The sequence below is a fragment of the Mobula hypostoma genome, chromosome X2, assembly GCF_963921235.1.
Source record: "Mobula hypostoma chromosome X2, sMobHyp1.1, whole genome shotgun sequence".
NCBI lineage: Eukaryota > Metazoa > Chordata > Chondrichthyes > Myliobatiformes > Myliobatidae > Mobula > Mobula hypostoma.
In genome coordinates this window covers 12197373-12269461 of record NC_086129.1, presented here as the reverse complement: position 1 = coordinate 12269461, position 72089 = coordinate 12197373, and the positions used below count along the sequence as shown (strand labels likewise).

General features: G+C 42.3%; 1 protein-coding gene across 1 annotated transcript; it reads left to right on the top strand.

The window, feature by feature from the left end:
* The first annotated feature begins 15466 nt into the window (after positions 1-15466).
* Positions 15467-61077, top strand: LOC134340763 (zinc finger and BTB domain-containing protein 44-like). The gene is made up of 6 exons (XM_063038248.1): positions 15467-15584; positions 19121-20167; positions 25712-25796; positions 28325-28488; positions 39763-40063; positions 57081-61077. Exons 2-6 carry the CDS (start codon positions 19156-19158, stop codon positions 57385-57387), a joined length of 1869 nt encoding a protein of 622 aa, XP_062894318.1. The 5' UTR covers positions 15467-15584; positions 19121-19155; the 3' UTR covers positions 57388-61077.
* The last annotated feature ends 11012 nt before the right edge of the window (positions 61078-72089 follow it).

The following is a 72089-nucleotide window of genomic DNA, read 5'->3' as shown; positions in this document are numbered from 1 at the left end:
GTGTTTTGGATTTTGGAGCTTTTCAGATTTTGGGATAGCCATCAAATCAGTCTCCGAATTTATGTGCTACCGGTAAGCTGCCTTTGCCCTACACTTGCTCATCACATATGTACTTATAGTAAAGCTTATTACATTAATATAATGAAAATATAATGTGTGCACAGTAAGAAAAGCAGCACAGCAGCCTCAGGAGAATACCTGAATCAGCTGCTGAGCAACAACAAACAACGGCAGGCTTTCTGTCTCCATCTGCGATGCCATGTTTGATTAAAAGGTTACAGTACTCTGCATTTGTATTTTACTCTTTTTTAATTTTCTTTTTGTAAAAGTATAAAAACAATCAGCATTGCAGACTTGTTCAGGTGTTAGATTTTTATCAGCAGGTGCTTTAAAAAAAATGCTGTGCCTTTTTAAAAACTTCTGCAACCAGCCTGCTGAATATTCACAATTACCTTGAATTTTCAGTTAGTCATGATAGATCTTTCCTTCATTTAATGGTCAGTATGCTGTTAAGTGGTATATGTTCACCCCATCACTGACGATACATGATCGAGATCTTCATTTTTCACTTCAAACAGTTTTTCTATTTTTCATTAACTACTGTTCATTACCCAAGTTCAGTGTTCAGTGTCCAAGAAGAGCAGCACGAGCTGCCTTAACAACTATTGCCCAGTAGCACTCATGTCTACGGTGATGAAATGCTTTAAAAAGTTGGTCATGGCTAGAATTAACACCTGTCTCAGGAAGGACCTGGACCCACTGCATTTTGCCTATCGCCACAATAGGTCTACGGCAGATATTATCTCAATAGCTCTCCATGTGGCCTTGGATCACCTAGACAATGCGAAAAAGTATGTCAGGATGCAGTTTATTAACTATAGCTAAGCATTTAACACTATCATTCCTACAGTCCTGGTTGAAAAGCTACAGAACCTGGTCCTCTGTACCTCCCTCTGCAACTGGATCCTCAACTTCCTAACTGGAAGGACACAATCTGTACGGATTAGAAATATCTCCTCATTGCTGACGATCAACACTGGCGCACTACAGGGATGTGTGCTTAGCCCACTGCTCTACTCTCTCTACACCCATGACTGTGTGGCTAGGCATAGCTCAAACACCATCTATAAATTTGCTGATGATACAATAGTTGGTAGAATCTCAGATGGAGACGCAAGGGCGTACAGAAGTGAGATATACAGCATTTTGTGTGTGTTGCAAGATATAGTTGGGTGGTTAGTTAACTGGTGCCACAGCAACAACCTGGCACTCCACATCAGAAAGACCAAAGAGCTGATTGTGGACTTCAGAAAGGGTAAGACGAAGGAACACAAAGCAATCCTCGTAGAGGGATCAGAAGTGGAAAGAGTGAGCAATTTCAAGTTCCTGGATGTCGAGATCTCCGAGGACCTAACCTAGATGTAACATATCGATGCAGCTATAAAGAAGGCAAGACAGTGGCTATATTTCATTAGGGGTTTGAGGAGATTTGGCTTGCCAACGAAAACACTTGAAAACTTCTGCAAATGTACTGTGGACAGCATTCTGTCTGGTCTGGGGGCAGGGGGAGGGTCACTGCACAAGATGGAGCTAAGTTGCAGAAACTTTAAAATTAGTTGGCTCCACCATGGGTACTAGCCTCCGTAGTATCCGAGACATCCGCAAGGAGCAGTGCCTTTGGGAGGCAGCGTCCATCATTGAGGACCCCATCACCCTGGACATGCCCTCTTCTCATTGTTACCATTGGGAAGGAGATACAGGAGCCTGAAGGCACACACTCAGTGATTCAGGAACAGCTTCTTCCCATCTGCCAACTGATTTCTAAATGGGCATTGAACCCATGAACACGACCTCACTACATTTTTATTTATATTTTTTCTTGCACAACTTATTTTAACTTAACTAGTTAATAGACGTCTATATACTTAATCCAACTCTTTTTTTCCTTTGTATTTATTTATCATGTATTTCATTGTATTGCCGCTGTGAAGTTAACAAATTTCATGACATTTGCTGGTGATATTAAATCTGATCCTGATTCTGTTTCTGATTCCATCTGTATGTATGGTCACTTCTCAGAACTGTCTGTGGTGTGCATTGCCTGGGAAACGGCAGTATCTTGTGGAATTTTCCACTTGTGACATCATATCAGCACTTTAAAAAAATTTTGGATTTCAGAGGTTTACAGATTTTGGAATTTCGGATAAGGGGTACTCAATCTGTATATATATTGAGAGTTGGTCAAATTAGTATTTAACTATATTCATAAGACAACAGTAAATATCATATATCATAGTGAGAGGTACAGAAAGGGGTTTCTGTGGCAACAGGTGAGATTTAAGGATGGTGTGTTGCCTCCCTGGTGCTGGGATCCAGGATGTCAGGACCGATTGCAGGGAATCCTCAAGAATGAAGGTGAACATCTGGAAGTGGTGGTGCATGTCGGCACAAATGATGTGGGGAAGAAGAGGAAAGACATTCTACAGCGCGACTTCAGAGAACTCGGAAGAAGACTGAAAAGCAGGATTTCCAGGGTGGTTATCTCCGGTTTGCTTCCAGTTCCCCGTGCTGGAGTGGTCAAGAACAGGGAGATAATGGATCTGAATGTGTGGCTGAGGAACTAGTGCAGGAAGCAAGGATTTACATTCTTGGACCACTGGGGTATGTTTCGGGGTAAGGATGAATTGTACAAAAGGGACGGGTTGCACCTTAATAAGCGGGGCACCGGCATTCTGGCAGGCAGGTTTGCCTCTGCAACACGGGTGTGTTTAAACTAAGTAGTGGCGGGGATGGGACAATCTGGAAACATAAGGATGGAGATAAAGGGAAAGTGAGAATAAGAAAAGTTAAGAATGACAGCAGAATCGACAGCAGAATCAACAGAGCAGAAAGCTCAAGAAGGGATAGTACAGTATGGCCAAGTGAAATAGGAATTGATATGGGAGGTGAGGGGAGTAATGAGTTAAAAGTATTGTATATGAATGCACAGAGTATAAGAAATAAAGTGATGAGCTTGACGCACAGTTGGAAACTGGTAAGTATGATGTTGTGGGAATAACAGAGACATGGCTGCAAGTGGACAGGGCCTGGGAAATGAATATTCAAGGGTATACATCCTATCGAAAGGACAGACTGATGGGCAGAGGGGGTGGGGTGGCTCTGTTGGTGAAGAATGATATTCAGCCCCTTGTGAGGGGGGACAAAGAATCAGGAGACGTAGAGTCAGTATGGATAGAACTGAGAAATTCTAAGGGTAGAAAGATCCTAATGGGAGTTATCTACAGGCCCCCAAACAGTAGTCTGGATGTAGGGTGTAAGTTGAATCAAGAGTTAAAATTGGCATGTCCCAAAGGTAATGCTACAGTTGTTATGGGGGATTTCAACATGCAGGTAGACTGGAGGAATCAGGTTGGTACTGGACCCCAAGAAAGGGGGTTTGTGGAGTCCCTCCGAGATGGATTCTTAGCACAGCTTGTACTGGAGCCTACCAGAGAGAACACAATTCTAGATTTAGTGTGTGCAATGAACCGGATTTGATCGGGGACCTCGAGGTAAAGGAGCCATTAGGAGGTAGTGACCATAATATGATAAATTTTAATCTACAATTTGAGAGGGAGAAGGGAAACTCGGAAGTGTCAGTATTACAGTTCAACAAAGGGAACTATGGTGCTATGAGGGAGGAGCTGGCCAAATTTCAATGGAACAATACCCTAGCAGGGATGACAGTGGAACAGCAATGGCAAGTGTTTCTGGGAATAATGCGGAAGATGCAGGATCAGTTCATTCCAAAGAGGAAGAAAGATCCTAAGGGGAGTAAGGGGAGGCTGTGGCTGACAAGGGAAGTAAAGGACAGTATAAAAATAAAAGAGAAGAAGTATAACATAGCAAAGATGAGTGGGAAGCCGGAGGATTGGGAAACTTTTAAAGAGCAACAGAAGGTAACTAAAAAGGCAATACCTGGAGAAAAAATGAGGTACGAAGGTAAACTGGCCAAGAATATAAAGGAGGATAGTAAAAGCTTCTTTAGGTATGTGAAAAGGAAAAAAATAGTTAAGACCAAAATTGGGCCCTTGAAGACAGAAATGGGTGAATTTATTATGGGGAACAAGGAAATGGCAGACAAGTTGAACAGGTATTTTGGATCTGTCTTCACTAGGGAAGACACAAACAATCTCCCAGATATAATAGTGGCCAAAGGACTAGGGTAATGGATGAACTGAAGGAAATTTATATTAGGCAGGAAATGGTGTTGGGTCTGAAGGCTGATAGGTCCCTGGGACCTGATGGTCTGCATCCCAGGATACTTAAGGAGGTGGCTTTAGAAATCGTGGACGCATTGGTAATCATTTTCCAATGTTCTATAGATTCAGGATCAGTTCCTGTGGATTGGAGGGTGGCTAATGTTGTCCCTCTCTTCAAGAAGGGAGGAAGAGAGAAAAGAGGGAATTATAGATCAGTTAGCCTGACGTCGGTGGTGGGAAAGATGCTGGAGTCAATTATAAAAGATGAAATTACGACACATCTGGACAGCAGAAACAGGATCAGTCCGAGTCAGCATGGACTTATGAAGGGAAATTGTGCTTGACTAATCTTCCGGAATTTTTTGAGGATGTAACTATGAAAATGGACAAGGGAGAGCCAGTGGATGTTGTGCACCTGGACTTTCTGTAAGCCTTTGATAAGGGCCCACATAGGAGATTAGTGGGCAAAATTAGGGCACATGATATTGGGGGCAGAGTACTGACATGGATTGAAAATTGGCTGGCTGACAGAAAACAAAGAATAGCGATTAATGGGTCCCTTTCGGAATGGCAGGCGGTGACCAGTGGGGTACCGCAGGGTTCAGTGCTGGGACCGCAGCTGTTTACAATATATATTAATGATTTAGATGAGGGAATTAAAAGTAACATTAGCAAATTTGCCGATGACACAAAGCTGGGTGGCAGTGTGAAATGTGAGGAGGATGTTATGAGAATGCAGGGTGACTTGGACAGGCTGGGTGAGTGGACGGATGCATGGCAGATGCAGTTTAATGTGGATAAATGTGAGGTTATCCACTTTGGTGGTAAGAACAGGAAGGCAGATTATTATCTAAATGAAGTCAAGTTCGGAAAGGGGGAAGTACAACGAGATCCAGGTGTTCTTGTACATCAGTCACTGAAAACAAGCATGCAATTACAGCAGGCAGTGAAGAAAGTTAATGGCATGCTGGCCTTCATAACAAGGGGAATTGAGTATAAGAGCAAAGGGGTCCTTCTGCAGCTGTACAGGGCCCTGGTGAGACCACACCTGGAGTACTGTGTGCAGTTTTGGTCTCCAAATTTGAGGAAGGACATTCTTGCTATTGAGGAAGTGCAGCGTAGGTTCACAAGGTTAATTCCCGGGATGGCGGGACTGTCATATGTCGAAAGATTGGAGCGACTGGGCTTGTATGCTCTGGAATTTAGAAGGCTGAGGGGGGATCTTATTGAAACATATAAGATTATTAAGGGATTGGACACACTGCAGGCAGGAAGCATGTTCCCGCTGATGGGTGAGTCCAGTACCAGAGGCCACAGTTTAAGAATAAGGAGTAGGCCATTTAGAACGGAGTTGAGGAAAAACTTTTTCACCCAGAGAGTGGTGGATGTATGGAATGCTCTGCCCCAGAAGGCTGTGGAGGTCAAGTCTCTGGATGCTTTCAAGAAAGAGATGGATAGAGCTCTTAAAGATAGTGGAATGAAAGGTTATGGGGATAAGGCAGGAACTGGATACTGATTGTGGATGATCAGCCATGATCACAGTGAATGGTGGTGCTGGCTCGAAGGGCCGAATGGCCTACTCCTGCACCTATTGTCTATTGTCTATCATTTTTTTAAATAGACCAAGTCCGATTATTCTGATAATGCATCACTGATCATGTGAAAAATTCAAATCCTTGTGGTAGTCACAAACTGTTTATCATCAAGTCACTCAGCAATAAATGGGGAATGAAAGGGTTCCAATTCATTGTGCTTTACTATGCTCAACTTTCATGCTCACGTGCCACATTGCAGAAGAACATGTGAATTAATAGACACCATTCATGAATTAATGTATCATCCTTCACAAACTGTGTAATGTTATCAGTTTTTGGCTTAATTTCCTTTATCAATGCACTTATCAGTTTTTTATGCGAGCTTCTTCAATGTCCTGGATGGTGAGGGTCGTCAATGATAGATACCTTAAGGTGGTGGAATCCAACATTAAGGTCCCTCACTATTCAGGACATGCTCTTTTCTCATTAGGGGCAGCACAGTAGCACAGCAGGACAAGTCAATGAAAGTTGGAGTCTACCCAGATGGAACAGGCTTCTCTAACCTGATTTTGGCCTGATCATTGCAGTGGAGGAGGCCATTCAGAATGGGAATGGGAAGTAAAATTGAAATGGTTGCTGGCAGACCCTGCTTTCTGTGGCAGACAGAGCCAAGGTTCTTGACAAACCTCACCTGCCTCAGGTCGTACTGATGTAGAGTACTGCCTCAGGACACACTGGGAGCACCGGATCAAATAGATGACCGCGCCCCCCCCCCCCCGACAGACTCACAAGTGAAGTGTCACCTCACCTGGAAGGACTACTTGGGAGCCAGTTGACCAGCTTCCAGAATTCCACCATATTCCTTTAAAACCACGGAACTAATGTGGCCTGAAGAAGTGTCTACTGTAGAAATCTAGTCTGACCTATTTGCATTTTGTTCAATGCTGAGGATGGGTATGTCTTTGTAAACAAATTGGAAACTATGAAATCAGTTTTGCAAATCAAGACATCATTGTATTGATGTCAATGAAAAAGCAGGTGCTGAAATTGGAAATGAAAATATACTGTATGTTGGACAGGTTCGGAGAACCGTTGGAAGAATCTAGTCTTAAACTGCAGCTTGTTAGTTAAGTCCAAAGTGAAAGTAGACCACTAATTTCTACAGTATATGTACTTCCTGAAAAGCGGGAATCTAGGAATCCGTCCAGGTCACTAATAGCTGTTGTGAAATATTTACATGCCTATTCATATTCCCTGTTGCTTAGAACATTATGCAAGATTGAGTCCAATCTAATTCCACTTACCTGTCTGATGAGTGTCAAAGTCAAAGTAAATTTATTTTCCAAGTTTGTATATGTCGCCATAAACTAACTTAAGATCCATTTCCTTGCAGGCATTTACAGAAAGATAAAGAAGCAAAAAAGATGTTTTGAAAACTATATATGAATAATAACTGACAAAAAAAAACAAATTGGGCAAATAGTACTGAGAAAATGAGTTAGCTTAGAGGTACAGCATGGTAAAAGGCCCTTCTGCACCTGTCGTTCAATGACACCTGTGTGACTAATTAACTTACTAACCATACGTCTTTGAAATGCACTCGGATGAAATCAGGACGGTCACAGTGAACGCATAAGCTCCTCTCAGAGAGCGGCAGGAATTGAACCCGGGCCACTGGTGCAGTAATAGCTTACTATTTATTTATTTATTGAGATACAGTGTGGGATAGGCCTTTCCGGCCCAACGAGTCACACTGCCCAGCAACCCCCTATTTAACCATAGCCTAATCACGGGACAATTTACAATGACCAATTAACCTACCAACTGATACATCTTTGTTCTGTGGGAGGAAACTGGAGCACCCGGAGGAAACCCATGTGGTCACGCAAACTCCTTATAGACAGCGGTGGGGATAGTGTTATGCTAACTGCTACGCTACTGAGTTGTAGGGTATTATTTATTTATTTGCATAATTTCTGTTTGCTTGCACACTAGTTGTTTCTACATTCATGGGTCTACTTCTGCATCCTCCTGAAACAACAGAACACTTACTTTACACTGGAGTGAGGAGATAAAGCTGCAGAATTAAAGGGTCAGAGGGAAATGGCCAAAGGAAGGCAGATTGGGCAGGAGGAGGGATTTCAAAGAGCAAGATCAGAGACAATGGAATAAGTGGAAAAGAAACAGGATTAGCAAGGATGCAGTTTCTTAAACATGAAATAAATAGATAAATAAATAAGTAAGCAAGAAATAAATATTGAGAACATGGGATGAAGAGTCCTTGAAAGTGAGCCATAGGTTGTGGGAACAGTTCAGTGTTGTGGTGAGTGAAGTTATCTCCTCTGGTTGAAGAGCCTGATGATTGATGGGTAATAACTGTTCCTGAACCTATAAAACCATAAGGCATAGGAGTAGACTTAGACTGTTTGGCCCATCAGTTTGCTCTGCCATTCAATCTTGGCTGATCCAGTTTTTTCCTCTCCTCAGCCTTCTCCCTGTAACCTTTGATGCTGTGTCCAATTAAGGACCTATCAGGCTATGCTTTAAGTACACCTGACGACCTGGTCTTCACAGCTGTCTGTGGTAATAAATTCCACAAATTCACCACCCTCTGGCTAAAGAAATTTCTCCACATCTCTGTTTTAAATGGACACCCCTCTATCCTGATGCTGTGCTCTGTGGTCCTAGACTCCTCCACCATAGGAAACATCAATTCCACATCTACTCTGTCAAGGCCTTTCAACATTTGAAAGGTTTCAATGAGATCCCCCTTCATCCTTATAAGTTCCAGCGAGTACAGACCCAGAGCTATCAAACGTTCCTCGTATGATAACCCTGTCATTCCCAGAATCATCCCTGTGAATTTCTTCTGAACTCTCTCCAATGCCAGCACATCTTTTCTTAGGTGAGGAGCCCAAGCCTGTCACAAGGTGAGGCCTCACTAGTGCCTTATAAAGCCTCAGCATCACATCCCTGCTGTTGTATTCTAGACTGCTTGAAATGAATACTAATATTTAATTTGCCTTCCTCACCACCAGCTCTACCTACAAGTTAACCTTTAGGGTGTTCTGCACAAGGACTCTCAAGTCCCTTTGCATCTCAGATTTTTGGATTTTTTTTCCCCATTTGAAAAATAGTCTGCACATTTATTTTCACTACCAAAGTGTATAACCATATATTTTTCAACATTGCATTTCATTTGCCACTCTCTTGCCCATTCTCCTAATCTGCCTAAGTCCTTCTGCAGCCTATCTGCCCCTCCACCAATCTTTGTATCATCCACAATTTTGGCAACAAAGCCATCTATTCCATCATCTAAATCATTGATATTCAGTATAAAACAAAGCTGTCTCAACACCAACCCCTGTGGAATACCACTAGTCACTGGCAGCCAACCAGAAAAGGATCCTTTTATTCCCCCTCGCTGCCTCCTACCAATCAGCCAATGCTCTAACCATGCCAGTAACTCCTGTAGTACCATGGACTCTTAACTTGGTAAACAGCCCCATGTGTGGCATCTTGTCAAAAGACTTCTGAAAGTCCATGTTTACAACATCCACTGCATCCCCTTTAGCTATCCTATGTGTAATCTCCTCAAAGAATTCCAACAGGTTCATCAGGCAGGATTTTCCCTGAAGGAAACCATGCTGACTTTGTCTTATCTTGTCTTATGTCACCAGGTACTCCATAACCCCATCCTTGACTCCAGCATCTTCCCAACCACTGAAGTCAAGCTAATTGGTCTATAATTTCCTTTCTGCTGCCTTCCTCCTTTTTAACAGTGGAGTGACATTTGCAATTTAGTGAGTCTTGTACCTTCTTCCCGGTGGCAAAAGTGAGAAGAAAGCATGACCTGAGTGGTGGGAGTCCTTGATGATGGATGATGCATTTACAGTAGAAATACAACAGAATCAATGAAAAGAATCGTAAATTGTAGAATCCTTGAAATTGAGTCTGTAGGGTCTGGGATCAGTTCAGAGTTGAGGAGAGTGAAGTTATCCATGTTGGTTCAGGAGTCTGATGATTGAAGGGTAATAACTGTTCCTGAACCTGATGGTGATGGTGTGGTACCTAAAGCTCTTGTACATGTTGTTGAAAGGAAAGGAAACTTAACAATTAGAAAATAAAGTTGTTATCTTTTGAGGTGGAAAGCTTGATTTATCACAAGTAACTCTCGCGGGTCAACGATACACAAAAATATACAATTTATACACAAGAGACTCCGCAGATGCTGGAAATCCAGAGCTACACACACACAATACTGGAGGAACTCAGCAAGTCAGGCAGCATCTATGGAGGGGAATAAACAGTTGATGTTTCGAGCCGAGATGCCTGAGAATCAGAGTCAGAACCAGGTTGACTATTACTGATATACGTCATGAAATCTGTTGTTTTGCAGCAACAGAACAGTGCGATACATAAAAATTATTATAAGTTACAAGAAGAAATATGAAAAAATATGTAAGTAGTGTAAAAAGTGAGGTACTGTTCATGGATTCATGAACCATTCAGAAATCTGATGGAGGATGACAGGAAGAAGTTTTTGCTGAAACACTGAGTGGGTGGCTTCAGCCTCCTGTTCCTCCTCCTTGGTGGTAGCAGTGAGAAGAGGGCATGGCCTAGATGGTGAGGGTCCGGCATGAGGTCCTTGAGATGTGACCTTTTGAAGATGTCCTTGAGGGTGGGAAAGCTGGTGCCCATGATGGAGAAGGCTGAGTTTACAACCCTTTGCAGCTTTTTCTGATTCTGTGCAGTGGCCTCACCACACCAAAAGATGTCAAGACCATAAGACACAGGCATAAAACGGTTCTTGATTGGACATGGAATCAAAGGTTACAGGGAGAAAGCCGGGAAGTGGGGTTGAGGAGGAGAAAAAAATAGGATCAACCATGATTAAAAGGTGGAGCAGACTCACTGGGCCAAATGGCCCAATTCTGCTCCTATGTCTTATGGTCTTATGGACTTAGGAGCCGAATTAGGCCATTCGGCCCATTGTGTCTGCTCTGCAATTGCACCATGGCTGATTTATTATCCCACTCAACCCCATTCTCCTGCCTGCTCCCCATAACCTTTGATGCCATGATTAATCAAGAACTTATCAACATCCACTTTAAATACACCCAATGACGTGGCCTCCACAGCTGTCTGTGGCAATGAATTCCACATGTTCACCATCCTCTGGCTAAAGAAATTTCTCCTCATCTCTGTTCTAAATAAATATCCCTTTATTCTGAAACTGTGCCCTCTGGCCCCAGACTCACCCACTACAGGAAACATCCTCTCCACACCCACTCTATCTAAGCATTTCAATATCTTATGGGTTTCATTAAGTCCCCCCCCACCCCACCATTCTTCTAAATTCCAGCCTACAGCCATCAAACATTCATAACACTCTCCATGGTAAATTTGTAGAAATTTGCTACCTCTCCAATGCAGTGAGGTACCTGCTGTAGGCAGTCCATTATTCAGAAGCATATAGGAAGGCATGAGTCATTGCTGCACAGTTGACCAATGAGACTGAGAGTAATCTTGATCTTGAAACACACAAATTGCTGGAGAAAATCAGCAGGTCATGTGGTATCTATAGTGGGGAATAAACAGTCGATGTTTCAGGGCAAGACCCTACGTGAGGACTGGACAGGAAAGGTTCAGAAGCCAGAATAAGAAGGTGGGAGGGAGGGCAAGGAATACAAGGTAGAAGATTATAGGTGAAGTGGAAGGTGGGTGGATGGCGGAGGGGGGATTGAAGTGAGAAGCTAGGAGGGGACAGGTGGAAGAGGTAAAGGGCTGAAGAAGATAGAATCTAATAGGAGAGGACAGTGGCCATGGAAGTAGGGGAGAAAAGGAGAGGAACCAGAGTGAGGTGAGGAGAAAAGTAGGGGTAAGAGGTTAACCAGTATGAGGAATGAAAAAAAGAGAGGAGGGAGTGGCGAGAAATTACTGGAGATTGAAGAAATCAATGTTCATGCCATCATGTTGGAGGCTATCCAGATGGAATATGAGATGTTGCTCCTCCAACCTGAGTTTGGACTCATCCTGGCAGTAGAGGAGGCCATGGACAGACATGTTGGAATAGGAATGAGAAGTCAAATTGAAATGGGTAGCCACTGGGAGATCCTGCCTTTTGCGGTGGACAAAGCGAAGGTGCTCAGCAAAGCTGTCCCCCAATCAGCGTTGGTGTGCAGAAGGCTGCACCGGGAGCGCCGGATACAATAGATAACCCTCAATGACCTGCAGGTGAGGTGCTGCCTCACCTGGATGGATTGGTTGAGATCCTGGATGGTATTCAGGAAGATGGTGTAGGGGCAGGTGTAGCATTTGTTAGACTCATTGATCTTTGAATACTTGCTTCCTTAGATAGCTTAAAGTAGACTGAAAGTAAGGTTGAACTTCACCATCATTGGATCTGATGATTTGCAATCCAAAGCTCATTGCTTACAGCTGCTTTATTAAATTTTACAAAAACAAAGAATGGACAAAGAAAGAACCAAAAGAACAAAGGAAAAGCAGCCGTGGTCATCTCAGACTCAGACTAGAGATTGCAAAATTACAGTGATAACAATTGACCTATGAAATAGCAAAATTTGAGCATGACACCTGCTACAGAAAACTTAAGAAGCTTCTTGAAAAATACAGAAGTAACGACTGTGATTGCTGGAAAATTCACTGAACAATTACAAACAAACATCTCAGGGTTGTATATCGTGACACATATGTACTTTGAAACATAGAAAAGTTAATCACCAGGAAAATAACAGTTCTACACCCTAATCCAACATTATCAATGGATACCTTTGCTGAGCAGTGGCCCTCTAAAATAAAGGAAGCAGTTCACTGCTTTTGGTGTGTGGGGACAGTAGAGGCAGGTTGGTAGATGACCTTTGTTTTGAGGCTGTGAAATGTGAAGCACACTCCCTCAGACATCTCAGAGAATTTTTATATCTTGCATTGTTCTGCTCTACTCCACCATGGACGGTCCTAAGCCCCGCTGCGAAATGAGGAGGGTTGGGCATGGGGCTAGCAACCCCATCCCATAAAAGCTCAGCACTACAGAAATGCCAACAGATGCTCCAAAGACCGTTGATGGGCTATACCTTGAAAGACTGAAACACCAGCCCAGGACAGAGAAATTCTGGCGAGAGATTCAGGACATATATCAGTGATTTTATTTTATCGAGTGGAATAGGCCATTTGAGCCGCAACCCCTAATTTAACCCTAGCATAAACACAGGACAATTTACAATGGCCTAGCAATTAACCTATTAACTAGTACGTCTTTGGACTGTGGGAGGAAACCGGAGCACCCAGAGGAAACCCACGTGGTCACAGGGAAAAGGTACAAACTGCTTATTGCCAGCAGCAGGAATTGAACTCCAGGAGTACTGAGCAGTAATACAGTTCTAGAGCAATACAACGCGGGAGAAATGGCTGTAATCCTGACCAGTACTTGGCACTTGCTACTGTTGAGGTCAAGTAACAGCCAAGCAGACCACTCCTTACAACTCATGCAACACACATAAAAATTGCTGGAGAACGCAGCAGGCCAGGCAGCATCTATAGGAAGAGGTACAGTCGACGTTTCGGGCCGAGACCCTTTGTCAGGACTAACTGAAAGAAGAGCTAGTAAGAGATTTGAAAGTGGGAGGGGGAGGGGGAGATCCAAAATGATAGGAGAAGACAGGAGGGGGAGGGATGGAGCCAAGAGCTGGAAAGTTGATTGGCAAAAGGGATATGAGGCTGGAGAAGGGGGAGGATCATGGGACGGGAGGCCTAGGGAGAAAGAAAGGGGGAGGGGGGAATCCCAGAGGATGGGCAAGGAGTATAGTGAGAGGGACAGAGGGAGAAAAAAAATTATATAATAATGATAAATAAATAATAGATGGGGTATGAAGGGCAGGTGGGGCGTTAACGGAAGTCAATGTTCATGCCATCAGGTTGGAGGCTACCCAGACAGAATATAAGATGTTGTTCCTCCAACCTGAGTGTGGCTTCATCTTGACAGTAGAGGAGACCGTGGATAGACATGTCAGAATGGCAATGGGACATGGAGTTAAAATGTGTGGCCACTGGGAGATCCTGCTTTCTCTGGCGGACAATGCGTAGGCTCTGTCCGCCAGAGAAAGCAGGATCTCCCGGTGGCCATACATTTTAATTCCATGTCCCATTCCCATTCTAATATGTCTATCGACAGCCTCCTCTCTGTCAAGATGAAGCCACACTTAGGTTGGAGGAACAACACCTTATATTCCGTCTGGGTAGCCTCCAACCTGATGGCATGAACATTGACTTATCTAACTTCCGTTAATGCCCCACCTCCCCTTCATACCCCATCCGTTATTTATTTATTATTATTATATATAATTTTTTTTCTCTCTCTTTTTCTCCCTCTGTCCCTGTCACTATACTCCTTGCCCATCCTCTGGGATTCCCCCCACCCCCTTTCTTTCTCCCTAGGCCTCCCGTCCCATGATCCTTTCCTATCCCTTTTGGCAATCAATTTTCTAGCTCTTGGCTCCATCCTCCCCCTCCTGTCTTCTCCTATCACTTTGGATCTCCCCCTCCCACTTTCAGATCTCTTACTATCTCTTCCTTCAGTTAGTCCTGACGAAGGGTCTTGGCACGAAACGTCAACTGTACATCTTCCTAGAGATGCTGCCTGGCCTGCTGCATTCACCAGCAATTTTTATGTGTGTCGCTTGAAATTCCAGCATCTGCAGATTTCCTCGTGTTTGCGTCCTTACAACTCATGTTCTCAGCATTTATTTTATTAACTTGCACTATTTGTTTTCTTTGGGAATTGTTTGTCAATCCTTGTTTCTGTAGTTTTTATATTAGATCAGTGTGAAGTGAATATGGAGAGGATGTTTCCTATCATGGGGTAGTCTAAGACTAGAGGACACATCCTCAGCCTGGAGGGACAACCTTTTAGAACAGAGATGAGGAGGAATTATTTAGCCAGAGTGGTGAATCTGTGGAATTCATCGGTACAGGCAGCCTGGAGGCCAGGTCACTGGGTATATTTAAGTCAGAGGTTGATAGGTTCGTGATTGGTCAAAGAATAAAGGGATACAGATGACTAGATGAACCAGATGGCCTAATTCTGCTCCTATATCCTATGGTCTTTTGTAAATTCTGTTTTATTCCAGGAAATGCCTGCAAAAAAATGAATCTCTTGGTAGCTTATGGTAACATATACGTACTACTTTGATAATACGTACAGAAATAATACGTACTTTGACTACTGTTATTTTTCCTTGAAATTATTTGGCGAGATTTTAAATCAAGTCGGAGTTAAATATATTCAGTTAAGGACTGAGACCCCATCTATAAGTCCAGCGTGATATTTATCCCTACAGTCCTCTTCCATTCCATTCCTCATGAAGCGCCTCGGCCCGAAACATCTACTGTTCATTCCTCTCCATAGACTCTGTCTGATTTGCTGAGTCCCTCCAGTATTTTGTGTGTGTTACTTTCAGTTCTTCAATTCCCTGGTCATGATGTCGCTACAGCTTTGGCGCAGAACGTGTGCCGATTGCAACGTTGCATCAGTACAAGACATTGAAGGGAGGTGCGGGCGCCAGGTGAATGCAGTTGCTGCGTGCTCATTCTCCGGACTCCCAGGCACGACTGTCAATCACGGCCCGATCACCTGCCAGCCACGCCCCCTCGTTTTGAGTGACAGCCGCAGGCGCGCGGGGCAGGCCGGGAACAAAACAAACGCCAGCGCGGAGCAGCGGCGGCGGTGGCGCCGGGATTGGGAGCTGCCGTCACCTCAACTCAACTCCCCTTTCCTTTCCCCTCACATACGGTGAGTCAGCGTGCCGCCGGAGCGCGGGGCCTCGACCCTCTTCCCCGCCACTTCGGCCTGGGCCTTCCATCACCATCTCCCCCCCCGCCCCCTTCCCAATACAGCCCAAGCCGCGGCCTGGGCTCTGGGCCTGCGGCCAGGGGGTTATGCTGTTACCGCCGTCGCTCCGTGTCTCGGGCACTTGTGGCGTCAACAAAAGGCCACCCGTCGTCTGGGACCCTTAGAGGAGAGAAGCGTGGCCGCGCCCAACCTGGGCGGGGGTTGGGGGCAGAGCTTGGGGCTCGACCCGATTTGGCTTTAGTGTGGGTCAGTTCCTTCCCCTCCCCTGGGCGTAAGATGATCCAACTTGGCTGGATGGTACCGAGCGGAGAGGGGTGCTGGGCACGGGATGTCCAGGGGAGGGGCAAGTGATGGACACAGGATGATCCTAGGCGAGAAGTAGTAGTGGTGGGCAGAGATGATCCAGGGAGGGGCAGCTGATGGGCATGGGATGATCCCAGATTGGGGATGTAGTGGTGGGCATGGGATGATCCCAAGTAGAAGATAGTAGTAGTGGGTAGGGATGATCCACGGACGGGCAGCTGATAGGCATGGGATGATCCCAGATGGGAGGGTATGGTTGTGGGCATGTGATGATCCCAGACAAGAGGGGTGTGGTTAAGGGTACGTGATGATCCCAGATGGGTGTATGGTGGCATGGAGTGATCCCAGATGTGTGTGTGGGGGGGGGGGGGTGTTGGTAGCCACAAGATGATCCCAGATGGAAGGTAGTAGTGATGGGCAGGAATGATTCCTGATTTTGGGGGGGGGGGTTGTGGTAGTGTTCACAGGATGATTCTAGATAAGGTCTGTGCTTGTGGGGGGGGTGAGAATGGGATGATCTCAGATGGGTGGGGTGTGGTGTTAGGCACAGTGATAATCCCAGGTGGAGAGGGTGGGCATAGTGATCCCTGGTGTGGTGATGGGTGGCATGGAATGATCATTTGTGACATGAGATAATATTTTGGCAATGGTACTGGGCATGGGATGATCCCAGGTGGGGGTGGTTAGTAAGCATGGGATGAATCCAGGCAGAGGGTAGTGGTGGGCACTTGATGATCCCAGACAGGGAGGGTGGAGGGCATTGAACTAGTCGCGGGGGGGGACTACAGGATGACCCAGAGTGGTGTGTGGGGGAGGTGTGATAGGCACAGAATGATCCCAGTTTTGGGAACTGGATAAACCCAAGTAGGGAGTTTAACCTGGTGTCCCAGGTCACAGCTCAGCATCATTAAAGTTTGAGACTTTCTTCCACACTCGCTGCCCCCTTCCCCGAGTTTATGTATTTCAGTCTTTGTTGAAAACCTGAGTGCTTGTTGCTGATCACTTCCTGGTGATTCACTGCTCTGCACTGTTGGTGAATTCTGAGCTGAGTATGGGAGTAATCTTTGCTCATTCTGACCTGTGTGTTGTTTGGATAAAGTTGATAGTTACTAAAGTGAATAGAGTGGCACAGTGTGCGGTTGCGATTTAAGCTTGTTGCTTCCAAGGGTGTGGAAATACAATCAATGCTTTCAATGGGGAGTTGGATAGGTTCCTAAGGGAGGTTACTTTGAAGAGTTACAAGGAATCTGTTAAGGAATGGAATTAACTCGATTCCTTCAAGAAAGGTGGCATAACTTCATTGGGTCAAATTGCTGTCATCCTTGCTGTTACATTTCTGCTGCTGTGGAATGTGAAGGTGCATTATTTTGCTATATTGATGGAAAAGAGCAGATCAGGGGGCCAGTAGAAGAGTCCTGGAAACAGTACGGTTTAGAGGATCTGAATGGTGCAGACTAATAGTTCCCACTTCCAATCAATTGGCACTGTTAAAATTCCAAGCAAGCAAACAAGACACGAAACAGTGAAATGTGTGCATGAATGGTTCAGTGGAGGTTCAAGTTGTTAACTTTAGATTTGATTTGAAAGCTGCAGCTACCTTGGTTGATCTACCACCATAAAGTAGTAAGAACTTCAGTACTACCAAAACCAAAAGTTTTAACTAAATATGCTTATTAACGTAGTAAATTGCCTGACACTAGCTGGCAAGTTCAATCATGACAATGCAGCCACTGCTTCAGAGCTACAGAAGTGAATGTGCTCCCAATGCCTTTTGAAAGTAAACATAAAGAAGTCACATTTAATAAGCTTCTGATCCTGTATTCCAAAAGTAATGTTCCAAAAGAATTGTGTAATAATGTGAATTTAACAAAGCATGAAGGTTTTTTAATTCAGTTAATCATCATTGAACACCTCCATCATTTCTGGTGACCGATCTGTTAAATTTTTCTATTTGTGATTTGGACATACCTGTGAACAATTGCAATTCAGCCAGATGATAAAAGTTTCTTGTGTATGTATACCAGGATAGTAATTGGCTGACTTACATCTGGATTTCACCATCAAACTGATTGTAAAATATACATGAATCAAGCAAATCATCTTGTTTTTAATGCTTTCATATCTTTTGGCGGTATGCATTTGGTTATCACTTGCATGGTGCTGTCTTCTCCCACACCATTACAGTATTTGGAATACAATTGAGCACATGTAAAAATTTGATTACTAGATAGCACAGGTAATACCAGCTGGCATTAAATGTAGATTTGTTGCATTACTAAAATAGGCGGTGAAGGGAACTGTAAAAAAAAAAGGTGTAATCTTTCTACTAGAAGGTGAAGCGAGTATAAATAGTTCATCTCTGAAAGTTTGACCTAAAATTTGTTCAGAATGAATTTAAATTGTGTTCTTGTGGTGCTGTATAGAATAATCCTTTGTATTCAGGTTTGGGATTAAATTAAATTAGATTAAATTGCTCTTATGAGGATAATTACTGAATTAGGTGTGTTCTGGAGTTAAGGTATATAGCAAATATTAATTTCAACAGCAACCAACCTTCAGATCTGAATATGGATTGTAGATTAAATTTGAAATGTAAATTCAATGATCTTCCTAAAGCTGCATTTTAGAGTATTTACAGAGCAGGAAACACCCAGTTAACTGACATATATGTCTGTATATGCATGAATGCAATCAACAGTCGCATGAATACGACTCAGAGACCACAGTAATGAACACTCATTTTGGGTGCATTGGTGGGAAGACCGTGGAATTTGGAAAGCTACATGTAACTCAGAAGAAGCCTTATGAGGGCATTGTAACTGTAGAAATAGTCTTGTTACCTTTGTTCTTCAACATAAAAATGTGCTGTAATGTTGGGATGGGGAGTGTCTTGCTCTCACTCTCTCTGTCTCTCTCTCCATCTCGTTTGTCCCAAATAAACCTGCATCTCTCTCTCTAGTGACTTCATTCACAGTCACGACAAGGCATTTAAAAAAATTAATATACAGCACAGTAGTGAAGTTGCTGCCTGGTAAAAGTGTTATATCAACCAATTTTCCCAGCACTAGCATTTTAATGTGGGGTTTCTTTTGATGGCTAACAAACTAGTTAATGTGCCAGAGATTGTATTGAACTTGAAAATACAAAATAAAATGCAAATGTCTTTCCTTCAGGTGCTTCAACGTTTTGAACGCAGTGAAGAACAATAATGGGTCTAAAAACTTTCACACACAACTCTCCAGTCCACAGTCAGGAGCTTCTGGGAAAGTTAAATAAATTACGCAACGAAGGGCATTTCTGTGATGTGACAATTCGGGTCCAAGACAAGGTCTTCAGGGCCCACAAAGTGGTCCTTGCTGCTTGCAGTGAATTCTTCAGGGCAAAACTTGTAAACCAATCGAATGCAGATGAGTGCATTTTGGATTTGAATCATGTAACTGTCAGTGGATTTTCTCCATTGCTGGAGTATGCATATACTGCTACACTTGCCATAAATACAGAGAACATTATTGATGTCTTGGCTGCTGCTAGCTATATGCAGATGTTCCATGTAGCCAACACCTGTTCAGAGTTCATGAAATCAAGTATCCTGTGGAATACAAGCAGTAATCCGCCAGGGCCTGTTCCTTCACTTCCTCAAGAGAACAGTAGTGCTTGCATCGTTCAGTCTCACGATGACAGTCTCTCTCCAGTATCTTCAGAATGCAGTTCTGTTGAGAAAAGTAAGCCCAGGGAATCTCGCCGAAAACGGAAGAACTTCATTATGATGTCTCCAGAGAGTCCCACCGAATCTGCTGCACAGCCCAACTGTTCTCAAGTTGTGAACCCCTCGGTGGCTTTCTCAGACAATAGGACCCAGCAACCTGTGGACTCATCACTGTCATTTCAGTGGACACACCCTGTGGGTGCTGAGCGTCGGACTCTCAGCGAAAAAGCAAAGTCAACGGAAAGTGTGAGGGTCGTGGAACAGCCCATAAACACTGAGGTGACGGGGCGGGTGCCCGAGTACACCGCCTGTGAAAGTACAAAAGCAACGTCACCCCCTATACTAGAAGATGATGTGAGGATCAAAGTTGAAAGGTTGAGTGATGATGAAGGCCATGACCTTGTATCACAGCCTGTCAGTGCATCACAGAGTTCACTTAGTGACCATCAAACTGTACCAGGAAGTGAACAGGCTCAGGAGGATTTATTGATTAGTCCCCAATCATCTTCTATTGGTATGTACTACTGAACTTCAAACAGGCTTCAGTCTTATCCATTATATTCATGCTTTAGTCTTATATTAACTCATTCTGAAATCTCCATGACGCTTCAGGTGTCATAGCCCTGGTTGAGGTGACTTGTGGATTATTTGCTGTACACAAAGCAGCAATGGGTAGAGCAGTCAATTAACAATACCCAGCTGTAGTTAATTAGGAAGAAACAAAAGTAATTTGCATGTTGATTGTCTTCTTTCCCCTCAGAGTATATGAAGTTTATTTGCAATACCTGCTGAACTAATATAGTCTTCCTTCAAGTCAGTTGGAGTGACAAGTGAGCCCTTTGTTTTTATCAAAATGCTGTCAACTCACTGCAAAACTGGGTCATGCTGCAGGTGGTTATCAATCCACAGTTAGTCTGGCTAGCCTGCCCACGTGTTGAGCACTGACTGCCAGGGTAGCAGTAGAGTTGCCCTAATTTAAATTCTCACCTAAACATTCTTAAGAATTATTGTAATTTTTTTAAAAATCTGTAAGCTCAAGTATTTCTTCATTATTTTATTCACATGACATTTGGAAAGTCACTGTCAAAATGTTATAACTGAATGTTGAGCTGGTAATGGATTCATTGACACCAAGTTCCTCAATGTATAGTGGTGGTACTTCCTGTGTAAACATTTTGTAGACAGCAGTGTTGAACAGATTGCTCTCCTTATACTTTCGGACATTTTTTTAAATTTTACGTTTTCGAAGGAAGCTATAATTAACGTTAACCAAACTGTGCAAGGCAAGTGTTCTTTGGTTAAGTGTAACTCATTCTCTACAGGTTGAGATGAAGTAATTCCTCTGTGATGTTTTGAAGCATTATTTCTTTAAATCATGTATTTGTTTTATAAAAAACTAAATCTATCAGTTAAATAATTGTTTTTATGAAGTATTTTCATGCCATCTTTGTAATTTATTATGATTTCGTATACGATCTTTTCCATCCTCCCTATATCCTTTTCTAGAGAATAGATGTTATACACGTTGGGCAGTTTCTTGAGGTCATGGATGACCTAATTCCACCACCTAGTCAGGTGACCGAAGACTCATGAGAAATGGGCAGGTAGTACTTCATTTAAAAAAAAATGTGGATATCTTGTTTGGAACGTTCAGCATTCCTTGTTTGCACAATGCCTCTACATGTTTTACCATCTTAGAGGTTGGAAAGCTCAGGTCTTTCCAAGATACAGTGACATGCAAAAGTTTGGGCACCCCGGTCAAAATTTCTGTTACTGTGAATAGCTAGGCGAATAAAAGATTAACTGATTTCCAAAAGGCATGAAGTTAAAGATGACACATTTCTTTAATATTTTAAGCAAGAAAACTTTTTTATTTCCATATTTTACAGTTTCAAAATATCAAAAAAGGAAAAGGGCCCAAAGCAACAGTTTGGGCACCCTGCAAGGCAGTACTTAGTAACACCCCTTTGGCAAGTATCACAGCTTGTGAACGCTTTCTGTAGCCAGCTAAGAGTCTTTCAATTCTTGTTTGGGGGATTTTTGACCATTCTTCCTTGCAAAAGGCTTCTAGTTCAGTGAGATTCTTGGGCTATCTTGCATGCACTGCTCTTTTGAGGTCTATCCACAGATTCTCAATGATGTTTAGGTCAGGGGACTGTGAGGGCCATGGTAAAACCTTCAGCTTGCGTCTTTTGAGGTAGTCCATTGTGGATTTTGAGTTGGGTTTAGAATCATTATCCTGTTATAGAAGCCATACTCTTTTCATCTTCGGCTGTTTTACAGACGATGTGATGTTTGCTTCCAGAATTTGCTGGTATTTAATTGAATTCATTCTTCCCTCTACCAGTAAATGTTCCCCGTGCCACTGGCTGCAACACAAGCCCAAAGCATGATTGATCCACTTCCGTGCTTAACAGTTGGAGAGGTGTTCTTTTCATGAAATTCTGCACCCTTTTTTCTCCGAACATACCTTTGCTCATTGCAGCCAAAATGTTCTATTTTAACTTCATCAGTCCACAGGACTTGTTTCCAAAATGCATCAGGCTTGTTTAGATGTTTCTTTGAACCTTTTGAATAGAACTTTTTGGCCGCAATGAGCAAAGGTATGTTTGGAGAAAAAAGGGTGCAGAATTTCATGAAAAGAACCCCTCTCCAACTGTTAAGTATGAGGGTAGATCGATCATGCTTTGGGCTTGTGTTGCAGTCAGTAGCATGGGGAACATTTTCTGGTAGAGGTAAGAATGAATTCAATTAAATACCAGCAAATTCTGGAAGCAAACATCACACCGTCTGTAAAAAAAAAGCCGAAGATGAAAAGAGGATGGCTTCTACAACAGGATAATGAACCTAAACACACCTCAAAATCCACAATGGACTACCTCAAGAGGCACAAGCTGAAGGTTTTGCCATGGCCCTCACTGTCCCCCGATCTGAACATCATCGAAAATCTGTGGATAGACCTCAAAAGAGCAGTGCATGCAAGGTGGCCCAAGAATCTCACAGAACTAGAAGCCTTTTGCAAGGAAGAATGGGCAAAAATCCCCCAAACAAGAATTGAAAGACTCTTAGCTGGCGACAGAAAGCATTTACAAGCTGTGATACTTGCCAAAGGGAGTGTTACAAAGTACTGCCATGCAGGGTGCCCAAGCTTTTGCTTCGGGCCCTTTTCCTTTTTTCTTATTTTGAAACTGTAAAAGATGGAAATAAAAAAAGTTTTCTTGCTTAAAATATTAAAGAAATGTGTCATCTTTAACTTCATGCCTTTTGGAAAATGGTTCATCTTTTACTCGCTTCGCTATTCACAGTAACAGAAATTTTGACCAGGGGTGTCCAAACTTCTGCATGCCACTGTATTCTTCCACTTTATTCACTTGAGGACCAAGAATTCCCATGAGTTGTTACTTTTTTTATAGGGAGATTTTCAGCACATCTTTTGAATATGTTCTTTGTTCTTCCTGGAAGTTGCTTACTGTGAGCTCAAGGTTAAGTGTTAGTTTTTGGGAAGTTGGTGTCAGATATGGGGCCATGTAATCAGAGGCTGAATCACACTAGATTCTGAGCCAGGGCATTGGATTCATAGACAAATCTATGTCACTGAATTGGAAAAGTTTGCTGAAACAGCATTAGTGCTTTGTGGTATCCACTGTCGTTTGTATCTGGAGCAGGCAAGAAGTGAAGGTCACTGTTGATTAGTAGCTTATGTTAGATTTAAGCTCTTCAGTTTGTTGAAGATTGTGCTGGCACCCTGGAGCTGATGACTTTTGTCAGTTATGTCACTGATGTCTGCCAGAGAGGTTGACTTGAGATACTGAAACTAATCCAAGTTTCTAAGGATCTCATTGTGGGGTTTAACTGTGGTTGGAGTGGATGATTGGGAAAAGAAGTAGAGTTGTCCAATATGGACAAGTTAGGAGATCTTTTGTTTCCTTGAGATCCAGTTTGCTTCAGTTAAAGAATTTCTAAATCTCAGCACTCAAATCTGTACATCTGCTTGTCTTATCTGCTTACTGTCGATCAACAACTGAAGCTGGAGTGGAGATGTTAAAAGTTGAATGAATTCTCTTTTTCCTGTAGGTCAATGGCAGGAAACACATTGGAGACAAATTGTGAAATTGGGGCAAGAACAAAGATTAAGTTTGATGGCACAGCCTGCTTCACCTCATTTCCACTGGGATGGGGTATGTGGTGGACCTGTTGGCTAGGATTGCAGCTTGTGTAGCAAAAGCACGTTTCCAAGGACAGTTAAAGTTGAGAATTCTGCATAACCACTGTCTCCTGACAATAGTTGGAGGCTCTTCTGAAGGCAAAGCCATGTACAAAGGTTGATTCTGTCCTCTGCATTTTTTTTCTTGGATTTTTCAGTGTTGTGAAAATCTGTGTTATACCTACAAATTCCATTCATTTATGTTACATCTCTGGGAGGGGCATTGTGGCTGCTGGGAGTAGGATCTTTGCATTGACTTTCCACGAGGAGCATTTCAAGAAAAACTTTCAGGAATTACTACAATCAGACTTTTCTCCTTTCTTGAATCTACTGAGATTGTCAAGTATCTTTTCCTCTTCTCAGATAAGGACATACATTTGAGCAAGAGATACTTATCTGACATGTTTTAACACTTCAGCAGGGATTCTGTCTGCTCTGGAGGCTTTTTGTTTACTTGTTCAATAGCGTTTTGCATCCATGATGACATTGGTATAGTGTAATGCAAAGATTGCAGCCCATGCTGTGTTCTGTGATGGGTCCCAGTATCTGCAGTAGATTCAAAACTCTGGAGATCTTTGAAATGTTCCTTCCAGTTGCCACTAACTGCTTTTCACCTTGATGAACTTTCCTCTACTCTCAGCTCTGAATGGGGTGGGTCTTTGCTGTTTGAATGATGGATAGTCTTGATAGCCCGGATGAATCGCGTGTGGTTATCAACTTCTTGCTGGACCTCTCATGCTTGTCCCACCTGCCAGATAGGATCATAGAGAAGTACAGCACAGAAACAGGCCCTTACCCATCTACTCCATGCCAAAAACTATTTAAACTGCCTATTCCCAACGACCTACACCTGGACCATAGCCTTCCATCTCCCAACTATCCATGTACCTATCCAAACTTCTCTTAAGCATTGAAATTGAGCTCGCATGGACCACTGGTGCTGGCAGCTCATTCCACACTCACAACCCTCTGAGTGAAGAAGTTTCCCCTTGTGTTCCCCTTAAACTTTTCACCTTTCACCCGTAAGCTATGACCTCTGGTTGTAGTCCCACCCCACCTAACCTCAGTGGAAAAAACTTGCTTGAATTTGCCTGTCTATACCACTCATAATTTTGTATACCTCTATCAAAACTCCTACATCTTCTACATTCTAAAGAATACTGCCCTGACGTATTCAATCTTTCCTTATAACTTTTCCTCTGCACTCTTCCAACCTTGTTTACATCTTTCCTGTAGGTAGGTGACCAAAACTGCAGACAATATTCTAAGTTATGCCTCACCAATGTCTTATAGCACTTCAACATAACATCTCTTCTCCTGTACTCAATACATTGATTTAGGAAGGCCAATGTGCCACAAGCTTTCTTTACGACCCTATTTATCTGTGACGCTACTTTCAACTTGTGTTTCAGATGGCAAGATCTTTGGTGAATCTCAAATTTCAGAAGTCAGTCCAAGAATGTTTTGTGTTTAGGACTATTAATTTCTGGATCTCACGGTCATTTTCATCAATCCAGTTTGTCTTTTCTGGTTGAGAAGCAGTGTTTCTTCACATCTGCTGATTGTGGTGGATTTCACAACATTATTTAATATTGTCATTAATGCCTGTGCAAAACACTTACGAATATTTGTTTTCTTTTTTGCATTGGTTAAGCATGAAGTGTGTAGATTTGTTGTAGTTTATTAATCTGCTTTAGTGAATTATTATCAAATTGGCACAGTGTGAAATTCCAATTACAGTGTGTTGATTTTTAAGCAATATTTGCTTTCATTGCAAAATTCAAGTACAGCGGATCACTTGTAAGTTATTGTCCTATTAAATGTTCAGTGTCATTTACTTTTTGCTCTAAACAGGTTCAGTAGATGAAGGAGTTACAGAAGGGCTACCAACACTTCAAGGCACTTCCAATGCCAACAATCACCCAGATGATGATGATAGGTAGGTAGTCTTTGTACACACAAGGATTTAGTTCAAGCCGACTAGAGAGTAATATAATGAGATGAAGTAGCAGTCAGTGGTTTTTAAAACTGAATAAAATACAATTGTCAGTTGTGGAAATCTCTGTCTAAAAATTAGTTTTCTGATGTGTTCATTCAGATGGTTGTATAATTAAAATCAACACATGCAAGTCAGAAGGCTCTGGCTGCATCATACCTACTTTCCCTGTAGAAATTTTATATGCCAAATTTCCTTGTTCAAGTTAGTCATTCAATCATATACGTATATACTGCCAAATGAACAAAGTTCCTCTGGACCAAGGTACACGACACAGTATTTATAACTCACAATGCATAAAGTAATATTACCACAAATAAATTACCTATTAATACAGTGCATTTACAACACAAGTTAAGTACAAATCAACTCAAGCTCCAAAGCCAATGAGGAAGGTGACAAATTATCTGATGTTCATTAAGAATGAGAATTAGTACATTTCTTGATTCTGGTGGATATTCCACAGCATTGCTCAAAATACATTTCATTGTGCGTTGTTTTACAAGATGAGTATTATATGATGAAAAATACTATTGCGTATATTTTACTAGTCTTTCCCTAAACTGCTTTAAGGAGCCCTGTGCTCTAACCCTATAAAACAACAAAGTGCACTTGCTGTAGTGTAGTGACTGGATCATTAAAGCATTTCTTAAGTAAATTGGAGGATAATTGCTTGTTCATCTCATGATCGACGTATGTTTTCAGATCAGTAAATTGATTCTATTTCGCGTGATCAGATGGTTAAAGTAAATCTGAAATGACAGATTCATTTAACAACATTAATTAGTTTTGAGATGAAATAATATCTCCATATAATTTAGGGAGTGCAACAGGAGGATTTTTTTTAATAGATGGAGGAGGAGAAGGATGCTCAAGATGCTATGGACAAAGTACAGAATTTATGGAGTTGGGGCTTAGATTTATGGGTAGTCATAGTCATACTTTATTGATCCTGAGGGAAATTGGTTTTTGTTATGGTTGCACCATAAATAATTAGTAATAAAACCATAAATAATTAAATAGTAATATGTAAATTATGCCAGGAAATAAGTCCAGGACCAGCCTATTGGCTCAGGGTGTCTGACCCTCCAAGGGAGGAGTTGTAAAGTTTGATGGCCACAGGCAGGAATGACTTCCTATGATGCTCAGTGTTGCATCTCGGTGAAATGAGTCTCTGGCTGAATGTACTCCTGTACCCACCCAGTACATTATGTAGTGGATGGGATTGACCAAGATGGCATGCAACTTGGACAGCATCCTCTTTTCAGACACCACCGTGAGAGAGTCCAGTTCCATCCCCACAGCATCACTGGCCTTACGAATGAGTTTGTTGATTCTGTTGGTGTCTGCTACCCTCAGCCTGCTGCCCCAGCACACAACAGCAAACATGATAGCACTAGCCACCACAGACTCGTAGAACATCCTCAGCATCGTCCGGCAGATGTTAAAGGACCTCAGTCTCCTCAGGAAATAGAGACAGCTCTGACCCTTCTTGTAGACAGGTACAGTATTTACATCGGAGGATTAAATTTTGAGCTGTTAGTACATGAGCACTAGATCATTAACAAAGTAACAAAGGGTTATGTGAAATTTGATACATGATGGGATATAGACCACAAAATGTTGGAAAAGCTGAAGTATATAGCGGGGGGTGACTAATTGGCCACTTTTAAAGATGTCACCCAAATGCAAACTAGATACTTGAATTCTGAAATAAAAAAGGAGAAAGTACTGGAAATACTAAGTGAGTTAGGCAGCATCCGTGGAGAGAAAAGCACAACTAAAGTTTCAGGATTAAAAAGAACTATCATCAGGAGTGATTAAGCTGCAGTATGCAGGGAGCAAGATGACAGTTTTTTTTAGTAGTGCTGGTTGTTTTGACCTTGGGATTTCAGTTAATATTTGATCTCACTAATATAAGAACTACGTAGGGAAATCATCTTTTACTGATTGTTGCTCCAGGCGATTGCATATATAAAGTTGTACCAAGTATGCAAAGTTTGAATAATGGTAATTATCATTTGATTTCAGTACAACTTAATTTTAGTTATTCCTGTCCAGTTGCTCTTAGACAATGTATGCTGCTTTTGGAAAATTGAGAAGAAGTTGTTTATAGTGATAATTTCAATACATACTGAGTTCTGCATTCTATGATCAGTTTGGTGTGCTGGCTAACATGCAAAATACTGTGGAAGCTGGAAATTTGAAATACAGATAGAATGTACTCAATTGGACATTTGCAGAGAAAGAAACAGTTACTGTTTCATGTCATTGACCTTGTGTATATTTTATTTTCAGTAAACTCAGTTTTATGTATTGCAGATGGAGAGTATACATCCTTGATCAAAATTAGACATTATACCTCTTTTAAATGTGCTCTTAAGTGTTTAGTTTTTTGATAAAGCAAAGAATTAGTTCACTTCTCTGTTGAATGGTTGCACTTTTACGCTGATGTTCTCTGATCTTTCTAGGCTGGAGAGTGGGCAGTATTCCTACCAGCTCTACATAAACCCTTCCACAAGTGGCACAGAAAGACCCAGTCCAAATGGTCCTAATAAGCCTTTTCAGTGTCCTACATGTGGTGCTAGGTTCACGCGCATCCAGAACCTCAAACAGCACATGCTTATTCACTCAGGTAAGTGTTGATGTAAAGGCAGTATCTGTTTTTAAAAATGTGATCTTGTGACTTGTATAACTCTTTTATGCTGTTTTTCTCCATTTTTGAGTGCTTATGAATGTGTACAAAAATGTACAAAAACAATAAGGGTTAAATTCTGGTGGAGGCAAAATGTTCTGAGAAGTCAAAGGTAAACTGGTGTAGTTAAACTTTTACAGAAAGATTTCTGAGACGTGCAAATTTTAGTGCTTGAAGGCAGAGCAGAGCATCCTAAACATGCTGCAAAAATGGCCACTGTTTAGAAGGTCTATTCTGTAGCTGTTATTACAGTTTGTGACAGATACGGTTACAATTGATTGATAACTGTCATGCTTATCATTTAGTACTTTTGAGGTGTATTTTGTTACAAACTCGACTACGTCGACTCAGGCCTAGGGGGCCGGCGTTGGGCACGATGACAGACTCTCCACTTCTCCCTCTCCCTATCAGTGTGTTCAGCTCATCTACATTAGCCGCGCCGCTGTCTTCTAGGAGCGTGTTGACCATAGTCTTGGGAGGGTGCCCAGGGTTCATCCTCCCGTGCTTGGGCTCCCATATAATGACTAGGCTGGCAGGTAGCTCGGGATGGCGTAGACAGTGCCCTGCTAGTTGCAGTCTTCTCCCCTCGATTTTTGTGGTGAGCATTGGTAGGTCGTCATAGAGCTCGACGTTCGTCATGTGATGGTTACAAAAGAAGACACTGGAGATAATCTTATTAGTAATTCAGAGATTTAATGAAATTTTGTTAATCACAAGTTCACTGAAAGTGCGCAGTTTGAGGGTTGTGAAATATGATTGATTAACTGAGGGCGCAATAATACCTGAACAAATGGATGGGGTGCACTGAGTTTATTGGTTGTACCACATCACATTGTCTCAGATTTCAGAGACAACCACCTTTAGATAGTTTGTACTTAATATTATTTTTGTCAAGTGTTATCTTTGTTTCACCAAGTACATGTAACTTCAGTAAATGAAGTTCAGTGCATCATTTTGCAAAATTCACAGAATTAGATAATAAAGCCATAGCAACACAAAATGTTGAAGGAACTCAGGAAGGAGTAATCAGTCGACATTTCTGGCTGAGACCCTTCATCAAGATGAAAGGTCTCAGCCCGAAATGTTGACTGTTTGTTCATTTCCATAGATGCTGCCTGGCCTGCTGAGTTTCTCCAGCATTTTGTGTGTGTTGCTTTGGATTTCCAGCACCTCAGATTTTCTCATGTTTGTAATAAAACCATGTTGTCTTGAAATATGATGAACATCGACATCCTGATGATGAATGTAGGGTTCAATTAACAGTTTCCAGTTTAAGCTCTGGCACCAGGCAGAAAACTTTTTTTCAAATGTCAGTGGGCAGGTCGATGTTGCTAAAGACAGAGCAGACTACTGGCCTGCTCAAGTGTGGTTTAACACCAAAGCTAACTGGTAAATGTTAACTACGAGGTGTTAGGTGGATCAACAGTTATCAGTGCTGACTGTTCTAAAGTCGGAAAGTTAATGTTCAAGAGTAATAAGGAGTATAGAATTGTATACTTGCATCCAATATTAAAATGTGAAAATCATCACAATTCCCGGGTAAAAGCCCAATTTAATGATAAATGATTCCCTAATCTATTAAAAGATTTTGTATTTCTTGTGGGTCCTAGTGCAGTATTTCCGAAAAGTTAATTTTCAGGTTGAGTCGGTGGTAAGGAAGGCCAATACAATGTTAGCATTCGTTTTGCGAGGTCTAGTATATAAATACAGAATTTAATGCTGGGGCATTTGTCAGATCACGTTCGTAGTATTGTGAGCAGTTTTGGGCCCCATATCTAAGGCAATAGACAATAGGTGCAAGAGTAGGCCATTCAGCCCTTCGAGCCAGCACCGCCATTCTCTGTGATCATGGCTGATCATCCACAATCAGTACCCCGTTCCTGCCTTCTCCCCATATCCCTTGACTCCGCTATCGTTAAGAACTCTATCTAACTCTTTCTTGAAAGAATCCAGAGAGTTGGCCTTCACTGCCTTCTGAGGCAGAGCATTCCACAGAACCACAATCCTCTGTGTGAAAAAGTTTTTTCTCAACTCCATTCTAAGTTGTCTACCCCTTATTCTTAAACTGTGGCCTCTGGTTCTGGACTCCCCCAACATTGGAAACATGTTTCCTGCCTCGAGTGTGTCCAATCCCTTAATAATCTTATATGTTTCAACTCAGATCCCCTCTCATCCTTCTAAATTCCAGTGTATACAAGCCCAGTTGCTCCAATCTTTAAACATATGACAGTCCCGCCATCCTGGGAATTAACCTTGTGAACCTACGCTGCACTCCCTCAATAGCTAGAATGTCCTTCCTCAAACTTGGAGACCAAAACTGTACACAATACTCCAGGTGTAGCCTCACCAGGGTCCTGTCCAACTGCAGAAGGACCTCTTTGCTCCTATACTCAGCTCCACTTGTTATGAAGGCCAACATGCCATTAGCTTTCTTCATTGCCTGCTGTACCTGCATGCTTACTTTCAGTGACTGATGAACAAGGACACCTAGATCTCGTTGTACTTCCCCTTTTCCTAACTTGACACCATTCAGATAGTAATCTGCCTTCCTGTTCTTGCCACCAAAGTGGAGAACCTCACATTTATCCACAATAAACTGCATCTGCTCACTCACCCAACCTGTCCAAGTCACCCTGCATTCTCATAACATCCTCCTCACATTTCACACTGCCACTCAGCTTTGTATCATCGGCAAATTTGCTAATGTTACTTTTAATCCCTTCATCTAAATCATTAATGTATATTGTAAACAGCTGCAGTCCTGGCACCGAGCCTTGCGGTACCCCACTAGTCACTGCCTGCCATTCTGAAAAGGACCCATTAATCCCTACTGTGTTTCCTGTCTGCCAACCAATTTTCTATCCATGTCAGTACCCTACCCCTAATACCATTTGCTCTAATTTTACCCACTGACCTCCTATGTGGGACCTTACCAAAGGCTTAGAAAGGATGTGCTGGCATTGGAGGCGTCCAGAGCTAGTTTATGAGTATGATCCCAGGAATGAAAAAGGTTAGCGTATGAGGAGTGTTTGATTGTTCTGGACACGTACTAGCTGATTTTCTTGTTCAAAAATACATGGAATTTTTTTACAATTCACTATCAAATATTTAATGTAATTTTGTCAACTATTTCTAACTTTGATGCTGTGGTTGCTGTAAATCGAGAAATATGCCTTGATTATCTGGTAATGTAGCCAAAAATCTGGGTGTTAATAAATTATTTTTGTTGTGGTCTGCTTCCAAATCTAACACGTGTTGAATTTTGGTTGTAATCCTTTTCTTGGAAATGGGTTACATAAAGAAAAATAAAAGGGATTCAACTTTGGTTATTGAAATGATAAATGCACTTTAGTAAAGATTTTATTTTGTGAATTGTTCCAGCCGATTCAGAATAAATCTATATCTCAATTAGTAAACTGGGTGAAGAAACATGGCAGCGAGACTCTTGAATTGCTGCCAGGAGTTTGATTAATGTTTAAGGATAGGAAAAGTTGGTAACTAAAAGATGTACAAATTTGGATTCTTAAAATGATTAATCCTGAACAATAACAGCTATAATTCTTGTTCGAGTTGATTGTTGCCCTAGAAATTCATTTGTATGCAGCATGTTTTTTTTGTGTGAGTGAGGAGGTTGAAATTTGGAGTAAAATAGCTTACAAATGTAAGTGACCATTCCAAGTCCGAAGTTCTACTGTGGCTCCCAGATTATATAAATTCAATTCAGCAACACGCACAAACTGCTGGAGGAACTCGGGTAGCATTTATGGAAATAGTCATAGTCATACTTTATTGATCCCGGGGGAAATTGGTTTTTGTTACAGTTGCACCATAAATAATAAATAGTAATAGAACCATAAATAGTTAAATAGTAATATGTAAATTATGCCAGTAAATTATGAATAAGTCCAGGACCAGCCTATTGGCTTAGGATGTCTGACCCTCCAAGGGAGGAGTTGTAAAGTTTGATGGCCACAGGCAGGAATGACTTCCTATGACGCTCTGTGCTGCATCTTGGAGGAATGAGTCGCTGGCTGAATGTACTCCTGTACCCACCCAGTACATTATGTAGTGGATGGGAGACATTGTCCAAGATGGCATGCAACTTAGACAGCATCCTCTTTTCAGACACCACCGTGAGAGAGTCCAGTTCCATCCCCACAACATCACTGGCCTTACGAATGAGTTTGTTGATTCTGTTGGTGTCTGCTACCCTCAGCCTGCTACCCCAGCACACAACAACAAACATGATCGCACTGGCCACCACAGACTCGTAGAACATCCTCGGCATCGTCCAGCAGATGTTAAAGGACCTCAGTCTCTTCAGGAAATAGAGACGGCTCTGACCCTTCTTGTAGACAGCCTTAGTGTTCTTTGACCAGTCCAGTTTATTGTCAATTCGTATCCCCAGGTATTTGTAATCCTCCACCATGTCCACACTGACCCCCTGGATGGAAACAGGGGTCACCGGTACCTTAGCTCTCCTCAGGTCTACCACCAGCTCCTTGTCTTTTTCACATTAAGCTGCAGATAATTCTGCTCACACCATGTGACAAAGTTTCCTACCATAGCCCTGTACTCAGCCTCATCTCCCTTGCTGATACATCCAACTATGGCAGAGTCATCTGAAAACTTCTGAAGATGACAAGACTCTGTGCAGTAGTTGAAGTTTGAGGTGTAAATGGTGAAGAGAAAGGGAGACTAGACAATCCCCTGTGGAGCCCCAGTGTTGCTGATCACTCTGTTGGACACACAGTGTTGCAAGCACACATCCTGTGGTCTGCCAGTCAGGTAATCAAGAATCCATGATACCAGGGAAGCATCCACTTGCATCGCTGTCAGCTTCTCCTCCAGCAGAGCAGGGCGGATGGTGTTGAACGCACTGGAGAAGTCAAAAAACGTGACCCTCACAGTGCTCGCTGGCTTGTCCAGGTGGGCATAGACACGGTTCAGCAGGTAGACGATGGCATCCTCAACTCCTTGTCGGGGCTGGTAGGCGAACTGGAGGGGATCTAAGTGTGGCCTGACCATAGGCCGGAGCAGCTCCAGAACAAGTCTCTCCAGGGTCTTCACAATGTGGGAGGTCAATGCCACCGGTCTGTAGTCATTGAGGCCGCTGGGGCGTGGCGTCTTCGGCACAGGGACGAGGCAGGACATCTTCCACAGTACAGGAACCCTCCGGAGCCTCAGGCTCAGGTTGAATACATGGCGAAGTACTCCACATAGCTGAGGGGCACAGGCTTTAAGCACCCTGGTACTGACACCATCCGGTCCTGCAGCATTGTTTGGGTTGAGACGTTTCAGCTGTCTTCTCACCTGTTCAGCTGTGAAGCCCACCGTGATGGTTTCATGCGGGGAAGAGGTATAGTTACGAGAGCAGGGTGGGGGACTGTGAGGAGGGGTAGGAAGGGAGAGTGGAATATGTATTGGTTGGGGGCTGACAGCAGATGGCTCATGCGGGGGATGGGCAGGGGCCACAATGTCAGACCTGTTATAGAACAGATTAAGTTCATTGGCCCTGTCCACACTGCCCTCAGCTCCTCTGTTGCTAGTTTGCCAGAACCCAGTGATGGTCCTCATACCCTTCCAGACCTCTCTCATATTGTTCTGCTGCAGTGTCCACTCAAGCTTCCTCCTGTACCTGTCTTTAGCCTCCCTGATCCTGGCTTTCAGGTCACTCTGTATTGCCCTCAGCTCCTCCCTATTTCCATCTCTAAACGCCCTCTTTTTCGCGTTCAGGATGTTCTTAATGTCCTTTGTCACCCATGGCTTGTTATTTGAATAATAAAGGACAGTTCTTGTCGGAACATTGCAGTCCACAGAGAAGTTGATGTAATCAGTGATGCACTCTGTGAGCCCATCAATATCCTCTCCATGTGACTCACAGAGTGCCTGCCAGTCTGTCACCTCAAAACAACCCTGGAGCGCCTCATAAGCCTCCTCCGACCATTTTCTCACTGTCCTGGAGGTTGCAGGTTTACTCTTCACCAGAGGCACGTAGCAGGGTTTTAGATGCACCAGGTTGTGATCTGACCTTCCCAGTGGGGGGAGGGGAGAGGAGCTGTATGCATCCTTAACGTTAGCGTACATCAAATCCAGAGTCCTCTCCCCTCTGGTGTACAGCTCACATACTGCGTGAAGTTGGGCAGTGTTCTAGCCATGATAACCTGGTTGAAGTCACCTGAGATGGTAATGAGGGCACTCGGGTGCTGGGTTTGTAATCTGGCTATGACGGTGTAAATGATGTTACACGCCGACGTCGGGTTGGCAGAGGGAGGGATGTACACAACAACCACAATTGCATGCGAGATTTCCCTTGGCAAATACTATGGCTGGAGTCCAACAGCAAGAAGTTCAACATCCGGGTTACAGACACGTTCCTTGATCGTAATATGCCCAGGATTGCACCATCTGTTATTTACCAGAACCGCCAGCCCCCCTCCTTTACGCTTACCGCTCTCAGTGCGATTCCGGTCAGCTCGAACAGTCTGGAAGCCCTCTACGGAAACGCTTTGATCGGGTATGTCCTCGTGCAGCTACGTCTCAGTGAAGCACATGACACTACTCTCCCGAAATGTTCTCTGACTCCTGACAAGTGCCATCAGTTCGTCCATTTTATTCCCCAGCGATCTCACATTTCCCATGATGAGAGAGGGAAAACACGGCCTATAACTTCTCTTCTCCATAAGCCTCTGTTGTCTCGACCCGGTCCTCTTCCCTCGCCTTTTTGATCCCCCTCTGCATCTTCTGTGTTTTCCTCCAGATTTCAGCTGGGGTGTCCGCTGCTCTGTTCGCTAAGCTGGCAGGCATGAGCGCAATCAATTGGTCCCTGGAATACACAATGCGGCCATCCTGCTGCCCTGCTAACGAGACGTGTCCGAATGTAACTAATTCCAGCGCTAAAAAAAATGTAAAACTCTCTCCATCAGCATGTTAGAGAGGGTGCAGCTTCAACGTGTTACCGTGAGAAAAAAAAACAACAAATAACTAAGTTAAAAAGTTTAAAAGTAAGACACTACGGAGCAACTGTAACAGGCTGCATGCACAACCGGCGCATGCGCACAATCCATGAAAAGAGTACAGCTGGCATTTTCAGCCGCGACCCTTCATCAGGACTGGAAAAACATGATGAACCAGAGGCAAGAAAGTGGGGGAGAGTAGGAAGAACCACAAGGTGATAGGTGTGTGAAATGGTAAAGATGCGGTTGAGGGCAGCGTTGATGGTGGAGGAAGGGAAGCCCTTTTCTTTGAAGAAGGAGTATATACAGTGGAATGCAAAAGTTTGGGCACCCCGATCAAAATTTCTGTTACTGTGAATAGCTAAGCGAGTAAAAGATGAACTGATTTCCAAAAAGCATAAAGTTAAAGGTGACACATTTCTTTAATATTTTAAGCAAGATTACTTTTTTATTTCCATATTTTACAGTTTCAAAATAACAAAAAAGGAAAAGGGCCCAAAACAACAGTTTGGGCACCCTGCAAGGCAGTACTTAGTAACACCCCCTTTGGCAATTATCATAGCTTGTGAACGCTTTCTGTAGCCAGCTAAGAGTCTTTCAATTGTTTGGGGGATTTTCTCCCATTCTTCCTTGCAAAAGGCTTCTAGTTCTGTGAGATTCTTGAACCGTCTTGCATGCACTGCTCTTTTGAGGTCTATCCACAGATTCTCGATGATGTTTAGGTCAGGGGACTGTGAGGGTCATGGCAAAACCTTCAGCTTGCGCCTCTTGAGGTAGTCCATTGTGGATTTTGAGGTGTGTTTAGGTTCATTATTCTGTTGTAGAAGCCATCCTCTATTCATCTTTGGCTGTTTTACAGACGGTGTGATGTTTGCTTCCAAAATTTGCTGGTATTTAATTGAATTCATTCTTCTCTCTACCAGTAAATGTTCCCCGTGCCACTGGCTGTAACACAAGCCCAAAGCATGATTGATCCACCCCCATGCTTAACAGTTGGAGAGGTGTTCTTTTCATGAAATTCTGCACCCTTTTTTGTCCAAACATACCTTTGCTCATTGCGGCCATAAAGTTCTATTCAAAAGGTTCAAAGGAACATCTAAACAAGCCTGATGCATTTTGGAAACAAGTCCTGTGGACTGATGAAGTTAAAATAGAACAGGAAACAGTTACTGGTAGAGGGAAGAATTAATTCAATTAAATACCAGCAAATTCTGGAAGCAAACATCACACTGTCTGTAAAAAAGCTGAAGATGAATAGAGGATGGCTTCTACAACAGGATAATGATCCTAAACACACCTCAAAATCCACAATGGACTACCTCAAGAGGCGCAAGCTGAAGGTTTTGCCACGGTCCTCACAGTCCCCCGACCTAAACATCATCGAGAATCTGTGGATAGACCTCAAAAGACCAGTGCATGCAAGACGGCCCAGGAATCTCACAGAACTAGAAGCCTTTTGCAAGAAAGAATAGGCAGCGATCCCCCAAACAAGAAATGAAAGACTCTTAGCTGGCTACAAAAAGCGTTTACAAGCTGTGATACTTGCCAAAGGGGGTGTTACTAAATACTGCCATGCAGGGTGCCCAAACTTTTGCTTCGGACCCGTTTCCTTTTTTGTTATTTTGAAACTGTAAAAGATGGAATTAAAAAAAGTTTTCTTGCTCAAAATAGTAAAGAAATGTGTCATCTTTAACTTTATGCCTTCTGGAAATCAGTTCATCTTTTACTCGCTTAGCTATTCACAGTAACAGAAATTTTGACCAGGGTGCCCAAATTTTTGCATGCCACTGTATCCTCAGTTCTGGAATGAAAAGCCTCATCCTGAGAGCAGGTGCAACGGAGATGGAGGAATTGAGAGAAGAGGATGGTGTTTTTACAAGTATCAGGGTGGGAAGAGGTGTACTCCAAGTAGCTGTGAGAATCAGTGGGTTTATAATAGACATCAATAGATTAGCTGTCTCCAGAGATCGAGAAAAGGAGAGAAGTGTCAGAAATGGATCAGGTAAATTTGAGGGCAGAGTGGAAGTTGGAGGTAAAGCTGATGAAGTTGATGAGCTCCGCGTGAGTGCAGGCAGGAGCACCAATGCAGTCATCGATGTCGCTTAGGAAAAGTTGGGGAGGATACCAGCATAGACTTGGAACATAGACTGTTCCTCAAAGCTGACAAACAGGCAGGCATAGTTGGGACCCATGCGAGTGCCCATGCTACCCCTTTAGTGTGAAGGAAATAGGAGGTGCTGAAGGAGAATTTACTAAGAGTGAGGGCAAGTTCTGCCAGATGGAGGAGAGTGGTGGTAGAGGGGAACTGGTTAGGTCTGGTGTCCAGAAAGAAACGGAGAGCTTTGCGGACTTCCTGGTGGGGAATGGAGGTGTATAGGGACCTCCCTATAATCCTAATATTATAGGAATATTCATTTATTTATTGAGATACAGCGCAGAATAGACCCTTCTGGTCCTTCGAGCCGAGCTACCCAACAATACCCGATTTAATCCCAGCCTAATCATGGGGCAATTTACAATGACCAATTAACTTAATAACCAGTATATCTTTGGGCTGTGGGAGGAACCCAGAGCACTCGAAGAAAACCCATGTGTCACAAGGAGAACATACAAATTCCTTACATACCCGGGTTGCTGGTATTGTAAAGCGTTATGCTAACCACTATGCTGCTATGCTGCTAGTCTCAGTAATGGTGACGGTAAAGATCACTGGATTGTGATAACAATCCAATGACTATCAGAGGAGGAACTTTGATAATTTTGCTTGATCTGGTCAAGGTATGACTCCAAGCTCAGCAAAGTTCTTGCTATTTAAATACCCTCTGAAATAGATAAGTTATGCAGTTTGAGGGCAATTGGAAATGGCCAGTAAATGCTGGCTAATAAATATTTAGGGCTGGAAGACTGGTTCTTGGATAGCAATAGCATTGTTGAAGCTTCCAACAAGAATGAAAATCAGATCATGGTGGCAGCAGTCAGAGTTTCCAGCCCAGCATACAAAGCGGTGTGTGACTCCTGCCTTTGTGCAGTGCTACCTGTGATACCCGGCATTAGATGCTCTCATATAGTCCCCTGGCATGGAACTTGTTGGGAAAGATGGACAAACTTACATGCAAGTTGGATCTGGAACCTTTCCTCCCTATTTCCTATCTATTAATTCTCTTCCACATCCTACGCAGGTCGGACAATATCCCAAATATTATGCAAGCTCTTCAGCTTTCATCTATTGCCTACCCCATTAGAGTCTTCTCACGAGGTACAGTACACTAACAACATTGAAACAAACTGACCTCTGTGGTACCTTTGTAGTGCACCTTTTCTTGCGCTCTACAGTTTTATTGTGATTATTGTGTACATTTACCCAATTTACAGGCAAGCTTTAGTGCTTGCCTTATTTAAAGGGATCACAATTTATTTACAGGTTTGCTTTTAAGTTATTTGGAACCAAGCTTTCTGTTGAAAACTACAATTGCCAGCTTTGAAAAAAAAAGATTGTATATTCCTTGCTACCTATAGTAGTGTTCATCATATAGATTGAATATACCACAGTTTATAAATTTCACAATTTACATTATTTGTATATTAACTAGTATTTAGTTATAGAGCAACACACACAAAATGCTGGAGGAACTTAGCATGATCTATAGAGAAGAATAAATATTCGGCATTATGGTCTGAGACCCTTCATCAGGACAGGAAAGGAAGGGAGAAGAATCCACCCATCTGATCTCACCTATCACTTTCTAGCTTGGCTCCCTGTCCCTTCCAGTTACAACTGCCTATCATCTCCTTTTAGGGCCTCTCCTCTTTCTCTCATGGTCCATACTCCTGTCAGGTTCTTTCTTCATCCCTTTACCCTTTATACCTATCACCTCCCAGCTTATTACTTTATTCCTCCTTCCTCCCCCCCCTACCTGGTTTCACCTATCACCTCCAAACTTATCCTTCTACCCCCTTCCCTCACCACTTTATTTTGGCTTCTTCCCCCTTCCCTTCCAGTCATGATGAAGGGTCTGTGCCCAAAACGGTGACTTTTTATTCTTTCCACAGATGCTGCCTGACTTGCTGAGTTCTTCTGGCATTTTGTGTGTGTTGCTCAGGATTTCCAGCATCTGCAAAATCTCTTGTAGTTTATGATTTAGTTAAAATTTTTGTTATTCTTGCTCTGATCTTGCTAGGTACTGAAAGAATGAAATACAGCTTCATCTTTTTTGAATAACTTGGATATTGCTTTGGAACATTAATGGTTTTTCTTTAGGTATAAAACCCTTTCAGTGCGACAGATGTGGGAAAAAGTTCACAAGAGCATACTCCTTAAAGATGCATCGTCTGAAGCATGAAGGCAAGCGATGTTTCCGATGCCAGATTTGCAGTGCAACGTTTACTTCCTTTGGGGAATATAAACACCATATGCGAGTTTCAAGACACATTATCCGAAAGCCAAGGATCTATGAGTGCAAAACATGCGGAGCCATGTTTACTAATTCTGGAAACCTAATTGTGCACCTGAGGAGCCTGAACCATGAAGCATCTGAATTAGCTTCCTATTTCCAGAGCAGGTATGGCCCAACAGTTAAATGTTTCTTTTTTTTTAATTAAAAAATGCTACATCCCTTTGCTTGAATAGATTAACCTACACTTGTTAAACAGGTGAAAGTTGGTGATGATTAAAAGTTTGAGATTATGAATTTGTTCCGTAGGATTGACAGAAAATAAGAGAGGATCCAAAATTATGTTCTAGTGATAAATCTAGTGAGAAATTGAAATGAAGTTCCGTAAAGTTTAGTTAGAGTTGGAAGTTGTTACTTCGAGGTTTTGAAGTGAATGGCTTTAATGTTAGGTAAGGTGGAAAGCAATGCTGCAGGAATTTGAATGAGTTTCATGTGGTGCTTAAACATCAGCATGATGACTACATGGAATGGTCAGTTTCTGTGCTGTACATCTCCATCGTATTACATTGTGCATCTCTGAGGATGGTAGGTAAACCAGAGTTTTATTTAGGTCTCTTTAGCAATTCCTAAGTGCTTAATTATTGAAATAATTTCACATTTATCCTATTTGCGAAGCATGTTTATTGAAAATCATTCTCTATTTAAGATCTTCTGACTTTAGAAGTAGGCTTTACATAAGTTTGAACTAATGGTTATTTTATCCTTAGCAGCCAATATAATTATAAATTCGATTTACATTTTCCATATGCTTAGATCTGAAAGCACTTCAAGGATTAAGATCCCCAAGTATCTTTTTATGTTAAGAGTGTGTTTAATGTTACTGGATTGCTCTCTCCCTTTAAATGATTTTTAATATCTTGCCCCAGATTTAAAAAAATTGACGAGTTAAAAATAAGTGGCAAGAATTGAACAGAATACTCAACTACTGTGACTATAGCATCATAAAATTCCAGTATTGGTCATATGTGGAGCTGGGCATGACCAGCAAGGCTGGGAATAATTTTCCTTGAGAAGGTGATGATGATAGTGATGGTAATCTAGACAACTTCAGAGAGCATCCAATAGTCCACCATATGATTGGGTCAGGAGTTGCACAGGGGCCAGATAGGGAAAGAATGGCAGATTTCTTCCCTGGAGGATGTTAGTGGACCAGATAGGTTCTTATGGTGATCCATAATTTTGCATGACCGTCATTACAAAGACTATTTCATGATATTTAATTATTTACCAATTTTAAATTCTACATCTGCTGAGGGGCAGTTTGAAATCTTGTGTCTGGATTACCAATCTAGTAACCTAACCATTGCTCTCCCACCATTCCAAATCTATCCTACTGAGCATTCAAAGCATTGATTTCATTAAAATTTGGCTAATTTTGAATCCATTTAATCAGTTTATTAACAATTTTTTTTCTTGTGCCCTTCAATCCACACTTAACCAAAGTAAATTTCAGTTACATGTTTCCCCCGCCATCTGAAGGTAGAGCGTTCCTATGAAACGGTTCGTAAGCCGGAATGTCGTAGAGCGAAGAAGCAATTACCATTTATTTATATGGGGAAAAATTTCTGAGTGTTCACAGACCCAAAAATAACCTACCAAATCATGCCAAATAACACATAAAACCTAAAATAACAGTAACGTATAGTAAAAGCAGGAATGATATGATGAATACACGGCCTATATAAAGTAGAAATACTTTTCCACAATCATTGCCTGCACTGTCCACTGTAGCGAAAATCTCACGCAAGTGCTGTTGGCAAAAACACTCTCTCCAGTAACCTTTAAGCTATGAAGCTGCCAAATCATACCAAATAACGCATAAAAATGCACAGCCGATATGAAGTAGAAATAATGTATATACAGTGTAGTATCACTTATGTGAATCGGGAAGATAGCGCAGAGCACACTGATGATGGTGTGTTAGGCTGAATCGTCAGAGGTTGGGGTGGTGCAGTGGCCCTACCCTCTGGGCAGCGATCCGATACTGATCCGCGAAGAATGCAGGGCTACAGCGGTAGCCGGGAAGCACCCAGCACATCTTTAAGAAAAAAGCCGAAATAAATTTGCTAATTAATTAGGTGCCGCCCGGCACATAATTGTCACCCCAGATCAGAGGCGATTGCCTCCCAGCTACCACTGCATTCTCCGCGAATCAGTATCTGTCCGCGGCCTGGAGGTTGGGTGGTGGGACACTGGGGTGTCATCTCATCGTCGTCTGTTTCCATTAGGGCAAGCAGCTCATCTTCTTCTATGTCTGCCTGCCTCGATGTCGAAGGTCGAGGTTCCTCGTCTGCTGTGGCTGATGTGGAAAGCTTGCTTGACTGCTGAGCCTCGCGCATTTTTCTATCATACAGTTCTTTGTAAGCACTCAAACAATCCTGCAAATATGCCCTAAACCTACGTACCTTTTCAAAATTAAAGCCGTACTTTATCATTGCAGCGAAAATCTCACACAGTTGCTTCACGTTCAGTTCCTGGACAACTTCGCTTTCGCTACTGCATTCGGTTTCGATTGTTATCCTTTCCTCTTACAATTGCATCAGCTCTTCATCTATCTTGGTCATGGGATGCCAAAACCTTTTCAACATCATCTTTGTCCACTTCCACAAGCCAAACTCACTTTGTCCTTATTTCGTTCACCACGATCGAAACGCTTAATCATGCCTAGTTTTATGCTAAGTGTAACACCCTTACGAGCTCTTTTAGGCTTTTCCGATACCTTAGAACTCATCTTGCAAATGGCTGCTCACAGGCACGTATTTAAGCGATGCCGGCGAGAATGCCGTTCCGAATCCGGGGGCGTGCGGCTGCTCGGGGCGTGCACTGCCTTTTTATTGCGTGCTGCCTTTTTCGGCACGCTGCTTCTTTTCGTAACAGTGAAAACACCTGTTAGCGAAAACAGGGAACTAATGTAGGTCTTTCGTAACAGTGAGGTTTCGTAAAGCAAACGTTCGAAAAGCGGGGGACACCTGTACCATCTGAGAAATTTCTGTTCAAGTTCACTGACTTTTCTTAATTCAAGTCATTAATTAAAGTTATTCGTGTTCCACCAGTAATCCCTGTGACAATTCAATTATGTGACATATTGGCCATGTTATCCTAACCTTTAGAGCAGCGATCAGGAGGAATTTCTTCAGGCAGAGGGTGGTGAATCTGAAATTCATTGCCACAGACACTAAGTCATTGGGTGTATTTCTAAGCAATGATCAATAAGGGCATCAAAGGGTATGAAGAGAAGGCAGGAAAATGGGGTTGAGAGAGATATGGTCGAACGCCGAGAAGACTTGATGGGCTGAATTAATGCCCAGGTTTGCCTTCATTCCACATTGTTTTGATTTTAACTAGAAGGTCTTGATTTTGTAGTAATTGCCAGTGGTTCCACGTGCATGTGTATTGTCAGATGCTTTCTGATAGATGACCAAATGTCAGTTTGCTCCACTGTTGAACTCAATTTTGAGTAGAACAGTAGAACCTTAACATATTGAGTGCAAGATTTGCAATCCTGTTGGTTTCTATAAGGATTATAAAGCTAAGGAGAAGGCATTTTTAAGTTGTTACTTTAGTTAAAATTCCCTATGTTTTTAATTGAAGTTACTCAATGTCAAACATTTAAAGAAATACAAATGAATCCTCAGATTTTACAACAGATAGCTGGAAATGGTGCTTTGTTGTCAAAGCTTTCAGGAGCATTGGTGATATTGCTTCTCCAGTGCAATGATGAGAGTCCCTGCTATCATCGAACACACAACATAGAACATGACAGCACAGTACAGGCTCTTTGGCCCACGATGTTGTGCCAACCCTTTTACCGACTCTAAGACCAATCTAACCCTTACCTCCCAGGTAGCCCTAGGCACGAATGTGATGCTGAGGCTTTACAAGGCTTTGGTCAAACCACACTTGCAGTATTGTGAGCAGTTTTGGGCCCCTTATCTAAGAAAAGGTGTGCTGGCGTTGGAGATGCTCCAGAGAAGGTTCATGAGAATCATTTTGGGAATCAAAGGGTTAATGTAAGAGGGGTGTCAGATGGCTCTGGGCCTGTATTTGCTAGATTTTCTTAATGGGGAGAGGGTAAAGAATCTCACTGAAACCTATCAAAGATTGAAAAGCCTAGACAGAGTGGATGTAGAAAGGATGTTTCCTATAGTGGGTGAGTCCAGGACCAGAGAGCACAGCCTTAGAGTAGAGGGACTTCCATTTAGAATAGAGATGAGGAGGAATTTCTTTAGCCAAAAGGTGGTGAATCATTGCCACAGAAGGCTGTAGAGACCAAGTCATGAGTATATTTAAAGCAGAGGCTTATAGATTCTTGATTAGGAAGTGTATCAAAGATTATGGGGAGAAGGCAGGAGAATGGGGATGTGGGGGATAATAAATCAGCCATGATGGAAAAGTGGAATATACTTGATGGGAGTGGCCTGATTCTGCTCCTATGTCTTACTTTAACCTTTAGACACGGTGCTGTAGTCCACTAGCCTTTGATGAACAAGATGTAACACTGAGGTTTACTAAGGTGTGAGGAGACGTAGTCAGTGATTGTAGATTTGGCTCTATTTTGTGTGGAACCTCTTTAATAGCTTTGATCAATTGCCTGTTATCCAAGTTTATCTTGACTGAATAGGAAGCATGTCACTGATGGTGACCCAGGTGCAGATTTTGACAAGGCATAAAATTGGTTCTTATCCCAGAAAACTATTTTTTGTTTATCAATCAGTGATTTAATGAGAATTTTTTTATGGTGTAAACTGGGAGCAGGAGTGAGTGCCATTGCTATTACCAAGGAACAAGTACTAGGCAAATTCAAAGGTTTTAATGTGGATAAGTCACCTGGACCAGATGGACTACATCCCAGAGTCCTGAGAGGTTGCTGAAGAGATGACGGATGCATTGGTCATGGTCCTTCAAGAATCACTTGATACTAGCATGGTCCTGGAGGACTGGAAGTTTGCAAATGTCACTTCACCTTTTAAGAAGGGAAGAAGGCAAAAGAAAGGAAATTATAGACCAGTTAGTCTAACCTCTGGTTAGGAAAATGTTGGAGCCTATTATTGAGGATAAGGTTTAAGGGTACTTGGAGACTCATTATAAAATAAGTCAGTCAGCATGGTTTCTGTAAAGGGAAGTCTTGCCTGACAAATCTGTTAGTGCTTTGAGGAAGTAACAAGCAGAGTGGACAAAGGAGAGGCAGTGGATGTCATTTACTTGGATTTTCAGAAGGCATTTGATGAGGTGCCACACACGAGCTGCTAAACAAGATAACATCCTATGGCATACAGGAAAGATACTGACATGGAAAGAGGAAAGGCTGACAGCCAGGAGGCAGTGAATCGGAATAAAGGGGGCCTTTTCTGGTTGGCTGCCAGTGACCAGTTGTGTTCCTCAGGGGTCAGTATTGGGACTGCTACTTTTAACATTGTTTATCAATGATTTGGATAATGGAATTACAAACGAGAAAATCTGCAGATGCTGGAAATCTGAGCAACACAGACAAAATAATGGATGATGGAATTAATGGCTTTGTGGCAAAGTTTGCAGATGATACGAAGATAGGTGGAGTGATAGATAGTGCTGAGGAAGCAATGCAATTGCAACAGGACGTAGACAAATTAGAAGAATGGGGGGGGAAAAACTGGCAGATGGAAAACAGTGTTGGGAACTGTATGATAATACATTTTGGTAAAAGGAACCATAGTGCAGATTATTATCTAAATGGGGAGAAGGTATAGAGGGACTTGGGAGTCCTTGTGCAAGACTCCCAGAAGGATAATTTACAGGTTGAATCTGTGGTAAAGAAGTTAACTGCAATGATGGCATTTATTTCAAAGGGAATGGAATACAACTGCAAGGAGATAATGCTGAGTCTTTATAAACCACTAGTCAGGCCGCACTTCAGTATTGTCAACATTTTTGGCCGTATATCTCAGAAAGGGTGTGTTGTCATTGGAGAGGGTTCAGGGGAGTTTCATAAGGATGATTCCAGGAATGAAGGGGTTAGGGGTTGACATATGAGGAGCATTTGGCATCTCATTGGAATTTAGAAGAATTCGGGGCGGGGGGGGTGGGGGAGTGATGGTAGAAACCTACCGAATGTTGAAGACACTACTTAAGGTGGATGTGGGGAGGATGTTTCCTTTGGTGGGGGTAGCCATAACTAAAGGGCACAGCCTTAAAATTGAGGGGCGACCTTTTAGAACAGAGGTAAGGAGGAATTTTTTTAGCCAGAGAATAGTGAATCTGTGGAATGCTCTGCCACAGATTGCAGTGGAGGCCAAGTCTGTGGGTGGAAGTTGATCATTTTCTGATCGGTCAGGGCATCAAAGGATATGGCAAGAAAGCAGGTATATCGGGTTGAGTGGGATCCAGGATCAGCCATGATGGAATGGTGTAGCAGACTCGATGGGCTGAATGGCCAAATTCTGCTCCTATGTCTTAATGGTCTTGTAATACAATGGATTTCGGTTAAGTGGGACACATACGAGATCGGTACGTCTTGGCCCAATTAACCAAAGTTTCATAGAAATAGTTAAAAAGGAATTTAAAAAAAAAGAAAACATCTTCCATTTGTTACGTAACTGGCACCAATGAGTATCAATCGAGGCGGGTTATATAAAAACAACCAAACATTTATTAAACACGTATAAACGATAAGGAAAAAAACACAAAGGAAAACTTTAACCGGAGGTTAACAGGTATGCAGCCATTCACCAACTCCACTCGGCTCTGGTTCTTAAAGCGTTAAATGCGAAAACAGTTCTTAAAGCGATACAGTCAGATATAGTTTTTAAAGCGATAACTTCGAAAGTCCAACAATTTTACACATTCAATTGGGAGAGACTTCTCTGGAGAAAGATTTCTTCACCGACGCACCTTTACTGCCGGTTCTGTCCACAGGATTCCCGATGCCGAAAATAAACAGTTTAAATCAACTGACCTTAGATTCCTTTAGAGAGAGAACACCTTTTTGCATGAACTCATTGCCCTATTGCAAGAGTTATCTCAATGCAGGTTCTCTCCAACGAAGACTCAGTAAGGTCGATTCTTTATTAAACTGCCAACCGATGCAGACTTCTCTCGCTCCTTCACTTCGATGAATTCTTCACTCTCCCTTCAAAACTGTCGGAATTGAGTAAATTGGCACTTCCAGCCACAAATTTCCAGTTCAATAATACAAATCTTGTAAGAGAACGCACCTTCAGTTTTAAAAATGAAACTGCATCACAAAAACAAACACGCAACAGAAACGGAGGCACAGCACGTTCTACCTGGAAATCTACAAACTCAAAAAAACTAACTGCGTCACCTGGGTCGACCCTTATATAGTCATGGGGCACCTGTCATCACGTGACTTCACATCGGCGGGAAAATCACATCAGGTGACCTCCAAAAGACCATTACATCATTCTCACAAAAAAATCTCCTTGAGCATGTAACACATTTAACTGAGTAACAAATTATGTATTTAAATGAAATACAGATCAAACTAGAACACTGCCAAATCTACTACAGTACTATAGAACTGTATTAGTTCCTAATAGCTATCAACAGAAGAATTCATCCAGTGTAAACACGAAACACAAAATATTCTGCTGATGCTGGGGTCAAAGCAGCACACACAAAACGCTGGAGGAACTCAGCAGGTCGGGCAGCATCCGTGGAAACGAACAATCAACGTTTCGGGCCGAGTCCACAGATATACAAATATTAGGAGAGAAGTAAGAAAGAATAAAAAGTAAGTTACCACAAGCAGTCTAACAGGAGGAGGTCATCACTTCCCCGGCTATAGGTTGACTCATTATAGAGCCTAATAGCTGAGGGTAAGAATGACCTCATATAGCGCTCTTTGGAGCAGCGCAGTTGTCTTTGTCTATTTCTGAAAGTGCTCCTCCGTTCAGCCAAGGTGGCATGCAGAGGGTGAGAAACATTTTCTAGAAATGCCACATTTTGTGCAGGGTCCTTTGTTCTACCACAGCCTCCAGTGTGTCCAGTTTGACACCTATTCGCAAAGATGATTGTACTGGCAACAACAGATTGGTAGAACATGTGAAGGAGAGGCCTGCATGCTCCAAAGGACCTCAATCGTCTCAGGAAGTAGAGGCGACTCTGACCCTCCTTGTACTCAGCCTTTGGTGCTGCAGGTGTCATCCAGGTGCACCCCCAGATACTTGTAGGTCCTCACCATCAATGAATAAAATCAGCGCGGACACCTGGTGCGGATAACGGACTGCCTTCATACAACGCTTTTGAGATTGAATCCTCCAAATCTTCATTTTCATTGTAACATTCAAGATGATTGTCACCTTCAAATCCTTCATAGTTCCTAACTTGTTAAAATAATGCAATCATTTCATTTTCACTTCTGGCTGTTTTTTTTCTGGCATCTCCAAGCCTGAATGCTTGAAACCTCAGCGTCTAACTGCTTGTTTCTGCCAACTATCAATAACAAAAATCACTTTTTTTAAAAGACAAACACACGCAAATAATGCTATTTAAAAACTGTTCGTTTTAAGCTCTGTGTAGTGTCTTAACAGTCACACAAGTACATGTCTGGCACTCGTTAGAAACTTTGGCAACCGTTTCCTGTTCCAAATAGGTGGCATAGTGTCCCACTGTGTACATACATCTATTGATGCTTCTGGACACATCTTCAGTGATGTTCCTGGAATCATCGGGTGTTTTGGGTCTTTCAACATCATACAACCTCCTCCAGGTGACTCAGCCGGGGCTGGTCAGACCCCAGCTTGTGTCCAGATGGCCAGCTACTTATGACTCGCTACTTATGACCCCATTGCTCCCCTCTTTTGAGCCACAGCCATCTTGAGGCCCTCTGCCGCATCGGTGGTACTGCGGATGGCTCTCCTCCTCCTCTCTCCCTCGATGCCCAAAATGCTGAAGGCTCTGGCTAAGGAACGGGCTACGAATCCCCTACAACCAACCTCCACTGGGAGACACCTCGCTCTCCATCCAGCCTGCTGATAGTTGCTGACCAGTCCTGCGTACTTGGAGAGCTTCCTTTCAAAGGCCTCTTCCAAGCTACCTTCCCATGGGACTGTCAGCTCCAGCAGCACCACTTGCTTAGTAGACTCAGACGCTAGGACAATGTCTGGTCGCAGGGTGGTGGCTGCGATATGGTTGAGGAACTTCAGCTGCCCTTCGAGGTCCACCAACAGCTGCCAGTCCCTTGCAGAGGTCAGAATGCCTGCAGATGTTCTTTTGGCAGGTATTGGTTGCTCCCCAGCTCTGAAATAAATAAATGGAAATTGCTTCTTCACTTTTCGACATTCCGGCTTACGAACCATTTCATAGGAATGCTCTACCTTCGATGTGGGGGGGACTTGTATATGGGAAAAAAATTTTTGAGCGTTTGCAGACCCAAAGAATGACCTACCAAATCATGCCAAATAACACACAAAACCTAAAATAACAGTAACATACATTAAAAGCAGGAATGATATGATAAATACACAGCCTATATAAAGTAGAAATACTTCTCTACAATCATTGCTGCACTGTTCTCTGTAGTGAAAATCTCATGCAAGCGCTCTCGGCAGAAACACTCTCTCCAGTAACCCTTAAGCTATGAAGCTGCCAAATCATACCAAATAACACGTAAAAATGTACAGCCGATATAAAGTATAAATAACGTATGTACAGTGTAGTATCACTTACGGGAATTGGGAAGACAGCGCCGAGCACACGGTTGATGGTGTGTTAGGCTGAGTCGTCGGAGGTTGGGGTGGTGCAGTGGTCCCCAACCTCCAGGCCGTGGACCGATACCGATCCGCGAAGCATGCAGGGGTGCAGCAGTAGCCGGGACGCACCCAACACATCTTTAAGAAAAAAGCCAAAATAAACATTCTAATTAATTAGGTGCAGCCCGGCACTTAAAAGTCAGCCCAGATCTTTTCTTTGTACTTTTGTCAGTTAAATAAAGGTTCACGTGAATTAACATATCACAGATTTTTGTTTTTATTGCATTTTGGAAAATATCCCAATTTTTCTGGAAATGGGGTTTGTAATTAGCATGTTTATTTCGGCTTTTTTCTTAAAGATGTGCTAGGTGCGTCCCGGCTACCACTGCAGTCTCTGTAGCAATGTATCGGTCCACGGCCCGGAGATTGGGACCACTGGGGTGGTGGGACACTGAGGTGTCATCTGAAGGTCGTCTGTTTCCATCAGGGCAAGCAGGTCATCTTCTTCTATGTCTGTCTGCCTCGATGTCGAAGGTCGAGGTTCGTCGTCTGCTGTGGCTGATGTGGAAGGCTTGAGAAATGACAGTATGCTTGACTGCTTAGCCTCATGCATATTTCTATCATACAGTTCTTTGTAAGCACTCAAACCATCCTGCAAAACCTAAACCTACGTACCCTTTCAAAATTAAAGTCTTTCTTTTCTGCAATCATTGCAACGAAAATCTCACGCAATTGCTTCACGATCAGTTCCTGGACGACTTCACTTTCGGTCCGTTGGCTACTGCATTCGGTTTCCATTGTTATCCTTTCCTCTTCCAATTGCATCAGCTCTTCATCTATCAGTTCTTGGTCATGGGATGCCAAAACCTTTTCAACATCATCTTCGTCAACTTCCACAAGCCAACTCACTTTGTCCTTACTTCGTTCACCACGATCGAAACGCTTAATTATGTCTAGTTTTACGCTCAGTGTAACACCCTTACAAGCTCTTTTAGGCTTTTCCAATACCATAGAACTCATCTTGCTAACGGATGCTCAAAATAAATCAAAATAAAGCACAGATGCTCGCAGGCAAGTGTTTAAGCAATGCTGGCTAGAATGCAGTTCCAAGGAGGGAGCTTGGCTGCTCGGGGCGCGCGCTGCCTTTTTTTGTAATGGTGAAAACACCTTCTGTTAGCGAAAACAGGTAACTAATGTAGGTCTTTCGTAACAGCGAGGTGTCGTAAAGCGAACGTTTGAAAAGCGGGGGACACCTGTACCCGGAGGAAACGCATGAGGTTCATGGGAAGGACGTACAAACTTCTTCCACAGGGCACTAGAATTGAACTCTGAATCCAGTGCCCGAGTTGTAATAGCGTGCAGTAACCGGTATGCTATCGTGGTGCCTCTTGTCTTATTTTAACTGGTGACTCCCTTATTACATTGTGACCCCTAGTTTTAGATTCTCCTACAGGACAAAACATCCTCTCTTCAAGAGTCCTCCCAATATTGCGTGTTTCAATCAAGTCTTCCAGTTCCAGGTATTAGTCTAGGAAACCACCTCTGACCTGCTTCTAGATTCAAGATTGCTTATAGTCATTCTTCAGTATTTGAGTTAAAGGAGAATAAAATGATTGTTACTTTGCATCCGATGCAGTGTACAGGAAAACACTAAGCTTAAAGAATCCAATTTTTAAAAAAATACAGAAAATCCACAATAAATAAAATATAAAAGCAATCCAATAACACAAAATGTACAAGTGACTGTTATATACATTGTCTGAATGTATGTACATAAAGTGAAGCTAGGTAATTAATATGTAGTGGTGGTGGGGTTAGTTAATGGGTGGAGATGACAGCTTGGGGAAAGTAACTGTTTTTGAGTCTGGTGGTCCTGGTGTGGATGCTGTGTAGCATTTTTCCTGCTGGCGGTGGGTTAAACAGTCCATGAGCAGTGTGGGTAGGATCCTTCATGATGTTACTGGCTTTTTTTGCATAATATTGCAGGACTGATGAAGGGTCTCAGCCTGAAACATTGGCTCTATTCCTTGTCATAGATGCTGCTTGACGCACTGTGTTCCTCCAGCATTTTGTGTTTGTATTACTTTGGATTTCCAGCACGTGCAGAATCTCTTGTGTTTACCAATAGTGTAGACAGTTCTGTAGAAGCCATCTTCTGTTAGAACTTTTGACAGTCGAATTCTTATCTAATCTCACTATCTTAAGTGTGAATTTGTTCTTGTTTTTGTAATCTTGGTATAAGCATTGGAGAGGGATAGGAACAGACAAGTTCGGGAAACATGAGGAAATCTGCAGATGCTGGAAATTCAAGCAACACATCAAAGTTGCTGGTGAACGCAGCAGGCCAGGCAGCATCTCCAGGAAGAGGTGCAGTCAACGTTTCGGGCCGAGACCCTTCGTCAGGACTAACTGAAAGAAGAGCTAGTAAGAGATTTGAAAGTGGGAGGGGGAGGGGGAGATCCGAAATGATAGGAGAAGACAGGAGGGGGAGGGATGGAGCCAAGAGCTGGACAGTTGATTGGCAAAAGGGATATGAGAGGATCATGGGACAGGAGGCCTAGGGAGAAAGAAAAGGGGGAGGGGGGAAAAACCCAGAGGATGGGCAAGGGGTATAGTGAGAGGGACAGAGAGAGAAAAAGAATGTGTGTATTATAAATAAATAATGGATGGGGTATGAGGGAGAGGTGGGGCATTAGCAGAAGTTAGAGAAGTCAATGTTCATGCCATCAGGTTGGAGGCTACCCAGACGGAATGTAAGGTGGTGTTCCTGCAACCTGAGTGTGGCTTCATCTTTACAGTAGAGGAGGCCGTGGATAGACATATCAGAATGGGAATGGCATTCTCTTGCGGACAGACTGTAGGTGTTCAGTGAACCGATCTACCAGTCTGCGTCGGGCCTCGCCAGTATATAGAAGGCTACATCGAGAGCACCGGACGCAGTATATCACCCCAGCCGACTCACAGGTGAGGTGTTGCCTCACCTGGAAGGACTGTCTGGGGCCCTGAATGGTGGTAAGGGAGGAACTGTAAGGGCATGTGTAGCACCTGTTCTGCTTACAAGGATAAGTGCCAAGAGGGAGATTGATGGGGAGGAATGGGGGTGACGAATGGACAAGGGAGTCACATAGGGAGCGATCCCTGCGGAAAGAGGGGGGTGGAGGGAAAGATGTGCTTAGTGGTGGGATCCTGTTGGAGGTGGCAGAAGTTACGGAGAATAATATGTTGGACCCGGAGGCTGGTGGGGTGGTAGGTGAGGACAAGGGGAACCCTATTCCTAGTGGGGTGGCGGGAGGATGGAGTGAGAGCAGACAGCCAGCAACTTTGATGTGTTGCACAGGGGAGATGCGTTTGAGAGCAGAGTTGATGGTGCAGGAAGGGAAGCCCCTTTCTTTAAAAACGACATCTCCCTCGTCCTGGAATGAAAAGCCTCATCCTGAGAGCAGATGCGGCGGAGACGGAGGAATTGGAAAAGGGGATGGCATTTTTGCAAGAGACAGGGTGAGAAGGGGAATAGTCCAGATAGCTGTGAGAGTCAGTAGGCTTATAGTAGACATCAGTAGATAAGCTGTCTCCAGAGATAGAGACAGAAAGATCCAGAAAGGGGAGGGAGGTGTCGGAAATGGACCAGGTAAACTTGAGGGCAGGGTGAAAGTTGGAGGCACAGTTAATGAAGTCAACGAGCTCAGCATGCGTTTAGGAAGCAGCGCCAATGCAGTCGTCGATGTAGCGAAGGAAAAGTGGGGGACAGATAACGTTTAATTGGAGTAAGGGGAAATATGAGGCTATCAGGCAGGAACTTGGAAGCATAAATTGGAAACAGATGTTCTCGGAAACGTACGGAAGAAATGTAGCAAATATTCAGGGGGTATTTGCGTGGGGTTCTGCGTAGATACATTCCATTGATGGTAGGGTACAGGAACCGTGGTGTACAAAGGCTGTTGTAAATCTAGTCAAGAAGAAAAGAGTTTACGAAAAGATCAAAGAAACTAGAAGGTTATAAGGCTAGCAGGAAGGAGTTTAAGAATGAAATTACGAGAGCCAGAAGGGGCCATGAGAAGGCCTTGGCGGACAGGATTAAGGAAAACCCCAAGGCATTCTACAAGTATGTGAAGAGCCAGAGGATAAGACATGAGAGAATAGGACCAATCAAGTTTGACAGTAGAAAAGTGTGTATGGAACTGGAGGAGATGGCAGAGATACTTAATGAATACTTTGCTTCAGTATTCACGACTGAAAAGGATCTTGGCAATTGTAGGGATGACTTGCAGCAGACTGAAAGCTTGAGCATGTAGATATTAAGGAAGAGGATGTGCTGGAGCTTTTAGAAAGCATCAAGTTGGATAAGTCACCGGGACTGGACAGGATGCACCCTAAGCTACTGTGGGAAGCGAGGGAGGAGATTGCTGAACCTCTGGCGGTGATGTTTGCATCATCAATGAGGATGGGAGAAGTTCTGGAGGATAGGAAGGTTGCGGATGTTGTTCCCTTATTCAAGAAAGGGAGTAAGGATAGCCCAAGAAATTATAGACCAGTGGTTGGTAAGTTGATGGAGAAGATTCTGAGAGGCAGGATTTATGAATATTTTGAGAGGCATAATATAATTAGGAATAGCATGGCTTTGTCAAAGGCAGGTCGTGCCTTATGAGCCTGATTGAATTTTTTGAGGATGTGACAACACGATGAGGGTAGAGCCGTAGATGTAGTGTATATGGATTTTAGCAAGGCATTTGATAAGGTACCCATGCAAGGCTTATTGAGAAAGTAAGGAGGAATGGCATCCAAGGGGTCATTACTTTGTGGATCCAGAACTGGCTTGCCCACAGAAGGCGAAGGGTGGTTGTAGACGGGTCATATTCTGCATGGAGGCCAGTGACCAGTGGTGTACCTCAGGGATCTGTTCTGGGACCCCTACTCTTTGTGATTTTTATAAATTACCTGGATGAGGAACTGGAGGGATGGGTTAGTAAATTTGCTGATGACACAAAGGTTGGGGGTGTTGCGGATGGTGTGGAGGGCTGTCAGAGGTTACAGCAGGACATTGATAGGATGCAAAACTGGGCTGAGAAGTGGCAGATGGAGTTCAACCCAGATAAGTGTGAGGTGCAACACACATAAAAGTTGCTGGTTAACGCAGCAGGCCAGGCAGCATCAGTCCTGACGAAGGGTCTCGGCCCGAAACATCGACTGTACCTCTTCCTAGAGATGCTGCCTGGCCTGCTGCGTTCACCAGTAACTTCTATGTGTGTTGCTTGAAATTCCAGGATCCTGCAGATTTCCTCGTGTTTAAGTGTGAGGTGGTTCATTTTGGTAGGTCAAATATAATGGCAGAATATAGCATTAATGGCAAGACTCTTGACAGTGTGGAGGATCAGAGGGATCTTGGGGTCCAAGTCCATAGGACACTCAAAGCTGCTATGCAGGTTGACTCTGTGGTTAAGAAGGCATATGGAGCATTGGCCTTCATCAATCGTGGGATTGAGTTTAAGAGCCGAGAGGTAATGTTGCAGCTATTTTGGACCCTGGTCAGACCTCACTTGGAGGACTGTGCTCAGTTCTGGTCGCCTCACTACAGGAAGAATGTAGAAGCCATAGAAAGGGTACAGAGGAGATTAACAAGGATGTTGCCTGGATTGGGTAGCATGCCCTATGAGTATAGGTTGAGTGAACTCGGCCTTTTCTCCTTGGAGTGGCAGAGGATGAGAGGTGACCTGATGGAGATGTACAAGATGATGAGAGGCATTGATCGTGTGGATAGTCAGAGGATTTTTCCCCGGGCTGAAATGACTAGCATGAGAGGGACAGTTTTAAGGTGCTTGGAAGTAGGTACAGAGATGATGTCAGGGGTAAGTGTTTTACGCAGAGAGTGGTGAGTGTGTGGAATGAACTGCCGGCGGCGGTGGTGGAGGCAGAAATGATAGGGACTTTTAAGAGACTCCTGGATGGATTCATGGTGCTTAGAAAAATAGAGGGAAGAGGTAAGCCTAGTAGGTAGCTCTAAGGTAAGGACATGTTCGGCACAGCTTTGTGGGCTGAAGGGCCTGTATTGTGCTGTAGGTTTTCTATGTTTCTATGTCTAAGTATGCTGTAGAATATTTTAGTGGGGCAAAATACATATTTTACAGTTTTAAATGGGCTCCCTGAAAGTGTAGAACTTGACAGCTTAAGTAGTGAAACCAGTTTTAAATTCGTTTAGAAATTGTAATAGTACCCAGAGTTCGTTTTGTTCCATGTTTCTGATTTACTCCATATTCGTCTCAATATTATTGAGCTACTCTTCAGGAGCTTAGAACCAACTATGATCCATTATGTTTGGAAAAGGTTTCAGTTTGGATTTCTACTATGTGTTAATGTGAATGTTACCGTGATTACTAGCTGAATTCTTGAGCTAGGGGAAGGAATGAATAGAGCTAAACATGCTGCTTTAAAAAGTTGTGTAAGTTCTTGGAATGCTCTAGGGTTACTGTATTTATGTTGCTTTTCTTTTAATTCATTCATGGGACGTGAAGAATTCTGGCATCTGTTTAATTAATGTTGAAATCTCAAGGTATTTTTTTCCCTGTTGCACATTTAAAGAAAAGTACAAATAGAATTAGCAAAAGCATTTGTTTTATAATTCAGCCTGTTATAGCTTTGGCTTTATGGGTGTGGGGTAGAGATGCATCTCTACCAAAGGAAAGTAAGGTGCTTCTTCCCTCCACTGGTGTGCAGGTCACCCTTGGACAAGGTGTAGCCGCATGATCAGGGTCATGTGAAGCCAGGGGAGCAGGTGGTGGATGGTCGTATGAGCAGCTGGTACAGATCACAAGTCCTGGATATGGGACCGCTGATGCCAGGCAGACAATCTCTGAAGAGTATTGATAATGGCTGGGGTCACCTGTCTGATAAAGACACTGCCCAGAAGAAGGCAGTGGCAAACCATTTCTGTAGGAAAAAATTGCAAAGAACAATCATGGTCATGGATAAGACCATGATCACCCACGTCAATACGACATGGCAGAAGAAGATGAAGTTTAGCTTGTAAGATGTGTCTGAAACTTGAGTTCACTAGGTTATTCATCCAGCAACATAACAGTTGCACTACAGTACACTCTCCACAAATTTTGGATTTTCAGCTTCTTCATTGAAACATTTATGAAGAATGAAAATTTCCAAGGAATAAATCATTGGCAGCTAACAGACAAAACTTAGCAAATATTTTTATTAAACAGCTAGCAAGCAAATACCTGTGAGTTCTAAACTTTAAAAATTTGCTCTCTACACGTTTATAGTTTGGTGTTTTCCTGTTAAATAATATAGCACTGCTACCGTTGAGAAAGAAACTTACTCCAAAACTCAGTTCTCATTTCAAGTTTACCTTTGCTTGTGATTGTTTGTTTTGGCTATTGGGAAAAGCAGGTGGAATATAGGCTAAAGTGTTATAATTGCTTGTTTTCCAGTGACTTCATAGTGCCAGACTACCTGAAACAGGAGCAAGAAGAAGCCCTCGCTCATTATGACATTGGAGACAGTGGTTTTGATAACAATTCAGCAGTGCAAATGCCTGTCATCTCACAGGTATCCTCCACACAGAACTGCGACAGCGCATTTCCCCTTGGGCACTTGGCTGGACTGATGAACAAAGATGATGAAATAATAGAAGAGCAGAAAACAAATGGTTCCGATGTAAATGGAATCCTTGGGGTAAGGGAAGATCTGCATAAGAGGGGCTCTCCAGAGGAAGGACCTCATATCCTTTATAGCTAAATTAAACCTGGTAGTTAAACTTCTGTTCTTTTGGAGAAAGTGCCTGGACCTGGGTCAAATGATTCTTGGAGCTTTTCTTCCAGACTCTGGACATTTATTTAAAATAGGTCAACATTACATTATTTGTTTTTCAAAGGTTTTGGACAAGTCCGTGGGCCTTCAGTTAATTGCAAGCACATTATACCACGCATTTCTTAATTCACACAGCTGTCAAGGACTTTGCAAGAAGCTGTGGTACAACTTTTGAACAATATTTAGAGAACTATATCCTCTGACAGTGTTTTACTTTATACTTTAATAAAGCTGCCAATATTGGATGCCTTGTCACATTGGCATCTGGGAACATATTTTAGAATCAAAGTTTAAAATGCTGCATTGATGGATAACGATCTCATCAAGTCATGAAAAATATCAAATGTTTAAACGCTCTCTGACAGAAATAATCTTATGACAGGTAAATTGAATATTCTCTTACAACTAAATTATGTTCACAGGGTAGGAAATTTCAAAATCTTTGCCAGATTATGGGATTTTGTTTTCAGCAAAAAAGTAACTTTGTACAATAAAAATCTTTTTATCAATAAGAATTCAAAGTTGGCATTGTAAATAGAAATACTAGTCTGGATATCTTTTCATGCACCCCAAATTATGCCATGTTTCCTTCGATAAAGTCAGATGATCCTTAGTCATCTTGAAACACAGACAAGGGAAAGAAAGAGTTTAAAGCTATGAGTTATTTGTAGTTGCCTAGCTTTCTGAAGACCCTTTGACTCTTGTGTTCCTGGTGTTGTAGTCACTGTTTATTCCAGTTCAGGAAAGCAGAACTATATTCAGCATAAGACAGTAAGACAATTGATGTCTTTTGAGTATAAGGCTAATGTAGAATACCTTCTTGGCCAAGTGGACTAGAAATGATGCAGTGAACCTTGAGGGGTCAGTCAGGAGTTTGTTTTGGAGCCATTAAATATCTAATTCTGGGCTGTTGCCACCAAAGTGTGATCTTCTTGCATCGACGTGATTTAAAACTGGAAGTATCTGGACGTTTTTCCAGTGCATATTTTACTATTAATCTGAAGTAAAAGTGAATGCATATCTTCTTCAGATATGTTTAGCTACTTTTTAGTCTCTTGTAACTTGTGGGTGTACGTTGACATTGACACCACGGTTGGTGGCACGTTAGTGAAGAGTATATTCAGGGAGCTTGTTTGCCTTGGCTGTTGTTCAATCAGTAGTTTATTGCAGACTTTTCTAAAACAAGTTTTTTGTGCTAACAGATAACTCGTTTTAAGCTTAAATGTTCAGACTTAGATTTCTACAGCTGTTAAGTTTTTTTAACAATCTACAAAATTTGCTGTTTTGTGAAGTGTTCACCTTTTTAAAGGTATTAATTAAAATTGTTGATCCTTTTGTTAACTTGTGCATAGGGTCATGTAATATTTTGACAATCTGAAGGCATGCTGTGATTGATTAAGGCATGTGTGTCTTAATTTTTTTTTATTTTTAGTAACTTCTGTAGTCTTGGTATTCAGAATATTTAGAACGTAGCATTCCTGAGGGGGTTAAAAAAAAAAGCACAGTTAACATTGATGGTTTAGGCTTATTCAAATAAATGCATTTTGTTATACATTGTCCTGACCACCAATACTGAAAATGCTTGCCTGGGTAGCAGCCAGAATAGCCTGTACTGTAATAAACTTAAAAGTATGCTGGAAATGTAGATGGAAAAGCCTCTACCCACTTATTAATATTTGGGGTCTGCCTGAGTACAAGTCTGATCCATGCATTGAATTCATTGTTTCAACTCCTGTTGTTAAAAGTGAATAGTTAATCCAGTTTTTATAGAAGACAATTACTTGGTGGAAGGATTTTGTATACACAGTCAAAGTATCAAATGCATTAATATTCTTTAAAGGACTGTTCACCGTCCCCCAAAATTTTTATGATTTCTTCCTTAAGATAATAAAATTGAAGGGTTTTTATGCAATTTCAAATATACTCAATGCCTTGAATTTACTAAGGTCTCATTGCTATATGAACAAAAAGCTAATAAGCGAGGGATGGGGCTGGTGGAAATATCCTGAGACATGGAATAGGAGGAGACATTTCAGCTCATTGAGTCTGTGTTGTGTGGAAATATGAAACTAAGTTGACCTGCCAAATACAAGAGATGGGTCTTGCACAACAGTGGATTCACACCATAATATCTGGGTAACCAGCACTGTAACAGTACTGTGTAGTGTTATTTAAATTTGAAAATACCAAATATTATTCTCTGTGTAGAGGCTTTTTAGTTCTGACTACCAGTATCATTCTTGCAAGTCTAGCAGAAACTTACTGCAAATGGGCAGCAGGATACCTTGTCCATTATATTAATTGGTTAACTTCTGTACACTGCAGAAGCAATGTAATTGGTAAACCTTTTCCTTGTTGTGATTATAGTTTCCTACAGTAGTTAAAGAAAAACAAAATTACATTTACCCTTAAATAAATCAAAAAGCACTTCAAGTAGACATAAAGGAGCCAGTTGCCTAAGTAGGAACATGGTAGCAACAATAGATGGTTGTTAAACAAAGTTGCTATATTGTGTTACATTTATTAATGGTTTATAATTATTTTCCGTTATTATAATGGTTTTATTCCACCAGTGTGGGTGAATAGTTAAATCAACTGTAAATGTTGACCACTATTCAAAACTCAAAAGCAAATTGTTGGTACATTCAGTGATGCTGCAGTAACTGTCCTGTATGTTTATGTGGGCATGGCTGAAGTTAACCATTATATGTGTATCAGTAGTAAATGCTGACGTGGTTTCTTTGTCCTGTACTCAAAATGTGCATCTTTTAATTGTGTTTATATTATTTTTGCATTCTTTGAAAGTGCAGCACTTTGACACTCTACATTTTGGTGATCTTAGATTTGTGTTCCCATCACTGCCGTTACCTATTTCAAGGACAATAAAGCTGAGCCTTCAGTGTCCCTGTTGCGGTCACCTGCTTGTAAATACTGTATAGTCTGAATGATTTGGAAATATTGTTAATTTGTTGAGCAAAAGATATTGGATGGAATTTTTGATAGTATGATTGCCAGTAAATTGGAATTTTTTTTTTGGTTTGTATCCTTGTTTTTCACCAGCATGGCCCCATAACAGGAGTATATTGTAAAACATAGCAAAATGAAAACCACACTGCAAAGCTCTAGCTGTGGTTTACTTTATTTATCCTCTTATGGAGTTTGTCAGTCTATCTCTGTGTGTATGTGTGGTTGTGTGAGTGTGTCTGTATATAAATAGGGAAAAGTTCACATATTCTATTTTCATGCTCATGATGGTCACAAGAGGCAAGTAGCATTGTATAAAATTTGATAAAAATAATACTGCAGTTGATAATCTGTGTGGAAATTATAAATAAAGCTCTTTACCATTATTTACTGCAAACTGTGTTTCTGTAGAAATTTTTTTTTTTACAGAGTGATGGATGCATGGAGCATCCTTCCAGGGGTGGTGGTTGAGACAGATACATTGGGGGCATTTAAGAAACTCTTAGATTGATCTTAAAGTAGGTTAACAGGTCAGCACAGCATTGTGGGCAGAATGGTCTGTACTGTGCTATAATATTCTATGACGTATAAATACCACAATACAATATTTCTAAAACAGTGATCAAGGTTGCTGTTTTAAATTTCTTTGAATTGAAAATATACAGTACTGTGCAAAAGTCTTAGCCACCTGCGATTGTTAATGTTTCAGATGGCATGGTCTCCACAGAGCCCTGATCCTCAACATCATCGAGGCTGCCTGTGATTAAGTGGAGAGGCAGAAGTAAGCAAGACAGCAAAGTCTGTGGAAGAACTGCTGCAAGTTCTCCAAGATGCTTAGAACAACCTACTAGCTGATTTTCTCATGAAACTGTGCAACTGTACCTAAGAGAATTGATGCAGTTTTAGTCATAGTCATACTTTATTGATCCTGGGGGAAATTGGTTTTCGTCACAGTTGCACCATAAACAATAAATAGTAATAAAACTATAAATAGTTAAATAGTAATATGTAAATTATGCCAGATAATAAGTCCAGGACCAGCCTATTGGCTCAGAGTGTCTGACCCTCCAAGGGAGGAGTTGTAAAGTTTGATGGCCACAGGCAGACTTCCTATGATGCTCTGTGTTGCATCTCGGTGGAATGAGTCTCTGGCTGAATGTACTCCTGTGCCCAACCAGTACATTATGTAGTGGATGGGAGATTATTGTCCAAGATTTAAAGGCAAAGCGTGGTCACACCAAATATTGATTTAGTTTTTTTACTGTTTACTGCCCTTTACAAATTTTTGGTATTTGGAAACTTTTAATTTCATTACTTCTGAAAGTATCTTCGCTTTACAGACAATACACACAAAATGCTGGAGGAACTCGGCAGGCCAGGCAGCATCTAGGCAGTATCAGTTTTTTTTCTCTAGTCCTGATGAAGGGCCTCTGCCTAAAATGTCAACTGTACTCTTTTCCATCAATGCTGCCAGGCCTGCTGAGTTCCTCCAGCATTTTGTGTGTGTTGCTTGGATTTCCAGCATCTGCAGATTTTCTGTTGTTTGTGAATCACTTTACAGAATTGTTTTTACATGTGCCTAAGACTTGCACAGTACTGTAATGATAAAGAAAGGTTTGTAATTTTTTTCATACGTCTATGCAATGTGTGCACAATGTGTGGCACTTTAGCATTTCTACATTTTGTGTTGATTATACACTTGCTTTTGGTGCCTGCTATGTATGTTTTTATGATGTTTGAATTTCAGATAACTATAATATAGCCCGTTCATTTAATGTTTTTTTTTCTATCGCAATCATTTCAAAACTTCTTTTAAAACTAGATCGTACAAATAAATTAGTTTGCAAGTGTCTGAAGGTTTCCAGTAATGTACTTCTGACTTTTTTCACAGTGCATTAGACTATAATTTGAGTACCTTTCTGGATTCCATATTTGTGTAATCCTAAAATAGTCTTAATACCATCAGCTCTTCGGTGCTTTTTGCAGAATGTCTGACAAAACACATCGTGCACAAGAGACCATCAAGATTAAGCTTTCATCTGGTCAATAATTAAATCAAAAATTTTTTAAAGCAGTCTTGGAAGAGGTGGGCATTTTAGATGTGAGAAGTTATAAAATTCATTGTAATCATTTTCAGTATGCATAAGCTTTAAAACACTAATCCATAATTCAATTTACAATTCACCAATATTTTTGGTTTTTTATTTTAATCCACAGCCCCTGCAATTTTTTTCCAAACTTTCATTTACTAGTTTCATACCATTTGAGATGAAATAGTAAGGGATGTAAAAGAGATGAGAGTTGCACCTCTAATCAGGAAGAATGTCACAGCAGCACCCAGAGAAGACATCCAGGGGGGTTTCCAGTGAACTACAGACAATATAGGTAGAACTCGGGAATAAGAAAGATGAAATCATATGATGGAGGTAACAGGGTAGTATAGTGGTAGCTTGATACTTTACAGTGCCAGCAAACTGGTTTCAGTTCCCACCGATGTCCCGAAGGAATTTATGTTTTCTGTGTGACTTCATGGGTTTCCTCTGGGTGCTCTGGTTTCCTCCCACATTCCAAAGACGTACGGATTAGTAGGTTAATTGGTTATATTGGAGTAATTGGATGGCGTGGTCTTGTTGGAATGCAAGGCCTGTTAATGCATGGAGCAGGTTTGATGGGCCAAATGGCCTAATTCTGCTCCTACGTGTTATGGTCTTGTGTATCTCTTTTTAGAACAAAAAAAGGCCTCCCAATAGAAAGCAGAAGATAGAGGAATGATACAGTGCCTATAATAAGTATTCACCCCCCTCCCCGAAGTTTTCATGTTTTATTGTTTTACAATATTGAATCACAGTTGATTTAATTTGGCTTTTTTGACACTGATCAACAGAAAAAGACTCCTTAGTGTCAAACTGATAACAGATCCCTACAATGTGATCTAAATTAATTACAAATATAAAACACTAAGTAATTGATTGCCAAAGTATTTAAGCTCTTCAAGTCAGTATTTAGTAGATACACCTTTGGCAGCAATTACAACCTTGAGTCTGTGTGGATAGTTCTCTATCAGCTTTGCATATCTGGACACTGAAATTTTTCCCCATTCTTCTTTACAGAACTGCTCAAGCTCTGTCAGATTGCATGGAGACTGTGAATGAAACACCCTTTTCCTGTGTAGCTTTGGCTTTATGCTTGGGGTCATTGTCTTGCTAGAAAACAATCTTCTTCCAAGTCGCAGTTCTCTTGCAGACTGCATCAGGTTTTCCTCCAGGATTTTCCTGTATTTTGCTGCATTCATTTTACCCTTTACCTTCTCAAGCCTTCCAGGGCCTGCTGCAGTGAAGCATCCCCACAGCATTATGCAGCCACCCCATGCTTCACGGTGGGGATGGTGTGTTTTTGATAATGTGCAGTGTTTGGCTTATGCCAAACATAGCATTTAGTCTTATAGCCAAAAAACTCAATGTTGGTTTCATCAGAGAACCACCTTCCAGCTGACTTCAGAGCCTCCCACATGCCTTCTGGCAAACTAGCTGATATTTTGTGAGTTTTTTCAACAGTGGCATTCTCTTTGCCAATCTCCTATAAAGCGGTGACTGGTGGAGCTCCCGGGCAACAGTTGTTGTATGCACAGTCTATCCCATCTCAGCCACTGAAGCTTGTAACTCCTCCAGAGTTGTCAGAGGTCTCTTGGTGGCCTCCCTCAGTGGTCCCCTTCTTGCACAGTAACTCAGTATTTGAGGACGACCTGCTCTAGGCAGACTTACAGTTGTGCAATATTCTTTCCTTTTCTTGATGATTGACTTAACTAGACTCCAAGGAATATTCAGTGACTTGGAAATTTTTTTTGTATCCATCTCCTGACAGGTGCTTTTCAACAACCTTTTCACAGAGTTGCTTGGAGTGTTCTTTTGTCTTCATGGTATAGTTTTTGTAAGGATATTGACTACCCAGCAGTTGGACCCTTCAGATACAGGTGTATTTTTTACTACCATCAATTGAAACATCTTGACTGCACACAGGTCTCCAAAAACAGATATCCATTTAACTAATTATGTGACTGCTAAAACCAGTTGGCTCCGCCAATGATGATTTGGTGTGTTATGTTACTTATGCAATCAATTGTTTTGTGTTTTATATTTGTGATTAATTTAGATCACTTTGTAGAGATCTTACATCTCCTTACATTTACACCTTACATCTCCTTTAGTAGAGATGTATAATCTACCCCACCATCCATCTTGTAAAGACACTGCTCAGAAGAAGGCAATGGCAAACCACTTTGACAAGAACAATCATGGTCAAAAGTCCATGATCGCCCACATCATACAACACCACACATAACAATGACGATGATGATTGTACCTGCCTCAAGAACAACTTTTAAACGACGGTTGAGCAGGTACCTAGATTGGAAAGCTTTAGAAGGTTAGGTGTCCAATGTTGGTAAATGGGAATAACTTGGATGGGGTGTCTTAGGTCTCAGCATGGAGCAGGTGTAACATATGAAATTCTAAGTGTCAATTCATGCCAAGTTATAAACACTGTCATTTGAGAATTAGACAAAGCATGCATTGAGATCTGCTTTGCAATGTTAATGGAATTGTGGAACACATGCTTTTGAGCCAATCTGGGATTGTATGCAAAAATGTTATCATGATATTTTTTTAAGCACTGAATACATATTTTTTTTTAAAAGAAAACAAACAGTTGCACAGTACTGGAGAACTTCCTATGTTTCATATCGGAGAGTTTACACGTTAGCCTTTGAACTGATATTGAGGTCATGTAAAGAGGCAAACAAACAGATTGGGCATCAAGAAACAAATATTTTCTTTATTCAAATCAGCAGTCAGTTTCACAAAGAGTTCTTGAAGTTGCTATTCATGCATCTAGAATTGAGGGATTTTGTTCTAGCCTTTGAGTTATTGGTTAATGATAATGTCACCTTTTTAACATTTATGTAATGCACGAATACTCGTAATGGTTGTATGGGGTCTAATTGCAAGCACTTGGTTATTCATTTCTATGAGGGCAGTTGAGCTTGTGAGATTGAATGTGGTCTGAAACTACTGAGGGAGATGTTAATCCTGATAAAGCAATAGAACAGAATGGTCATTCTGATTCACTGAGGGATCTTTGTGTTATAAATAAGACTCCTCAATTTATCCCTCTGACAGCCATGCTTTAGCCAGTATTTCAGTTACACAGGCATTACCTGGCTGTCTTCATTGTTATTAAAATCAGGTTTATTATCACGGACATACTCTATGTCATGAAATTTATAGCAGTAAGTGCAATACATAACAAAATATTGTAAGTTACAATAAGAAATATAAAAAAGATATTAGTGCACCAAGTGTGAGGGTGCGCGTGGGTTTATGGTATGCTCAGAAATCTGATGGTGGAGGGGAAGAAGCTATTCCTGAAATGTTGGGAGTTCCTTTAGGCTCCTGTACTTCCTCCCTAATGGTATTAATGAGAAGAGAGCATGTCCTAGATGGTCTTCTCCGTGGATTGTCACCTTGTCGTGGTGGAGAAGCTTGAGTGGTCCTGTGATCCCGAGAGCAATGCCGTCTGGAGCTATGCTCCTGGTAGGGTCACCCATGGCGGTAAGGTCGAGGGGGAGGTCCCTGACAAAGAACAATCCAACCAAGACCTCAACGGTGAAACAGGCGGACGAAGTTACTTCGAACTCAACGGCTGTGAAGGCGGATGAAGGCTGCAACAAATCCATCAGCTCCAATCGTCGTGGTTTCCATGCCATTGGAATCAGTTGGTTGATTTGTGAAGTATCATGTGCTTCTTGGAGTGCAACATCAAGTACACGTTAAACAAATACATGCATAGGCGTCTTCACTCTGTGGGCCACTTCTTCAGAACGAAGACCATCATCCACGACCTAGATGGTGAAGGCCCTTAATTGTGGATGCCGCATTCTTGAGACATCACCTATTGAAGGTGTCCTCAGTAGTGGGGAGTCCAGTGCCTATGATGGAGCTAGGTGAATCTATAACTCTTTGCAGCTTTTTCCGGTCCTGTGCCTCCATACCTGGCAGTGATGCAAACAGTCAGCATGCTCTCCACGGTACATCTACAGAAATTTGCTAGAGTGATTGGTGACATACCAAATTTACTCAGACTCTAATGAAGTATAGTCACTGATGTGCCTTCTTCGCAATTGCATCAACATGTTAGATCCAGGATAAATCTTCAGAGATGTTGATGCCCAGGAACGTGAAGCTGCTCACACTTTCCACCACTGACCCCTGCATAAGGACTGGTATGTGCTCTCCTGACTTCCCCTTTCCACAATCAGTTCTTCAGCCTTACTGACGTTGAGCTGTTGTTACGGCAGCGCTCAACCAGATAATTTACTGTACCTCATTCCTGTACACCTTATCCCCGTCTGAATTAAATGAAGAAATAACAAGGACCAACTTTAATCACCATGTACATTTAAATTATTAGGAAATTGTTGTGGTGTGTTGGTCGGGATGTGATGTGCAACAAAAACAACATTCAACAATTATAAAGAATGATATAAAAAAATAAAGCTAGAGGCTAAAGTATGGATGCCAGGCATTCGCAATTATTCTTTGAACATTAATGATAAAGAAGCAGAACGATTATGAATGTTGAACCAAGTACAGAAGATAATAATACATCATAAAGTATGACTATGACTAAGAAGTTCTTTGTAATAATATAGGTGGTGAAGTGGAATAGCAAGTAATGCAGTTCCAGTGACACAGCATCAATCACGACGTCTACTGTTGCATATGTGGAGTTTGCATGCTCTCACTTCCTTATTTTCTCTGCCTCACAACTGAACGCTTACACGTACACTTGGTGGTCATTTTATTAGGCACACCTGTACACCTGTTTGTTAATGCAAATATCTAATCATCCAATCATGTGGCAGCAACATAGTGTATAAAAGCATGCAGACATGGTCAAGAAGTTTAGTTGTTCAGACCAAATATCAGAATGGGGAAGAAATGTGATCTAAGTGACTTTGGCCGTGGATGATTGTTGGTGTCAGATGGGGTGATTTTAGTTTCTCAGAAACCGCTGATCTACTGGGATTTTCATGCACAAGCGCCTCCAGCATTTACAGAGAATGGTGTGAAAAACAAAAAGCATCCAGTGAGCAGCAATTTTATGGATAAAAATGCTTTGTTACTGAGAGAGGTCAGAGGAGGATGACCAGACTGGTTCAAGCTGACAGGAAGGTGACAGAAGGTACCTGATAAAGTGGCCAATGAGTGTAGGTAGTAGCAGTGCCATTAGGTCAAGTTCAAAGTACATTTATTATCAAATCTCAACCTTGAGATGCGTCTTCTTGCAGGCAGCCACAAACAATAGAATCCACGAAAAAATCCACACAACAAAGACTGTGAAATATCCAATGTGTCTTTTTTTAAAAAAAAGAACAAATCATGCAAATGATAAAAGAGTAAACAAATAACAGAGAACATTAACTGCAGAGTCCCTGAAAGTGAGTCCACATCCACGGGGCCAGTTCAGCGCTGAGGCAAGTGAAGCCTGTTCAGGGGCCCGATGGTTGCAGGCCACAGCCATGGGGCCAGTTCATTGCTGCAGCTGGTCCAGGAGCCTGATGGGGTTCTGTCACTGGGCCCAGCATAAACACATGAGATTTTGCAGATGCTGTAAGTCCAGAGTAATACACACAAAATGCAGGAGGAACTCATCAGATAGGCAGCATCTATGGAGAAGAATAAACAGTTGACGTTTTGGGCCAAGGCCCTTCATCAGGAAAGGAAATAATCTTCCAGAAATAGCAGGGGACGGAGGGTCCAGTGAGATGGAGGAACTGAGCGAAATACATGTTAGTAGGGAAGTGGTGTTGGGTAAATTGAAGGGATTGAAGGCAGATAAATCCCCAGGGCCAGATGGTCTGCATCTCAGAGTGCTTAAGGAAGTAGCCCAAGAAATAGTGGATGCATTAGTGATAATTTTTCAAAACTCGTTAGATTCTGGACTCGTTCCTGAGGATTGGAGGGTAACTAATGTAACCCCACTTTTTAAAAAAGGAGGGAGAGAGAAACCAGGGAATTATAGACCGGTTAGCCTAACGTCGGTGGTGGGGAAACTGCTGGAGTCAGTTATCAAAGATGTGATAACAGCACATTTGGAAAGCGGTGAAATCATCGGACAAAGTCAGCATGGATTTGTGAAAGGAAAATCATGTCTGACGAATATCATAGAATTTTTTGAGGATGTAACTAGTAGAGTGGATAGGGGAGAGCCAGTGGATGTGGTATATTTGGATTTTCAAAAGGCTTTTGACAAGGTCCCACACAGGAGATTAGTGTGCAAACTTAAAGCACACGGTATTGGGGGTAAGGTATTGATGTGGATAGAGAATTGGTTAGCAAACAGGAAGCAAAGAGTGGGAATAAACGGGACCTTTTCAGAATGGCAGGCGGTGACTAGTGGGGTACCGCAAGGCTCAGTGCTGGGACCCCAGTTGTTTACAATATATATTAATGACTTGGATGAAGGAATTAAATGCAGCATCTCCAAGTTTGCAGATGACATGAAGCTGGGTGACAGTGTTAGCTGTGAGGAGGATGCTAAGAGGATGCAGAGTGACTTGGATAGGTTGGGTGAGTGGACAAATTCATGGCAGATGCAATTTAATGTGGATGAATGTGAAGTTATCCACTTTGGTGGCAAAAATAGGAAAACAGATTATTATCTGAATGGTGGCCGATTAGGAAAAGGGGAGGTGCAACGAGACCTGGGTGTCATTATACACCAGTCATTGAAAGTGGGCATGCAGGTACAGCAGGCGGTGAAAAAGGCGAATGGTATGCTGGCATTTATAGCGAGAGGATTCGAGTACAGGAGCAGGGAGGTACTACTGCAGTTGTACAAGGCCTTGGTGAGACCACATCTGGAGTATTGTGTGCAGTTTTGGTCCCCTAATCTGAGGAAAGACATCTTTGCCATAGAGGGAGTACAAAGAAGGTTCACCAGATTGATTCCTGGGATGGCAGGACTTTCATATGAAGAAAGACTGGATGAACTGGGCTTGTACTCGTTGGAATTTAGAAGATTGAGGGGGGATCTGATTGAAACGTATAAGATCCTAAAGGGATTGGACAGGCTAGATGCAGGAAGATTGTTCCCGATGTTGGGGAAGTCCAGAACGAGGGGTCACAGTTTGAGGATAGAGGGGAAGCCTTTTAGGACCGAGATTAGGAAAAACTTCTTCACACAGAGAGTGGTGAATCTGTGGAATTCTCTGCCACAGGAAACTGTGGAGGGAAGGCTGGGGCAGGGTTCTGAGTTGGATGATCAGCCATGATCATAATAAATGGCGGTGCAGGCTCGAAGGGCCGAATGGCCTACTCCTGCACCTATTTTCTATGTTTCTATGAAAGGGGAAAGAAGCCAGAGCAAGAAGGTTTTGGGGGGTGGGGGGATAGAATGAGTTCTGGTGGGCAGGTAATAGGTGAACCAGGTGAGGGAGAAGGTGGGTGTGTGGAGTATGAAATGAAAATCTGGGAGATGATAGGTAGAGGAGGAAAAGGGCTGAAGAAGAAGGAATCTGATCGGAGAGGAGAGTGGACCATGGGAGAAAGGGAAGGAGGAGGGGCACCAGGGGGAGGTGGTGGGCAGGTAAGGAGAAGGGGAAGAGAAGAGAAGGGGTAAGAGGGGAACCGGAGTGGAAAAGAGAGAAGTGGAAGGGGGAGAAATCACCAGAAGTATCATCTGCCAGCTTGTACTCCTCCCTTCGCCCCCGCCCTTCTTATTTTGGCTTTTCCCTTCATTTCCAGTCCTGATGAAGCGTCTTGGCCGAAAACATCAACTGTTTATTCCTGTCCATGGATGCTGCCTGGCCTGCTGAGTCCCTTGAGCTCTATGTGTGTGTTCTTCAATGGGCCAAGTATCCCTTTGTTGTAAAAAAAAATTAAAATATGCATATTGTACCTTGAGTAATTCTGCTTTTATTGTAAAGTGCATGAAGTTCAATCATTAAAATTCCTTCAGAATATGAAACCCAAAGTCAGTGACTGTGCAATTCAATCATGCCTTTCACTGGAAACTTCAGTGCCCAATACTGTTCTTAATGTTCTTTAACTCGGTTAACAAAATATAAACTGTTTTTTGTGGGGGGGGGGGAGTGGGAGAGAGAAATTGTTAAAACCAATAACTGAAGTAAGAGATATCTGCTGCAGAGTAGAACTACTTCCTCTTTGTAAAATATGTTAGTTAAACCTATCTGGGGCATAGGCTGCCAACTGCAACTTGCCAGATTCCTCTGTCCTGGGCCAGTCTTTCAAGTTTTCCCCTGGAGTAGCCCATCTTCTTGGTGTCACTTTCAAGGTCATGTTGCCAGGTGTTCTTCTGTCAGCCTCTCTTCTGCTTTCCATGTTCCAAAAGTGGTGGTCCTGGATGATAGAAGGATGATAAGCCCTGTGGCTTCCATAGACTTACAACTTTCCCCACACAACTTCATATCTCTTCTAAGCAAAGATTCCTCCTCCCCCGGGGATGAGGTCTTTGGAGTTTCTGTTGGAAATCTTGTAGCTCTGGGTTTATATGGGATGGGGTTGCTCGCCCCATGTCCAAACCCCTCCTTTCACAGCCAGGCTTGAGACCGTCCATGGCAGAGTTATATAAAATATGTGACGCCTGATGAAAGGGTAAGTTAACTGTCGCTTGAATGATGAGACTTTGCTAACTTTAAGTACCACTCCAGCGGTTCAAGCACCACTCTAGTCGCAAGCACAAAAATGTACACGGTGGCATCAGCACAGTATTGCTCAGTTGCACATCATCTGAAGGACTTTAAATCAAGCCTCAGTCAGCTCTACGAGATGTAAACACGTCACAGAAATACTTTGATGAGGGAGAGGGCTGGAGAGGCAATTAGCTCAGCTTTTGGCCTGGGGAACAAATGCAGGTATGTATAACTTCCACACACGCCTTCAAATCATCCAATAATCCATCTTTGCATATGTAGCAAATTTGTCTTGTTATACAAATCAGACTCTTCATTCCAATGAACATCGTAATGTTTGATCATGTCAATTTCCATTGATGCATGTACGTTAGCTGTACATAGACCACTAAAAACAGAGCGTAGAGAAGCCGTTCTTAAACATCTCAAGTACAAACCCAAACCACTGAGTCATTTTCTACAGAGGAGGGACAAACACTGTTTTATCTTGTGGCTCATGGGAAGTAGGCTCTCTATTGGAATATTGTGCAGAGGTTTTGCCTCATACCATAACTGTATGTTAACGCACAGCAACTAAAGGACCTTCTGCATCTAAGTATCTTCTCAGCATGCTGAGACTTGGGGAGCAATTTTTAAAAAAAATTTCATTACTCTCCTCATTATTTATTTATTTATTTATTTATTGAAATACAGCACAGAACAGTCTCTTCCAACCCTATGAGTCGCACCACCCAGCAGTCCCTGATTTAATCCTAGTCTAATCACAGAACAATTTAAAATATCCAATTAAAAGCCAGCATGTGAATGCAATTGCAAAGAAAGCACGGCAGTACCTCTACTTCCTTTGGAGTCTCTGGAGATTTGGCATGTCATCAAAAACTTTGTCAAACCTCTATAGATGTGTAATGGAGAATGTATTGACTGGCTGCATCACATCATGGTATGGAAACACCAA

Bases quoted from the DNA above. Each gene is read 5' to 3' on its own strand.
- LOC134340763 (XM_063038248.1), top strand. From the start codon at position 19,156: ATGGGTCTAAAAACTTTCACACACAACTCTCCAGTCCACAGTCAGGAG. The intron at 20,168-25,711 runs GTATGTACTACT...TGCTCTAAACAG, and splicing joins TCCCCAATCATCTTCTATTG to GTTCAGTAGATGAAGGAGTT. The intron at 25,797-28,324 runs GTAGGTAGTCTT...TGATCTTTCTAG, and splicing joins CACCCAGATGATGATGATAG to GCTGGAGAGTGGGCAGTATT.